The 70,660-nt window shown below is 46.6% G+C and overlaps 4 protein-coding genes, 1 long non-coding RNA gene and 1 pseudogene across 6 annotated transcripts; 2 read left to right on the top strand and 4 right to left on the bottom strand.

Moving 5' to 3' along the window:
- Positions 1 to 3,206: 3,206 nt before the first annotated feature.
- Positions 3,207 to 9,604, top strand: LOC120682279 (beta-D-xylosidase 4-like). The gene is made up of 7 exons (XM_039964101.1): positions 3,207 to 3,680; positions 5,708 to 5,995; positions 7,234 to 7,403; positions 7,574 to 7,671; positions 7,754 to 8,101; positions 8,207 to 8,623; positions 8,721 to 9,604. The coding sequence occupies exons 1-7, from the start codon at positions 3,258 to 3,260 to the stop codon at positions 9,287 to 9,289; spliced, it is 2,313 nt and encodes a 770-aa protein (XP_039820035.1). The 5' UTR covers positions 3,207 to 3,257; the 3' UTR covers positions 9,290 to 9,604.
- A 17,426-nt stretch (positions 9,605 to 27,030) lies between these two features.
- LOC120682280 lies at positions 27,031 to 34,715 on the bottom strand (annotated as a pseudogene).
- Positions 34,716 to 34,772: 57 nt separating this feature from the next.
- On the top strand, positions 34,773 to 37,351 carry LOC120682281. The gene is made up of 10 exons (XM_039964102.1): positions 34,773 to 35,022; positions 35,106 to 35,201; positions 35,406 to 35,480; positions 35,648 to 35,716; positions 35,880 to 35,956; positions 36,316 to 36,404; positions 36,484 to 36,613; positions 36,752 to 36,842; positions 36,963 to 37,028; positions 37,121 to 37,351. Exons 1-10 carry the CDS (start codon positions 34,885 to 34,887, stop codon positions 37,238 to 37,240), a joined length of 951 nt encoding a protein of 316 aa, XP_039820036.1. The 5' UTR covers positions 34,773 to 34,884; the 3' UTR covers positions 37,241 to 37,351.
- Positions 37,352 to 38,631: 1,280 nt separating this feature from the next.
- LOC120682282 (stress enhanced protein 2, chloroplastic-like) lies at positions 38,632 to 40,092 on the bottom strand. The gene is made up of 2 exons (XM_039964104.1): positions 39,624 to 40,092; positions 38,632 to 39,518 (listed from the first exon to the last, which is right to left on the bottom strand). Exons 1-2 carry the CDS (start codon positions 39,930 to 39,932, stop codon positions 39,249 to 39,251), a joined length of 579 nt encoding a protein of 192 aa, XP_039820038.1. The 5' UTR covers positions 39,933 to 40,092; the 3' UTR covers positions 38,632 to 39,248.
- An 11,846-nt stretch (positions 40,093 to 51,938) lies between these two features.
- LOC120682843 lies at positions 51,939 to 52,750 on the bottom strand. 2 transcript variants are annotated; one of them, XM_039964874.1, is made up of 2 exons: positions 52,536 to 52,750; positions 51,939 to 52,409 (listed from the first exon to the last, which is right to left on the bottom strand). In XM_039964874.1, the coding sequence occupies exons 1-2, from the start codon at positions 52,633 to 52,635 to the stop codon at positions 52,267 to 52,269; spliced, it is 243 nt and encodes an 80-aa protein (XP_039820808.1). In that variant the 5' UTR covers positions 52,636 to 52,750; the 3' UTR covers positions 51,939 to 52,266. The 2 variants fall into 2 exon arrangements, with proteins under 2 accessions (XP_039820808.1, XP_039820809.1); XM_039964875.1 differs by having other exon boundaries at positions 52,545 to 52,744.
- Positions 52,751 to 62,089: 9,339 nt separating this feature from the next.
- On the bottom strand, positions 62,090 to 62,871 carry LOC120682854. Its single transcript, XR_005678619.1, has 2 exons — positions 62,528 to 62,871; positions 62,090 to 62,418 (listed from the first exon to the last, which is right to left on the bottom strand). It is a non-coding gene; the product is annotated as an uncharacterized LOC120682854 (long non-coding RNA).
- Between the last annotated feature and the right edge of the window lie 7,789 nt (positions 62,872 to 70,660).

The raw sequence follows: 70,660 nt of genomic DNA, 5'->3' as shown, positions 1-70,660 counted from the left end.
CGCCGACGCAGTAGATCTCCATCACATGCGGTGGCCGGTGCATCGACCAGTAAGACACCGATGACGGAGAACGATTGGCACGCTCGCAACTCTGACTTGCAAAAGCAAGGCGCATTGCCCTGTCTTTTTTCAGATGCAACGTTCCCATCTGGCTTTTGACGCTGCCGTTTTATCCTGCGAAACGTTTACGAGCAAAATCTGCTTGATGTGCGATCCCGGTAGGTCGCCGGACAACCTCGCCGTCGCCGTCGAGCTAAATGCACATCCAATTTGCAAGGGCGGTTGGGAAAGGGAGGTCCTCCCATGCGATCAGGACCTGTATCTCTGAACCGTGGCAACGGCATGGACAGACACAATGATCATCTGAAACCGATTTCTCAGCCTGCTCGGAGACACGGTACCTGCGTGTCGACCGATGCACTGACCGCTTCATGTGAGCGACATGATACCTGTGGTCTGTGGACTGTGGATCGATGCAGAGGAGATACGCATACCGTATACGCCCAAAATCTACACTCGTACCTCTTTCTCGCATACGGCCGGCTGAAAGCAGTGCGCGTAACCACCGGTGGTCCTGTGATCGAGCGTCCATCACGCAGAGTTTTTGGAGGCTTGCTGGAGCGTTGCTGAGCGGCGAGCAACGCCGAACTCGAGCTGCTCACGACAGTGTGTGTGATGGTCTGGTGTTGTATTGGGATCAGGAGCAGAGCAGATGAGATCCATGAATCCATCCATCGATCCCCAACCACCGAATGTGTCGGTAATCTCATACGCACGGTCCGTTTCGGAACCGGAAACCAGCCATGGCCATGGCCCTTGCTGGTGTCCGATCGCCTTTGCCTTTCCATGGCAACCACCGTGCTTACTGCTTTCCATGGAAGAATCTCGGGTCCCCAAGCCACTGGATCGGTCATGCACTCTGTATTTCCAGTATTCTTTACCTTGCTTTCACTCGGGTAACAACTGACAGCCCCAGTTACCGGATCACATCCACGTACAAGGCAAGTAAATTATCACTTTTTTACTAATTATACAAGTCTTCGCTTTCATGGATAATGACGAAGCAGTATTGCTGCTCGTCCTTTCAGGGCACGGTAGCACTTCAAAAATCTCAAGAATGTTTTGTAAACAGAAAAAAAAAACAAGAATACGCCAGTAAAAAAAAAGATTCAACTGAACTTTCAGTGCACGGTAGCACTGTAGCTGCATCGCGCTGCCGTTCTGCTCGCCGGCGGTGCCTTTCTTCCGTGGTGGCCCCTCCACATCGAAGTCATTATCTCTAGCTCCAGTTTTAATAGCACATCTGAATATGAAGTGCGTCTCCTAAACTCAGACGTTTTTAAGCTGCGGATAAAATACTCCCATCCAAATAACAAAATCTCCAATCTGAAACAAGTGCGCCACAATAGTTTTTCTTAAAAAAACATCCAATTAAAGAACTCCAACCAGCAATACTGTTAATGCAAATAAAGTGCATTTTAATGAATCTTCTAACTTGTCACTAACTAATCACTAGATTCTACAGAGCACTGTAAAACGCGGTGACTTTTCTAAGATAGAGAAAAGCCTTTCTTGGAACAGCTAGAACAGTATATATTACTAGACTATAGCAAAGATTACACTAACTAAGGGCCTGTTTGGGACCGCTTATAATCAGATTCTCGACGGAGAGAAGCGAGCCGACGAAAAAATCCCGCCAAACGCCCGGCGTTTTTCTCACTTCTGTCAAACGCAGCGGCAGCAAAACGCGAAATTTGTATTGCGGCCAGTGAAAAGCGGAAAGCGACTTCTGGCTCGCTTCTCCGTGCCGCGCGTCCCCAGCAAGCGCGTCTCCTGGACGCGGAAACAAACAGGCCTAAGCACCAGGTTCTTTGGCAGCTTCTTAACTCAGGTAACCTTTTTCTGGCTACATCCTACAACAACATAGTATATAATTTTGTCAGCTCATCTTCGATAAGATATCAGCTAGAGCTAATTCAGATCAGAACTTATCATAAGATTCATATATGACGTGATGATCAATGTCTAAAGCTTCCAACAGACTATATCGTTGTTCCGGAAAAAAAGGGACTATGTTGTTGAAGATGGACTTATAAACTAATACCTCCGTTCCAAAATATAGTTGTTTAGATTTGATCAAAGTTAAATATTTTAATCTTTAGCCAATAACATCTCAAAAAATAATCATTTTTAAATAGAAAAGGTTGCATGTTACGATAGTTGATTTCATTATGAATAAACTAATATTATTTTTAAGGTGTCAATCTTTATATATTTTTTTACCATCTACGATCAAAGTTTAAAAGTCTGATTTGGAGAAAAATCTAAAAATAGCTATATTCTAGGACGAAGGTAGTACTGTAGTAATAAAGATTATCTAATTACATCAACAGTAGGTTCCTTAGCACCAGAGCAGAGCAACAGCTAATGGACCCATTAAGCATACATAGACTCCATGCAGAGACTGTCAGGAGAAAAGAAAGGATGGCTCCAAGAATTGGCGTCACGGACTCGGAAGAATACAAGGCTCGAGCACAGTACAGGACTACAAGCAGAGAAGAGGACGAGAAAAATAAGGGCGCCCCCCACGTCCGTGTTCTCCTCCCCTCCTCCGCCGTCCCCGTCACGGGCCGCCCTCCTCCTCACCGGCTCGGAACCGGTTCCTCTGCAGTACTGCAAAGGAACTCGGTGCCACTGACCTGTAGGCCTCATGGTTCAGGGGCCACAGGTCAGTGGGAGAATCTCCCTGCAGTACTGCAGAGGAGACTTGGCTCACACCCATGACCCACCACCCTGCCGCGCGCGCCACTCCTTCCTACCACTCTATGGGTGCGTTTAGTTCATTTTGTAAAATTTTGTAAAGATGTAAACATGGCATTTGAAGTATTAAATGAAGTCTATTTGTAAAACTTTTTGCATAGATGGGTTGTAAATCACGAGACGAATCTAATGATGTTAATTAATCCATGTTTAATCAATAATTAGCAGATGGTTACTGTAGCATCACTGTTGCAAATCATGGATTAAGTAGGCTCATTAGAATCGTCTCGCGATTTATAGCCCATCTATCCAAAAAGTTTTATAAATAGACTTCATTTAGTACTTCAAATTAACAAGATACCGTTTCACTTTAATGCGTTTACGGCTTTTTTGTGTTTACATGTAAAAAACTAAACAGGGTCTATATATGCCGCCGCCAGCGCCTGTGCTACGGGAGGGGTGGTGGTGACCAGGAATCTAGAGCTAGCTTAGCTGTCATGGCCGCGGCGGCGCCTCCGTTCCCGGCCTCAGCGGCGGCGGCGCTGCTCCTGCTGCCGCTGCTGCTCTGCCTGAGCGGCGGATGCAATGCGCAGACGCCGGTGTTCGCGTGCGACGCGTCGAACGCGACGCTGGCGGCGTACGGGTTCTGCAACCGGTCGGCGACGGCCGCGGCGCGCGCGGCGGACCTGGTGTCGCGGCTGACGCTGGCGGAGAAGGTGGGGTTCCTGGTGGACAAGCAGGCGGCGCTGCCCCGGCTGGGCATCCCGGCGTACGAGTGGTGGTCAGAGGCGCTGCACGGCGTGTCCTACGTGGGCCCCGGCACGCGGTTCTCGCCGCTGGTGCCCGGCGCCACCAGCTTCCCGCAGCCCATCCTCACGGCGGCGTCCTTCAACGCCACGCTCTTCCGCGCCATCGGCGAGGTCAGCCACCCACCCCGACCCACCTCACCTGCCATCTCCCCCCTCTTCCCCGCACGCTCTGCTCTCCTCCGTACACCTGCATTGCATTCTTCGATTCTTTCTCCGCCGCGTCACCATACCGTACCTGCATTGCCGCCGTCCCTGCTCCTGCTCTCGCTTGGTGGGGGCGGTTGATTCGACGGCGAGCCTTCGCGTTGGCCGGCGGCGGTTGGTGCGCTGGATCGGGGTGATCCGGCGCCGCGAATGCCGTGCCTTGCTTTTCCCTCCGACTTTCCCCTGATGCGATGCGGCACGGCAAGAAAAGCCGCAAAAGCGTGTCGCCGGATCATATATTCTACTGGTATTTGTTTTGGACCCTTGCCGCCGGCGTCTTCAGATGTCAACCGACCGGCGACGCAGTCTCATACTACTAGCAATGTATCTATCAGGCAGGTTAAAACAAGGAGTGGCTGTAGTAGCAATTTGTAATCTTGCCTAGAGCCTAGCATATGGATCGGAGAGTTCATAGCACTGCACTATACTTGCACTGCCCGGCCTTGTTTCTTGCTCGTGGAGAGTCATGGCGGATGGAGATGCGGCGCCATGCTCCGTACTAGTACGGTTCTCGCAGTGAGCTGCACGAAAAGCTTAGCGCGTTCAACCCGGTTCAAACGGCAAAACAATGGCGACAGGTCGAGTACAAAAAGACGATATATCTAGTTAACGAGAAAAAGGAGTACACTAAAAAATGGATGATTATTGCTAATCCTGAGTGCTAGATTTATTTAGTTTCACAAGTCACGCGTCAGGAATCATTGGGATTCCTCACCGTTAAGGAAAAAGGGGAGAAGGGTCTCTGGGCAAGGACTGATAATTAGAGGGTGCGCCCCAGCATAATTATGGCGGTACGTGGCTGATCCAACAACAGCCGAGTTGATAAGATGCAATGCAACTGTCCTCTGGTCGTCCTAGACATCGTACGGCCGGATTTCGATCTGCCTTATTATCACGGGTATTAACTGACTAACTGGCTAAGGTATGCAGCAGCACCGTAGCCGCGTGTGGGGCCCGCTCTCCAAACAGAGCAGGTGGTGCTAACTGTTCCTTTTTTTAAACAAAAAAAAGTTCACTGGAATTTTGCAGTAGTACTGGTAGTATGTAACTGCATGATAGTAATGCTAAAAGGGCCCTAGTTAGCATGCAGTATTTGTTGACCGGATTAGGATTCAGGAGTACCATGTGCAAACCCCAAACACAATGACCACATTGGAAGGAAATATCGGTCCAGGGGTCGGTGACCTTCCTGCGTTCATTCATACTAGGATAAAAGCAAGCACAGTGCATACCGACATGCGATGCTGTCCCGTGGATTCCATTTAGTGGACGCTAGCAGCGTCGCCTTTTCGTCGCCCGATCCCGGCGCGGCGGTGCCCCCACTTCACCTCCACCTGACCTCCCTCCCAATCTCCCAAATCTGCTGCGGCGTTCGGCTTGTTGCTCCAGCTCCAACCGAACATTATTTTTCTCTCATACCGCTCCAGCTCCAACCAACCCAACAGTATTTTTCTCTCACACCACTCTAACTCCAACCTCCAGCTCCAATCTGCCGAACGCAGTACCCCGTAGGGTCGTGTGATCTGAATCTTGTTAGTGGCGAGCTTTGCCAAAGCCAACCGCAACCCATCATCATCGTCTAGCTAGCTCGTGGTCCCGTCGTCGAGTTTGGTTGGGGAAAACGCGGCGGCGATGCCGTGTCTCGGCTCCGACGATCTTGCTCGTTTCGTGCCTGGATTTCAGATTTCAGAGAATACTCTGGCTGCTGCTGCTAGTAGAATGGTTGTTGAATCCAGCAGGGACTGAGGAGTGACCTCTGCGACCAATGCCGACTCCTGTCGGCTGTCGGTCTGGCTGGCATCTTTATCTTTTCTTCGGTTGCACCTACCGGAGTACAGTATCTGCATTCTCGCAAGCATCTTTGACACATCGGCATCTGCACGGCTACATTCTGAATTTTCTGATGGATTCGCTCACTGTGAACTCGGTTGCAGGTGGTGTCGAACGAGGCGCGGGCGATGCACAACGTGGGGCTGGCGGGGCTCACGTTCTGGAGCCCCAACATCAACATCTTCCGGGACCCGCGGTGGGGCCGCGGGCAGGAGACCCCCGGCGAGGACCCGCTGCTCACCAGCAAGTACGCCGTCGGCTACGTCACCGGGCTGCAGGACGCCGGCTCCGGCGCCGGCGACAGCCTCAAGGTCGCCGCCTGCTGCAAGCACTACACCGCCTACGACGTCGACAACTGGAAGGGCGTCGAGCGCTACACCTTCAACGCCGTCGTAAGCTGCTCTCTCTCTCTCTCTCTCTCTCTCTCTCTCTCTCTCTCTCTCTCTCTTCGCCTGCTGGATGCTGGATGGGATTGGATTGGAACCTGACCTGCGGCGGCGCCGTGCCGGATTGGCCCATCTTCTCCTGCACTGATGATGGCATCGCGCCGTGCCGGATTGCTTGCCGCCGTTGGCAAGTGCACGAATTGAAAGCCCAGACGCCGTTGGAGTAGCTGATACGTGGGAGTAAATGAGTGTGCCCGCAGCTGCTGCGCACTGCACGGCTGCAACCTGCAGCACAGAAAGCGCGTCCGGCCAGGGTCAGCTGGTGACTGACCCATGTGGCAGCCACCAGTCTTTCCTTTTCCTTGCTTGGGTGATCCATGTCCGTTTTGTGCGGCCCCTGAATCATGATCAACGTCCAAGTGACGCCATAAATTCGGATCCACTTCGTGCCCGTGCACGATGATGTCTCGCACCGACAACAGCAGCGTGTACATGTACATGTACATGTACTGAGCCTTTACGCCAAGCCCGCCGTACACGGTCATTGGTTGTTTTTCCCAGTTCCGTGGCTGCAAAGCTGTGCTTCTTTAGTAGTAATCCGTAATGTCTAGTGCTTCTTGCATTGCAGGGCACCTTGATTAGTACTTATCTTAAAGAAAACATCTTGATTTAGATAAGGCTAACCACTGACAGATACATGGAGGATCCCCCGTATTAACAAAGAACAATGATTGATTAGGGAATGTCCCAAGGCGTATAGTATAGATTCTATACACAGACAAAACAAGCTGCAGCATGTGTCACTCACCACTGATCAATACGGATGTCTGTGTTCTGAATCGTTAATCCCATCAGATTCCGGTGGTTGCAGATACCCGAAATGGGCGATCTCTCTCTCAGCCATCTCCACCCCACCGAGACGCATAAACAAAACCTGTCTCTGCGCCTCGGTGGCAGAGCACCTTGGTATTCTAGTGTTTGCAAGGACAAGATCAGGAGAAGAACATCTTGGCTAGGCAGATGACACAATGGCACGCCTAACCTAATCATGTGTGTCGTATTAGATAACCTCTCTCAGCCCTAGGTCCCAACAACATTATTATTCATCACTCTCCCCGGCATTGCTGCTGTGGAGTGTTGAATGGTTACAGCTCTGAAGATACCTACCAAGATGGACCAGAAAAGTTGAACTCAGTTCGCCCAATTTTCAGCATCCTGAACACGGATTTGTGATGTGAATTCAGGTGTCGCAGCAGGATCTGGACGATACGTTCCAGCCGCCGTTCAAGAGCTGCGTGGTCGACGGGAACGTGGCCAGCGTCATGTGCTCCTACAATCAGGTCAACGGGACGCCCACCTGCGCAGACAAGGATCTCCTGTCAGGAGTCATCAGAGGGGACTGGAAGCTGAACGGGTATCTCCTTGCTTCCTCTTCAGTGTTCCGTAATTTCTGCAGTCATCTTTGTGTTTAAAAGAACATCTTTACCATTGTTACCAAGTCTAGGTCTGCTCTGAAAGTTCAGGGAAACTGAAATGTGGCTTCACAAGTATTGATCCAATCATCCTTTTATGTGGTTCCTGCAGATACATTTCATCAGACTGTGACTCGGTTGATGTGCTGTACAATAACCAGCACTACACCAAAACCCCCGAGGACGCGGCCGCCATCTCGATCAAAGCAGGTTCGGTAGTGTTGGTGCTCCATTTCTGTATTCGCTTGAAATGTGTTCTCCTGACTGACGTTGCTTGGCCAAACTGCGGCAGGGCTGGACCTCAACTGCGGCAATTTCCTGGCGCAGCACACCGTGGCGGCCGTTCAGGCCGGCAAGCTCTCGGAGTCCGACGTCGACCGGGCCATCACCAACAACTTCATCACGCTCATGCGGCTGGGCTTCTTCGACGGCGACCCGCGGGAGCTCCCGTTCGGCAGCCTCGGCCCCAGCGACGTGTGCACGTCCTCCAACCAGGAGCTGGCGCGCGAGGCCGCGCGCCAGGGCATCGTGCTCCTCAAGAACAATGGCGCGCTCCCGCTCTCCACCAAGTCCATCAAGTCCATGGCCGTCATTGGCCCCAACGCCAATGCCAGCTTCACCATGATCGGCAACTACGAAGGTAATTTACTGCCGAATTTCTTACCGTTCAGGGCTTCCCAATGTGTCCACTTACGAAACAGAAATTGATCCCTCATCGACTGTGTCCGTTGCCGATGGCACACAGGCACGCCGTGCAAGTACACGACGCCGCTGCAGGGCCTGGGCGCGAACGTGGCCACCGTGTACCAGCCGGGCTGCACAAACGTCGGGTGCAGCGGGAACAGCCTCCAGCTCGACGCCGCCACGAAGGCCGCGGCCAGCGCTGACGTGACCGTGCTGATCGTCGGCGCCGACCAGTCCATCGAGCGCGAGAGCCTGGACCGGACGAGCCTCCTCCTGCCGGGCCAGCAGCCGCAGCTCGTGTCCGCGGTCGCCAACGCATCCAGCGGCCCGTGCATCCTCGTCATCATGTCCGGCGGGCCGTTCGACATCTCGTTCGCCAAGTCCAGCGACAAGATCGCCGCGATTCTTTGGGTCGGCTACCCCGGCGAAGCCGGCGGCGCCGCCATCGCCGACGTTCTCTTCGGATACCACAATCCAAGTAATCGTCGCACCGCCTTGGCAACTGAATCGCCGTTCCTGAACTTTTTTTCTTAGTATCAGCTCTGAACTGTTGTGTCGACGATGCATGATCGCAGGTGGAAGGTTGCCGGTGTCGTGGTACCCCGAGTCGTTCACCAAGATCCCGATGACTGACATGCGCATGCGGCCGGACCCGTCGACCGGGTACCCCGGGCGGACGTACCGGTTCTACACCGGCGACACGGTGTACGCCTTCGGGGACGGCCTGAGCTACACCAACTACGCGCACCGCCTCGTGTCCGCGCCGACGCAGGTGGCCGTGCAGCTCGCGGAGGGCCACGCGTGCCTGACCGAGCAGTGCCTGTCCGTGGAGGCGGAGGGCGGGCACTGCGAGAACCTGGCGTTCGACGTGCACCTCCGGGTGCGGAACGCGGGCAAGGTGGGCGGCGCGCACACGGTGTTCCTGTTCTCGTCGCCGCCGGCGGTGCACAACGCGCCGGCGAAGCACCTGCTGGGGTTCGAGAAGGTGTCCCTGGAGCCCGGGCAGGCCGGCGTGGTGGCGTTCAAGGTGGACGTGTGCAGGGACCTCAGCGTCGTGGACGAGCTCGGCAACCGGAAGGTGGCGCTGGGCAGCCACACGCTGCACGTCGGGGACCTCAAGCACACGCTCAACTTGAGGGTGTAAAGGAAACTGCAATGGGGGCGGCCTTTGAACGAGGCAGATGGAATTGGGGAATTGGATGGGGGGAGAAGAGAAGGGCTCGTCAGAATTGGTTCAGGAGGTTAAGCAATAAGGGCTTCCCGTTGGGAAAGAAATTGGATCATCCACGGGCAGCGTAGTCTCTTTGTTTGGTGGTATTGGATTCATTTGGAGGGTCCATTTGCAATTGTAATCTCGGAGAAGTGTAATTGACTGACAGGGAGAAGAGTTGGTTCATTTCTTCAGATTCAACTCAAGGTGCTCAAATGGTTCTTGTGTTGTGAAAGAAACATACCTCTATACTGTGACAGAACCGCCAAGTTAAATAGTTTAATTAAGCATAATGGTCATCATTTGAACACATCAGGCGTATTAGCTTAATTAAGTGTAATCTGACAGTCTGTTTCCAACCCACAGGCTGATCGAAACATCATCAGTAGTCTCGCATAACGGCGAGCGCAGATAGTACTAGTCTGATACAATTTTATAAAATAGATAACAACATAATATTTACAAAAATAATCTTTTCAATTTAGAATTTACATAAGAAATGGTAGCAGCGGAAGGGAATATAACATGAGGAAAAACCTTTAAGAGATCAGTTTAAAATAAAAACAAGCGATGTTTACGAGACGTGAGAACGTCACACCGTGTCCATCGATGTGAATCCTGGTTAGCTTCTACACTTGAAACATGGTAAACAAAAAACTCTTAGCAACTAATACTCAGCAAGACTTACTCGATTATGGGTATACTTCGCCCACTATCTAAGACACACAAAGCTTTTTGGCTGGTGGTTTGTTTTGCGGAAAAGCAACTAAATGTGGATCCTTATTTTCAAGATTTTAGCACAGGATTCTATATAGCTTAACCATCAACTAGTATTTGCCTATCTAGAACAAATATGGTAGAGTACCAATTAACAATTCAGAGTAAGCATCATCATATGTAATACTTGTTCCATATATCACTACTACGATGTGACAAAGAGATCAAGACTCTCATATCCGCGAGACACGGCGAATCAATTCGATTTAACCTTGCAAGGTAGACCTAACCAACACGGCACGTATTGGCCCCGTTGGACTATACGAGCCAACCATTCCCCTCCCTGCCTCGAACTACAGGACCGCCCCACCATCATATGGTCAGCCGAGCCCTACGAGAGACCACCAAAAGTAACTTATGCATCCCCAATTCTCCGCGGCGACTTCACTACCCCAGAAGGTGAGTTGAAGTCCTGTACTTTCGAAGCAAGCCAGTACTAGGCTTACCGGTTACCGGCATGCGGTTAGTACAGTTCAATCCCCGATCAGCACTGCCGACAACGGTACGGTCCTTAATCGACACAGGCGGGGCTAAGACAACCAGAAACCCTATCCTGCTGCCATATCTACAACTTATCATCATTCCCCGTCCGGTCTCCAAATTCCATTCATTTCATTTTGAATATAATAGCTCATATGATGAAATATAAAAACATCATATATCTCGCGAGTAACAGGAAATTACTCGACTTCTGAAACCTCTTATATCTCGCGAGTGATAGAAAGTCACTCGACTTCTACTGAGATCTATTAAGCCCATGTGGTGCAAACTTTTAATCCCACATTACTAGTAGAAGTTGAGGAGACCATATGATTCTCCTATATATCTAACCCATAGGCTTCACCGGAGAACATCAATTCGATTATTCCTCTTGTAAGCCGCCGTTAGACGTTGTAAACACACACCCGATATAGTGAAGTTCTTGTTGGCTGGCGCCCGTGGTTTTTACCCTTCGCATTGGAGGGGTTTTCCACGTTAAATCCTTGTGTCTCTTGAAGTTTGATCTTTGCTGTTTTCATCGTTTTGTTCGCCGTCGCTTCTAACAGAACAGGGATCGGTGGCTGTAACTGAGCTGCAGGAATCGGCGTAAAAATTGATCCGAGGAAACTGTCCTTGTTGTTGCTGTCCGCAGCTGAAACCCGTGGGCCGTCGATCTCCATATGTTGCACTTGATCAGTGTTGATGCAAAAAATCAACACACTGGAATCCGAGGGCAAGTGTTCGCCGAGTCACGGAAAGTCAACCAAGCGTGCCAGTCAATTTGACCTGAAATTGACAAGGGAGAAAATAAAATAAAATTCGAGAGCGTATCGGCTGGGATTCCTGTAACGTCCCGAAACTCACCAAATTAAATCGTGCGCTAATTTTTGTTTCTCGTCGTTGAGCTTGATCCCTCCTTAAAACCCTAACCCCAGGTTTTCGGGAACCTCCCTGTTCCGATCTCCCGATTCCCGAAAAACTTGTCCCGACACCCGTATCCAACACCCGCGCGTCGCGCTCACGCACGCCCAGGCGCCGCGCGTGGCCGACCGGGCGCCACCATCACGGCGCGAATCTCTCCTTTTTCCCCCTCTCCTCCCTGGCGCGCTCCCGACCCGCACACGCCGCCCGCTGGCCGCGCGCCCCGCGATTGCCGCCGGCGCGTGCCCGCTTTTCTCCCTTCCCTCTTTTCCCTTTTCTTTTTCTCTTTCCTATTTCTTTTCCTTTTCTTTCTTTTCCTTCTCTCTCTCCCTCTGCCGCGCGCACCCGGGGCCGAACCCCCTCTCTCCTTCCCCGCGCGCTCGACCCCCCTTCTCTCTCTGCTCCCGGGCGCCACCACAGCCGCTCCCGGGCGCCGACCGCACCACGCCACCACTCCCCGCTCGGCCTGCTCGCGCGCCGCTCGGCCCGGCACCCTGAGCACTTGCTCCCCCACGCGTACGCGCGCGCGCGCGCAAGCACGCGCCGCGCCGCGGCCGCCCGCGTGCGTGCGGCCAAGCCACGCCGCCCCCCCGCGCGCCGCAGAGCAGCACCGCCCCGCTCGGGCGCGCGCGACACGCGCCGTGGTCACCTCCTGCCCCGTGCACGCACACACCGCCACGCCCGAGCCGCTCCAGCGCCGCCGCGACGTCGCGCGCACACACGCACACGCACGCGGACTCGCCACCGGTCCGTGCGCCACCCCGCCGCGCGCGCTCCTCGCACCGCCCACGCGCCCACGCCGTCGGCCCGCTCGCCCTGCACCACCGAGGCCCGCCTCGGCGCACACGCTCACGCAAAGCCACTGCCGCCGTTGACGAAGCGCAGCACCGCAGTCGCCTCCCGCCCTGTGCACGGCGACTTGGGCACACCGCCGCCGTCCGCCACACGCAGCCGCCCCAGTACGACGCCGTGCCCACCCCTGCTCACCCAAGCACGCCAGCCTAGCTGCCGCAGAGCGCGTCGTCAACTCCGCCGTCTTTTCAGCGCCACCGCCCGCGCGTCGCGACGCCGGAGCGCCATTAATGGCCGCCAAGCCCGGCCACCGGCGCCCTCCCCTCGCCACCGCCATTCCACGCCTATAAGTAGGTGCTCCCCGCACCCCAGCTCTCCACGAACCCGCACAGCCTCCACGCGCCCCCTCCTCGGCCTTGCAGCATCGCCGCCGCAGCCGCCTCTGCTCGCCGCCGCTTGCCCCCGTCGACCCGCATCTCTGCCCCGCCTCAGCTCGAGTTAGGTAGCGCAATCGGGCCTTCTCCACCCCCTCCCTCTTTTCCCCCTCCTCCCGGCCACCGCCTTCGCCCTGGGCGCCCAAATCGGGCCGCCGCTGGCGCGCCCCCACTCCTCCCCTGTTCTGCGACGAGGGGAGGAGGAAGAAAGGGCGTTTTTGCCCATAACCCCCTCCATTCCTTTCTATTTATTTAAGAGCCCTCCCACCCTTTGTTTTCTTTCAAATAAAACCCTGTCCTTTATGGTAATCACAAACAAAGCCTCCACTATATAAATTTGATTGGAAATAAGACCCTATTCTTTTCCCAAATAACCCAAACTTTTCCAGAAATTCTAAATAAGCCCTTTTATTAATTACAACTAAGTCCCTGGACCCTTGTTTAACCCCTAACCCTTTGTTTAACCTATCATTTCATGCGCCAAACGACCTCGGATTAACCAAAAATTTTACCACACCTCTCTTAACTCCGTTTTGGCCATGCCATACAGAAACCACTCAAAAATAATACTCTGTACTCCATATTTCATGTGTTTCCGATTCGAGCTCAACGATAGACCTTTATTTTCTGAAGTATTGATTGTGTGCTTGTTTGTGTACGCTGTAGACCACGGAGTGAACGAAGGAGAGCCCGTTGTCGAGCAGTGCTGTGAGCAGGAGAACGAGGACCAATTCCACGACCCCGAGCCCGAAGGACGAGACTTCCCCGAAGGCTTTGAAGACGGCAAGTTCAATCCCATCCTTTGATGCATGTTTCTATCCTAGTTTTTATAAATACAACCCAATGGCCTGCTTTATAAAACTGCATATATTTTTGCTTGCATGAAAACACGGTTGGATAGCCACCCCTTGATTTGTGATGACCATTCCTTGACCACCTAGATTAATGTCTGCTTTTGCTTGGACGTTAATCGATATTAGAATGCTTAGGACTTTACTCATAATGTGATTTATTTGATAAAGAAAATGTGTGCGTGTGGGAAGGGATAAAATGTGGATTTCCAAAAGATGAGTATGGGCGGGATGGACGGCATTTCTGTGTGAATTGCCGATTGGTGTGCTTATGCCTGTGTGGCAGGGCAAAGAAGGGAGATATCCATCTTGGCGTGTCTAAGGACCGAGTTGGTGTGTCATCTCACCTAACTCCACTTTTGTGCAAACCACTCGACCGTTGTATGGGCAACAGCGTAGCATAAACCCCACTAGTTGGTGTGATAGCCGTCAGGAGAGCTGAGAGCAGCGGGTGACTAAGGAGAAGGGATAAGCCCAGAGTGACTTATGCCCGGTTATACCTAAGTGAATGGTCGATGACCCCTTGGTGCATCCCGTGATGGCTAGTCAGGCTTAGCTATGGTGGGTAATGGCTATGTTGGGATCTACACCGACACGACGGTGTTCGAGTTGTGGTATCCTACTTGTGGGTAAAGTTGCACACCTCTGCAGAGTTAAGAATCTATTCGAATAGTCCGTGCCCACGGTATTGGGCGAGTTACGGTGTGGTCACATAACTAGTGTTTCTTTGGGATGGGCTGGTGTGAGTTGTTTTGGAATTGGTTCCGGCAGTTGTGCCGTGTGCTACGACGGACGGGGAGTCCGGTAGCAGTTTTAAAACCTGAACTTTGTGTTACTGCAAAAACTGATTTCTAAAAAGGTTTTTGGTAAAATAAACCCCTGCATAAAATGTTGTTTTTCTGCAAATTAAACCGTAACCTTATCCTTGATTTACCTATGCATATTATTCTGTTATAACCCCCTCCGTGGGTGTGGTTGGACTTGCTGAGTACGTTTGTACTCACCCCATTTTCCTTTTTACAGAAGAAGATCCAGACTTTGTGCCAGACGACGCCGAGTAGGGTTATCGTCCTGCACCCAGCCTTGCCTGTGGACTTGAGTCACCCGCCAGAGTTTCCGCATGGCGCAAGACCTTGATGATTTTCTCTTTGTTTTTAATATCGTCGCGTGTGTGTGGATTGTAATCCTCGCGATAGTGGCATTCCTCTGCTCACTACCGCGTAGGGTTGTACGGTAATGAACCATCTGATGTAATAAATGTGTCATCAGCCTCCTGGGACTGGTGCTTTGTAACACATTTAAGTCTTCTCTTATGAGGGGACGCTTCAGGTGGTATCAGAGCCGTAGGTTGGCCGTAGGACGTGACCCTAGGAGCGAAACCCGTTTTCAGGACCTTTCACCTTAGGACTTTTCTATCCTTAATCCTTTCCTCACACAAACACTTACCTTTGGTTCTTGCCCTGTTCCAGATGGCTGACAATGGATGGATCGGCGGAATCTGTTTCGCAGAGCCCGGCCTTCCAAAGTTGTTGATACTCAGCCTGGAACGCATTGGAGTTGTGGATCCGCCAGAATTTCTTTACCGGGAGTATGACTCCAAGGGCACTCTTCGGTGCGACCTGATGATCTTCATAGCAAGGAGCACCCGCTATCCTGATGTGGACCCTTGGTTCATCTCCACCACTGGATTCCGTTTCCCGGATACCTATCGGAAAGCCGCCCGCAGAGCCCTACGACGTCTGCGTGTGATCTACAGGCATCACCTCCAGCGGACTCCTATGGGATTTTTCCCGCCGACTGAAGGAAGAGGACGCACATGGATTGCCAGGATGAGAGGACTTGGAAGAGAAGAAGAAGACCTAGAAGACACGGTCTCTCACCTATCCATCTATCTCACCGGCCTGGATGAGCTCTATCGCGAGCAAGCAGCACAACTGAAACAGCAGGTCCACAGAGCAGAAAAAGCAACCCAGGAGATGGAGGAACAACGGTCGAGGACTTTCCATGCCGAGTATTCCCTAGCCGCCCTCCAAGTCCAAATGGATGAAAAAGAGGAAGAACTGGAAGGACAGCGGGCAAGAGCCACACGCGCCGAGGACTCGCTAGCCGCTCTCCAAGCTCGTATGCGGAGGTACGAGGCTCGCTGGGGAATAGGCGGATGGATAGAAGAAGACGCAGAAGAAGAACCCGAAGAGGCTCAATGGGATGTAGGCATTCAGGCCGAAGAGGAAGAGCCCATGGAAACCCATTGGGATGTTGGAACTCAAACTGAAGAAGAAGAACCTGAAGAGACCCACTGGGATAAAGGAACCCAGACCGAGGATGACATGATGGATCAGTATCTCCCACTGAAGAAACGCCCTCTTAGGATCGAGGAAGAGTCTCCATGATAGGAGTTGTCTCCAAGCTAGAACCTTTGCTCTAATAATAATCATGTACCCATGGAGTTGTACCCCCCATGACGCCATAAATAAAAATCATCTACCCCTTTGTGTACCTCAAATAATTGTGCAAGTTTTTCACCATATCTTTGTTTTCAGATGGCTGAGGAAGAATGGACCCAGGGCGACTGCCAAGCTGCACCTGGCTTCCCCAGCCTCTTGATCAACGCCCTGGAGAGCCTTGGCGTCACAGAACGCCCAAGGTACTACAGCAGAGAGTACGAGCATCATGGCACTCTCCGCTGCAGGGTGATCCTAGTCGTCGCCAGAAGTGACCGCTACCCCGACATCCTGTCATGGCGAGTGACTGCTACAGGGTTTAGGCACCAGGACACCTATCCCCTAGTCGTCAGGAAAGCACTTCGTTATCTGTGCCGGATTTTCGAAGGACACCTCACCCCCACACCAATGAGGTTCTTTCCACCAGCCATCAGGACACCAGTTTGGGAAGCTCGAATGAGAAGCCTGGAACGGCGCCGCCACGAAGAAGTCCTCCTGTACCAAGTAGCTACCTACCTAGCCTCCTTGGATCAGCTCTTTGACGAGCAAGCCAACTTGCTGAGGGAACAGACCCATCGAGCCGAGCAAGCAGAGCTCGCACTAAGACTGCAGCAGATCCGAGTAGTCCAAGCCGAGGCAAGAGCCGCAGCAGCGGTCAGCAGTGAAGCAGTTGCTCAGGAGAGCCTCAGGCAAGCCCGAGACCGGCGTATGCAAGAATGGGCTAGTAGTGGAACCCCAGTCCCGGCAATAGGAGAAGACCATGTTCTGCTCGGGACGCCCGTCTTTGGATGGGGACCACTCGTTGGAAACCCACTAGCCCCACCCGAGAATCCTGGAAGGTCTACGGCCGCCGCCGCAAGAGAAGCCATAACGCAACCCCGGGAAAACGGAGATCTAGAGGATGGCGAACCGGGACCACTCATTTCCCCGGAGGTCGTGAGTTCCTTTCCGAGGGAGGAACCCACTCAAGCCGATGAGTCAGCCTAAAGTGCTAGCGACCGTCAAGGGATGAAGCCGTGTGGTCCGAAGAAGATCAGTGCCCCTTTTCTTTTGTAGTTGTGTACCCGGTCGTGTAGTACGCGTTTGACCTTGCCCCTTGTTGTACCACCCTTGCTGTAATAAAGTTGCTTGTGCTTGTTGTTTGTGATGATTGCTTGTTGATTGTGTGCTTGCCGGCAGTAAATAGACACTGCCTTTCAAAAATACGACTTAACCAACTTAAACATCACCTAATCTTAGTCCCAATCCACTCGTTCTGCAGATGGTTTCCCGGAGCATCACAAGGGCCTCCCGAGTCAGGGACCCTGCAGCCGCTGATGCAGGAGTACACCCTGACGGGCAAAACCATCCTCAGGAAGACCAAGAAGTGAGTCAGGGCAGAGGAGAAAATCATGGTGCACAGCTGCCACCACCACCACCCTTCGTGGACCTGGCACAAGTAATCCATAACCAGACTCTCATACTGGAGACACTGGCCAATGCTCTAGTGAACAGGCAGCCACGATAACAGACCTTTAATGACAAGCTGACAGCTTTTCTGAGGGCCAAGCCACCCACTTTTGCCGGATCCAGCAACCCCTTGGATGCAGATGACTGGCTCCGCGTGATCCAGAGGAAGCTCGAGCCATTTGGGTGCCAGGATCGAGATAAAGTTCTTCTGGCTGCACATCAACTCACCGGGACTGCCTTAGCCTGGTGGGAGAATTACTGCGCTGCTGCCAGAGATGCCTCCACCATCACCTGGAATGAATTCGTGAGGGAGTTCCGCCGTTATCACATCCCCTCGGCCACCATGAAGCGCAAGGCAGATGAGTTCCGCGCACTTCAGCAGGGGAGCATGTCGGTGGAAGAATATACTCACCAGTTTATGGAGCTGTCTCGATATGCGCCAGATGAAGTGAACGACGACGAGAAGAAGCAGGACATGTTCAAGAAGGGACTAAACCCAGAACTCAGGACCCTGCTCACCCCTCAGATCTATCCTGATTTCAACACCTTGATGAACAAGGCAATCCTCACCGAGAAGGCTAAGATTGATGAAAGGAAAGAGAACAAACGCAAGTTTCTGGAGAGTAAGTCTCGCCAGCAGGATCGTTTTCAGAAGACCAGAAGTCTCAGCTACAACGCACCAAGGTCCCAAGCCCCAGTGCAGTACAAAACTCAGTCTCAAGTGACAGGACCACGGGCCCCTAACACACAGCCCAGAAGCCAGAACACCATGAGGGCCTCACAGAATAATGCGAGCCAGGTCACCAACAACTACAGCAACGTGAGAGCCTGCTTCAACTGTCGAGAGACGGGACACTTCATCGCCGACTGCCCCTATGCAAAAAACAAGCCAGCTACATCAGCTTTCTCCAACACCGTGAACGGACCCAAGCCAGTGCTGACCGGAGCCAACCGAGTACCCCTCCGTGGCAACACCAACAACAACAGCAACCAGCAGAGGCAACCCCAGCAGTCTTTTGGACGAGCCCGCGTCAACCACATCGACGCACAGGAAGCTCAAGGAGCTCAGGGCGTAGTACTCGGTGAGTACCTTGTCAGCTCAACTCTTGCAACAGTACTGTTCGATTCTGGAGCATCACACTCATTTATATCCTCGAGTTTTGTGGAGAAACATAAAATACCTACAGTAGTACTAAAAACACCCCTATTAACCCGGACGCCCGGGGGAGACATCAAGTGTCAACTGGGTTGTCTACGGGTAAGGATCAATTTAAGTGGGGTAGAGTTTTTAGCAGATCTAGTAGTACTTAAGTCAGAAGGGATAGATGTGATCCTTGGAATGGATTGGCTGAGCAAACACAATGGCCTCATAGGTTGTACGGACAAGGTAGTACATCTGACAAATCCAGAGGGAGTCCGAGTGACCTGTCATACCCGGGAAAGTGGAGCAAACCCGATGGTGTTTAGCATGGAAGCCAAGTCCTTGGAAGAAGTCCCAGTAGTGAATGAGTACCCCGATGTCTTTCCCGAAGAACTTCCCGGTATGCCACCAGATAGGGACATAGAATTTGTCATTGATCTTGTTCCTGGAACCGCCCCCATAGCCAAAAGACCCTATAGGATGGCAGCCTCTGAGTTGGCAGAGTTAAAGAAACAACTAGAGGAGTTACAACGGATTGGCTTCATCAGGCCAAGTTCGTCTCCTTGGGGAGCCCCGGTTCTATTTGTCAAAAAGGACGGAAGTATGAGGTTGTGTGTAGATTACCGGGCACTAAACGAAGTCACCATCAAGAACAAGTACCCCCTTCCTAGGATCGATGACCTTTTCGATCAATTAAAAGGAGCCAAGTACTTCTCAAAGATTGATCTCAGGTCCGGGTATTTTCAGCTCAAAATCAGGGAGAGCGACATCCCGAAGACAGCTTTTGTCACCCGATACGGACAGTTTGAGTTCACAGTGATGTCTTTTGGACTGACAAATGCACCTGCTTATTTCATGAACCTCATGAATAAGGTTTTTATGGACGAGCTAGATAAGTTTGTCGTAGTCTTCATTGACGACATCCTTATTTACTCAAAGAGTATTCAGGAGCACGAGCAACACCTGAGGGTAGTTCTAGAGAAGCTGAGAATGCATAGGTTATACGCCAAATTCAGCAAGTGCGAGTTCTGGCTGGAGAAAGTAGCCTTCCTTGGTCATATTTTGACCGCAGAAGGAGTGGCGGTAGACCCCGAGAAGGTCGAAGCAGTATCCAACTGGCAGCAACCAACCAATGTCAGTGAGATCAGGAGTTTCCTCGGATTAGCTGGGTACTATCGAAGATTTATTGAGGGATTTTCTAAGATAGCCCGGCCCATGACAGAGCTGCTCAAAAAAGAGAAGAAATTCACCTGGACGGAGTCGTGTGAAAGAAGTTTTCAGGAGTTGAAGCGAAGATTGACGACAGCCCCAGTGCTAACTCTGCCGGATATTCATCGGGATTTTGTCATCTATTGTGATGCGTCCCGACAAGGATTGGGTTGTGTGCTGATGCAAGATGGGAAAGTCGTTGCATATGCTTCCCGTCAGCTCAGGACTCATGAGCAAAATTACCCGACTCATGATTTGGAGCTTGCAGCCGTAGTGCACGCACTTAAGATCTGGAGGCACTATTTGATTGGAAATAAGTGCGAAATCTTTACCAATCATAAAAGTCTGAAGTATATCTTCACCCAACCAGACCTAAACCTGAGGCAGAGAAGATGGCTGGAATTAGTCAAAGATTATAATTTGGAAATTCATTATCACCCAGGTAAAGCCAATGTAGTAGCCGATGCCCTAAGTCGGAAATCCTACGGGCCCAAGAATGACCATTTACGAGAGGAAATGGCACGATTAAATGTGCACATTGTCCCTCGAGGTTCCAGCCAAGTGCTGAACGTTCAATCCACTCTAGAAGAAAGAATCAGGAGAGCCCAAAAATCGGACAAGGGACTGATGGAAATCCGGAGGCAAACCGGAGAGAATAAGGCCCCAGACTTTCGAGTTGATAATAAGGGAACGTTGTGGTATAAAGACAGAATTTGTGTGCCCCAGAAAGGAGATTTCAGGCAGATAATCATGGATGAAGCCCACAACTCAGCCTACTCCATTCACCCAGGATCCACCAAAATGTACATGGACTTAAGACAGAAATATTGGTGGAATGGGATGAAGGCAGATATTGCACGATTCGTCGCCCATTGCGATACTTGCCAGAGAATCAAAGCTGAACACCAGAAGCCGGCAGGATTGTTGCAACCCCTACCCATTCCGGTTTGGAAATGGGATGAAGTGGGAATGGATTTTGTAGTGGGTTTGCCCAGAACCCAGAAAGGACACGATTCCATATGGGTAATAGTGGATCGCCTTACTAAATCAGCTCACTTCATACCCGTACGGACCAACTATGGCGGGGAGAAGCTAGCTAAGCTCTATATAGAGAACATAGTGAAATTGCATGGTGTGCCCAGCCGAATCGTTTCAGATAGAGGGACCCAGTTCACCTCAAGATTTTGGAAGAGTTTGCATAAAGCCATGGGCACCAAGCTAGACTTTAGTTCCGCTTATCATCCGCAGACGGATGGTCAGACGGAAAGGGTGAATCAGATTATGGGAGATATGCTGAGAGCGTGTGTTCTCACTTATGGCAAAGATTGGGAACAAAGCTTACCGTATGCCGAGTTCTCATACAACAACGGGTACCAAGCAAGCTTGGGCATGTCACCGTTTGAAGCTCTCTACGGAAGGAAATGCAGGACCCCTCTGATGTGGTCAGAAGTAGGAGAACGTGCCCTAGTCGGCCCCGCACTCATAAAGGAAGCAGAGGAAAGAGTCGCCGAGATTCGAGAAAAGCTAAAAGCAGCCCAGTCCCGACAAAAGAGCTATGCGGACAAGAAAAGACGGGAAATAAGTTTCAACCCAGGAGATTTCGCGTATCTCAAGGTATCACCCATTCGAGGGACCCGAAGATTTCAGGTACAAGGAAAATTGGCCCCTCGGTATATTGGACCATACCGAGTTCTGAAGAAAATTGGAGCAGTAGCATACCGTTTGGAACTACCAGAAGAAATGTCGGATATACACCCAGTATTCCATGTCTCGCAGTTGAGAAGGTGTTTGAGGGTACCCGAGGCAGAGCACGTGCCAGTAGAAACAATAGATTTACAGCCAGATCTGCGGTACCAGGAAATACCGGTCAAGATTCTAGACACCGTCGCCAGGAGAACCAGAAACTCCGAAGTACGAATTTGCAGAGTTCAGTGGAGCAGACACGGAGTAAAAGAAGCTACATGGGAGCGCGAAGATGCTCTGAAGAAAGAATTTCCCCACCTGTTTAGGAACCAGCCGAATCTCGAGGACGAGATTCATTTTAAGTGGGGTAGGTTTGTAACGTCCCGAAACTCACCAAATTAAATCGTGCGCTAATTTTTGTTTCTCGTCGTTGAGCTTGATCCCTCCTTAAAACCCTAACCCCAGGTTTTCGGGAACCTCCCTGTTCCGATCTCCCGATTCCCGAAAAACTTGTCCCGACACCCGTATCCAACACCCGCGCGTCGCGCTCACGCACGCCCAGGCGCCGCGCGTGGCCGACCGGGCGCCACCATCACGGCGCGAATCTCTCCTTTTTCCCCCTCTCCTCCCTGGCGCGCTCCCGACCCGCACACGCCGCCCGCTGGCCGCGCGCCCCGCGATTGCCGCCGGCGCGTGCCCGCTTTTCTCCCTTCCCTCTTTTCCCTTTTCTTTTCTCTTTCCTATTTCTTTTCCTTTTCTTTCTTTTCCTTCTCTCTCTCCCTCTGCCACGCGCACCCGGGGCCGACCCCCCTCTCTCCTTCCCCGCGCGCTCGACCCCCCCTTCTCTCTCTGCTCCCGGGCGCCACCACAGCCGCTCCCGGGCGCCGACCGCACCACGCCACCACTCCCCGCTCGGCCTGCTCGCGCGCCGCTCGGCCCGGCACCCTGAGCACCTGCTCCCCCACGCGTACGCACGCGCGCGCAAGCACGCGCCGCGCCGCGGCCGCCCGCGTGCGTGCGGCCAAGCCACGCCGCCCCCCCGCGCGCCGCAGAGCAGCACCGCCCCGCTCGGGCGCGCGCGACACGCGCCGTGGTCGCCTCCTGCCCCGTGCACGCACACACCGCCACGCCCGAGCCGCTCCAGCGCCGCCGCGACGTCACGCGCACACACGCACACGCACGCGGACTCGCCACCGGTCCGTGCGCCACCCCGCCGCGCGCGCTCCTCGCACCGCCCACGCGCCCACGCCGTCGGCCCGCTCGCCCTGCACCACCGAGGCCCGCCTCGGCGCACACGCTCACGCAAAGCCACTGCCGCCGTTGACGAAGCGCAGCACCGCAGTCGCCTCCCGCCCTATGCACGGCGACCTGGGCACACCGCCGCCGTCCGCCACACGCAGCCGCCCCCAGTACGACGCCGTGCCCACCCCTGCTCACCCAAGCACGCCAGCCTAGCTGCCGCAGAGCGCGTCGTCAACTCCGCCGTCTTTTCAGCGCCACCGCCCGCGCGTCGCGACGCCGGAGCGCCATTAATGGCCGCCAAGCCCGGCCACCGGCGCCCTCCCCTCGCCACCGCCATTCCACGCCTATAAGTAGGTGCTCCACGCACCCCAGCTCTCCACGAACCCGCACAGCCTCCACGCGCCCCCTCCTCGGCCTTGCAGCATCGCCGCCGCAGCCGCCTCTGCTCGCCGCCGCTTGCCCCCGTCGACCCGCATCTCTGCCCCGCCTCAGCTCGAGTTAGGTAGCGCAATCGGGCCTTCTCCACCCCCTCCCTCTTTTCCCCCTCCTCCCGGCCACCGCCTTCGCCCTGGGCGCCCAAATCGGGCCGCCGCTGGCGCGCCCCCACTCCTCCCCTGTTCTGCGACGAGGGGAGGAGGAAGAAAGGGCGTTTTTGCCCATAACCCCCTCCATTCCTTTCTATTTATTTAAGAGCCCTCCCACCCTTTGTTTTCTTTCAAATAAAACCCTGTCCTTTATGGTAATCACAAACAAAGCCTCCACTATATAAATTTGATTGGAAATAAGACCCTATTCTTTTCCCAAATAACCCAAACTTTTCCAGAAATTCTAAATAAGCCCTTTTATTAATTACAACTAAGTCCCTGGACCCTTGTTTAACCCCTAACCCTTTGTTTAACCTATCATTTCATGCGCCAAACGACCTCGGATTAACCAAAAATTTTACCACACCTCTCTTAACTCCGTTTTGGCCATGCCATACAGAAACCACTCAAAAATAATACTCTGTACTCCATATTTCATGTGTTTCCGATTCGAGCTCAACGATAGACCTTTATTTTCTGAAGTATTGATTGTGTGCTTGTTTGTGTACGCTGTAGACCACGGAGTGAACGAAGGAGAGCCCGTTGTCGAGCAGTGCTGTGAGCAGGAGAACGAGGACCAATTCCACGACCCCGAGCCCGAAGGACGAGACTTCCCCGAAGGCTTTGAAGACGGCAAGTTCAATCCCATCCTTTGATGCATGTTTCTATCCTAGTTTTTATAAATACAACCCAATGGCCTGCTTTATAAAACTGCATATGTTTTTGCTTGCATGAAAACACGGTTGGATAGCCACCCCTTGATTTGTGATGACCATTCCTTGACCACCTAGATTAATGTCTGCTTTTGCTTGGACGTTAATCGATATTAGAATGCTTAGGACTTTACTCATAATGTGATTTATTTGATAAAGAAAATGTGTGCGTGTGGGAAGGGATAAAATGTGGATTTCCAAAAGATGAGTATGGGCGGGATGGACGGCATTTCTGTGTGAATTGCCGATTGGTGTGCTTATGCCTGTGTGGCAGGGCAAAGAAGGGAGATATCCATCTTGGCGTGTCTAAGGACCGAGTTGGTGTGTCATCTCACCTAACTCCACTTTTGTGCAAACCACTCGACCGTTGTATGGGCAACAGCGTAGCATAAACCCCACTAGTTGGTGTGATAGCCGTCAGGAGAGCTGAGAGCAGCGGGTGACTAAGGAGAAGGGATAAGCCCAGAGTGACTTATGCCCGGTTATACCTAAGTGAATGGTCGATGACCCCTTGGTGCATCCCGTGATGGCTAGTCAGGCTTAGCTATGGTGGGTAATGGCTATGTTGGGATCTACACCGACACGACGGTGTTCGAGTTGTGGTATCCTACTTGTGGGTAAAGTTGCACACCTCTGCAGAGTTAAGAATCTATTCGAATAGTCCGTGCCCACGGTATTGGGCGAGTTACGGTGTGGTCACATAACTAGTGTTTCTTTGGGATGGGCTGGTGTGAGTTGTTTTGGAATTGGTTCCGGCAGTTGTGCCGTGTGCTACGACGGACGGGGAGTCCGGTAGCAGTTTTAAAACCTGAACTTTGTGTTACTGCAAAAACTGATTTCTAAAAAGGTTTTTGGTAAAATAAACCCCTGCATAAAATGTTGTTTTTCTGCAAATTAAACCGTAACCTTATCCTTGATTTACCTATGCATATTATTCTGTTATAACCCCCTCCGTGGGTGTGGTTGGACTTGCTGAGTACGTTTGTACTCACCCCATTTTCCTTTTTACAGAAGAAGATCCAGACTTTGTGCCAGACGACGCCGAGTAGGGTTATCGTCCTGCACCCAGCCTTGCCTGTGGACTTGAGTCACCCGCCAGAGTTTCCGCATGGCGCAAGACCTTGATGATTTTCTCTTTGTTTTTAATATCGTCGCGTGTGTGTGGATTGTAATCCTCGCGATAGTGGCATTCCTCTGCTCACTACCGCGTAGGGTTGTACGGTAATGAACCATCTGATGTAATAAATGTGTCATCAGCCTCCTGGGACTGGTGCTTTGTAACACATTTAAGTCTTCTCTTATGAGGGGACGCTTCAATTCCGAATATCTTTCAGACGAGCGTATCGGCAAGCTTTACCGATACTATAGACGACAAAAAGTTATTAAATGCAAGTGCGTAGTAAACGAGCGTATCGGCAGGATCAGCCGATACACTAAACGACAGAACCGGCTTTGAACAGCCGATCGTGTGTGTATGCCAAGATCTAAGCTACGAATGTGTAACTTAGATGATGTGAAGCTAAAAACAGATCTAAACCAGCTCTTGTGATAACAAAAGTGTTACTCCAAAAACTAAAGCCGATCTAGTATGTTTTTAGATATGATAATGGCCAAAAAGCATAGAAAAACCTACGAATCTAGCCGATATCAATAATTGCTGAATAAATCTAGACGAGACAACAGCGATGCGCCCGGAAGTCAAAGCCTAGATAAACTCGATAACTTTTGAATAGATTTGAACGAAGCCACAGCGATGCGCCCGGTAGCTAAAGCTCAAATATACTCGGTAAAACAAAAACTCACTAGCAAATCAAGTCGCTCGAATGTGAGGCGTCCTTGATCAACTTAAAAAAACTCGTCGAAAAAAGAAAAGAAAAGGCGAAGTCGCCGAAAAAGTGCAAAGGAATTGTAAAGTTTGTTGTATTGGATGTGTATTAAGTTTTTCCGGTCCCTTACAACTGATATATATAGCCTAACGCTATAAAGTCCTAGCCGATTACGGCAAACATTACTTGACTAAAAAGAAAAGATTTAAAAAAAAATAAACTACTTAAAATATTACAACCGAATCATCAAGATTTTCGTAGAGTCCGGATCCTTCTCTCCTTTGACTTCATCGGCAACTCTCCATCGGCCGGATACCAGAACGGACAAATAAACATCTTCACGGCATATTCCTCTGGCCCATCGGACAAACTCCATCGGCCGATTCCAACCCTGTGCATCTTTTGGTTTCTTCCAAATTGGCCACCTTCCCTTCACAAAAATCACCTTTCTTAACACGTATCAAAAAACGGTGTCAACACATGCCCCCCAATTTCGGAATAATTTATTTTATTCCGAAATTACTCCAACCAGCATTCAAAGCCATTCCTCGTACCCCCGTGCACATGGCTTGCCCTGTATAACTGGGTAAAACTCTTCTTTGCCCCTGGCCTTTCGCCTTCCATCTGCGTAGGCCCAACGCGCCGATTCACTTTCCGTTTTTTTACCTGCTTAGATAGATCCATAAAAATCACCCTCCAGCTCTACATCGGCAACAAGCCTCCATTAGCTACAGAGCCTCCTCTCTTCTTTCTTCAGCAAAACCCCTAGGTCTTCCTGTAGCAATGGCAGGCTCCAAGCGCCCCGATGAGGGTCCCTCCAATGCCCCGCCAGCGATCCGTCGCTGCGTGGAGTAAGCCCCTCTTTCTCCCGTCTTCGGATTGCCATGCTTTTGTTCATGCGTCGGTTCTTCCGGTGCTACCGACCGAAGAGCTTTCAGGGCGCTGCCCTGAGCCCCGCGAGGGGCGGCTCCCCCTCGACCCCCATCCGCTAACCGGGCGTAGGGGCGGCCCTTCGGGCCTAACTTTGCATATCTTCTCTTTGTCATCACTTGAACCTAAAAGCCTGAGAATGATCATCTTAACAATCATATTAGTCCAAGTGTTGTGTGTGTCATCAATCGTCAAAACAATATATTGAAATATGGCATGAGAGACCATTTTCGTTACAACTCAAAACTTCATTAGTATACCATATGGACATAACAGAAAGGGCCTTTTACAGGGCCTCCTTTTGTTTGAAAAATATGTACATAATAAAGAAGTATCCCAAAATCATTCATAACAAAGAAAAAAATCAGTTTGATCTTCGATTCTAGATTAGATGCTACTGCAAGGAAAAAAAATTCCTTGTCTTCCAGTAGTGATTCCAAAATAACAGTTAAAGAAACATTTAAGGAAGCAGGGATGGAAAACTTGTACCTTCAGCTTTATATGAACATTCTTCTAATGGTTCTAGCGACAGCCCGAGATAAAATACGACTTGCTAAATCTGTTGGCAGAAGAAGCAACTGCTGTTGGGACTCCGGCGGAAGCTTCGATAGAGAAGGACATAAACACATGAGCCATGTGCCATGCGGATTTTGACATATATTAGTCTCACTGAACTTATATCTCCCACTTACCTCAGGAATGATGTAAATAACAGGCAAAAATTCTGGCAGAGATGTTATTTCATACAGCAGAAGAGAAAGTTCATCTGTGCTACCACCTTCTCTATGGCACTGTTATTTCCAGGAATCTACAAAACTTATACACAATGAACAAAACAAACAAAGGCTCAAAGCAAAAGTTATAAATCTTGCAATATGATGTACAAAGTCATTTAACTCATGTCAGTGGGACATGTATTGATAATCCACAACATAATATATGTATGCTTTTGATACATCACATGCATATCTAACCTAAGTTTTTTCCCCTTCCACACAAATGGATAAAGAAAGCAGAAAGCTGAGATCTATTGAAAATTGTACATACCGGAGATGAATTTTCCTTCTGAGAAACCTTAGATAAAAGAAGGAGCAGGCGATATAGATTTCTCAAGTTAGTGACATCCTCGTCATCTAGTGAGGTTAATGGAGATGGACCACCAGCAAATGGCAATCTGGAGGCTGCTGCAGATGTTGCTGAGCTTAATGTAGCTACACCAAGTGCATCTATTCCCTGCAAACACTAAATTCTTGAGAACGCAAGCCAGAAAATAATCTTACTAAAACAGGTATGCAAGCTCACTTTAAGCAAACATGAATAATGCTAGAAGATATCTTCCAAGCCAATCGAAATTTATTGAAAACCAATAAAGATGAACGACAAGGAACGCCCGTCACCATTTAAGAAATTTCCCTAACAAATTTACTGATTTCAAAACATACTATATATATTATCTGATACCTTCCTTGTCAGCATGTGTAGAATGTAGAATGGAACCTAAGCTGTTGGAATGACTTATTACTTTTGCGATAAAAATGAATTCAAATATAAAAAAGAAACTCAAAAATGAATTAACCTTTTGCGACCTGTTTGTTCAAATGCTTAGGTGTAAAATATTTAGAATACAGAATCTTAAGATGCCTTGGATTTTCCAAATATTAGGATGATCATGCTAACTCAATATTTAATTGTGCCTTTTACAGGGTACTACCTTAGCAATCTCCTGAAGAAGTAAATCCTTCACAAAGGCACCCTGCAAAGGAAGCACAGAACATCAAATATTTATTTATCAGGTTCAATCTTATTTGTTGTGGTGAAGAGTTAGTTCGGTGTCGAAGAGTTATTTTCCTGGTTTGGTCCTACCTGGTCCGTGAGCGTGAATGACAAGACTTGCTTAATTGCATATCTCGCACTATCAACATCTTCTTGTTGATTTCTGACCAATGATTGCTATGTTCTGGCACGAAGTGACTGTAAAAAGAACCATGCAATGGGAATATGCTCAGAAGTAGATACCACATACAAAGGCAGATAGTTTCATAGTGTAATTCAGCTTTAGGCATTTTGTTTAATGACAAGACCCAAATGAATATGTGAATCATTATTACAAATTAGTTGTAATAGGCTACCTTCTTCCTCATGTTAGAAAGGAAAATTCTCACCATGTTTCAACAGTTAAATTTTTTATTCACATCACAAGTATCGTATTAGACATAACAAAACTTCATTGGTTGGGATGGGAAGCATCTAAGACATAGAACGGAAGAAACCAACCTCGGATAACAAAGACTCGAGACGATCAATTTGGAAAGTGCCATCCTGTAACATATTTTAGTTGGCGAAAGATAAGGTAGTCAAAACTTACAAAATTTACAGAGAAAATCATGGGCATAACATAGGCAGAAAACTTGAAAAATACTGTAATTCAGAGTAAAGTCTCATTATTGGTCTTGTAAACTTGTAAGTGTGATCGAAACCTCAATAGTTAATATGATATAAAAATATCTGAAGATACAAATGCAAATTCAACCTTATAAAGAAGAGCCTGCAAAGTTGATCGGAGCTTGGGTGAATTGTCAGTGAGAACTTTTCTTGCAATCCATGGGTCTGAACTGCCCAGCACTTTATAGTTTGGATTAAAGCTGATAGCAATACCTTCCAAGACAGCAAGGCTGAAAAATCACACGGCAAACCTCTTTTACGACAAACACAAAGATCAGACACATCAGAAATATTCAAGAGCATCTGCCTGTAGGCAAGCTCTGTTAGTGAAGCACTTGGCTCAAATATTGTGGACGAACTCATTACCTTCGAATTACAAGGGAAAAGTAAGAAGGTATCTGGAACTTGAATTTATACCTGAAACAACGCAGCTCTAGTTAATAGCACAAACTTATAGTGTATCCATTGAAGAAATGGTTCTCTGTAAACTAGATTAGTACATTGTTCTTCCAAGATTTCCTGACAAATCTCCAAAGCTTATATTCTGAACTCCTCTGTTAACAGCATTCTCAAATACACCTGAGACGGATGCAAAAGATTAGACCACTGAGTGGTCGCCAATTGGACAAGTATTATGACATCATGATTTCTTCTGATCTAAAGATTTGAGATCAGTACAAAGCTATCTAGATCAACTAATTCTGAGTTATATTTAAACATATACAATATTCATCTGGAACTGGGTTACCTGTCAATGCCTTCGTAACTTCACCCTTCTGGGCAGTTGGAGGAAGCAAACTGCAAGACATGTAAAGGTAAGTTGTATTTAATGGCCTACAGTGATACCCGAGAGGGAAAAGTTATTAGTATAAATGACTAGCTATCAATGTGCCTGAACCTTGAACTTATTTCTTTCGGGTTTCATCTCTAGCCTACCCCAACTTGCTTGGGAAAAAAGGCTATGTTGTTGTTGTTGTATAAATGAATTCCATTTCACAAGCATAACATATCACATACTGATACTGATAACTGACAATCAACCTGATGTCTGAAACCTATGGAAGTTAACACAAACTGACTTGTTTCATTTCAGAGTAATTTTCTTACCCAAGAGTGACAAAATCTTTTGCTAAAGCATCAAAATCACGGTTAACAAGGTGAAGACAGGCTTCAATAAATCCATCACGAAGTTCTTGCCGGAATTCTCCCATCATCCCAAAATCTATTAACAATTAACAAATAATGTGTCATATTTAGTTGAAACAGTGTGAGCTTCGTTCAATGGGTGGTAAAGAGTCAAACTTGGAGCCAAAGTCACCCACAGGGCTATACACATCAATCTATAGTGCAGAGATAGTTTTTTTTCTAGAACACGGAGGAGAGATGTGTATCTTTGTATTAAGAGAGATAGTAAAATACAAGTATTACCTAAGTAGGCTAATTTCCCATCAACCGTACGCAAAAGATTTCCGGGGTGTGGATTTGCATGATAAAATCCATATTCTAATAGCTGGGAAAGTGAACAATATACTCCAACCTGTAAAGTAAAATATGCCAGCATAATATCTGATCAATTTTACTTAGTGAAGCCCAACTTTTACGTGGTTTAATTGATCTTTGGCAGGTCCTTTACCTCAACCAAATATTGATCTCTGACTTCTGACAACTTTTCACCCTGCAAGACCACAGAGAGCAAGTAGAATTACATACTGCAATTTTTGCATGCATGTTTGGTTGCCAACAGTCGAATAAGATCAGAGGCTGTTTACCTCTATCCATTCCATGACAAGGACTCGCCTTCGAGTCTGTTCCATATACATTTCAGGGACTGAGACATCTCTAAATTTCCCAAACAACTCTCTGTCACAGAATCAAAAAGATGTTTCAGGAAACCGTTCCATGATGAGATAATCTCAAATAATCAATTTCCGTAGTAAATGTTACAAAAAAGGTAACGGAGAGATAATTTACTGAAAAAGCACAAATATTATATAAGAAAAGTAGTTCTCAATCAAATCTAATGGTATCAATCTAAATAGTTTTGCATATGTTTGTAGCGAAAAAAATGACGGATGTTTGACCATTCAGGTTCTAAATTATCATATATTTCTCAATGAAGATGTGTTTTCATAGACAATAAGTTGAACTGGACTTTGTCTAGTGGATGAAGAATTCAACCTGAACTTAAGTCCATTTCTTGGTTCTTCTCTATAATCCATCTCCTGCATCAAATGTGATTTACCTGTATTCAATGTGAATCTCTAAGAATATGCAGCTAAAATTTTAATCAGATGTCTGACAGAGCCTAACAGCTCTAACTAGAAAACTGCTAGTCACTGGAGCACAGTCTTGCCAGAATAATAACATACATCTATTCTTCATCAGGCTCTAGAGCTTATCAGAGAAGCTGTGGACTCCCATGATAAAGAGAATGCATGTAATTATTTTAAACCACTGTCACATTGGAAATGATTGATATTTACATTCTTCCTTGGATATATATCTATAATACATGTGTCAATAATTTCATACACAAACTTCAAATTACTTGAGCTGAGTGAACTTTGAATAAAATGGTAGCACAAAAAATAGTAAAATACTGCAGATAAAATTTAAATGTTCATAGCCAAGATTTTGGATGTTGACTGCCCATAATTTGTTTTCGTAGCAGACTGATATTGTCCACATACCCCCCGAATGAAACCATTCTTGAGAAATAGGCATACTATTTTGTGCCTCTAGTTAATGCCTTAATGGTTACTTTTCATCTATGTTACACGGATACTGGTATGGGTATCGGATACGATACGTATCGGATACGCGGATACGCACTTTCCCAAAAAACACTGATACGGGGATACGGCTAGGATAATTAATAATTATATATAAATATCACATAGATATTCAGCAAGTGAGATTTTACTCTTGAGTAACTTCTCCTATACTCAGATGTGCAATACTTGCCTGTCCATATAATATTACCTCTATAACTAGCATTCTCTAAAAGCAAAACTGATTCCACAAGGGGTTCTTCAGTTGCTGCTCATCTAGTTCTACAGTTCTATTGCAGCAAGTTCATCATTTTGTATCATCTCTTACTACCAAAACAACATTTGGGTGGGCTGATTACTGCTTTGGGCTGTATCCCATCTGGCCCAAAAGTATCGGATACGCGTATCCAAGCAAATACGTATTTGTTTTTTCAGGATACGGCTAGAAACGTATCCGAGGCATATCCGGGGCGTATCCGTATCCGATACATATCGGATACGGATATGCCACCTCCTAGGAGTATCCGCGTAACAGAGCTTTTCATACTTCTGTGAGATGCTATATCATGCCAGTATGCCACTGGCAAATTGTGAATTTTACTGACTAGCATTTGACATAAGCCAAAGTAAAACAAAACGGCGTATGTAGATTCACATGGGAATGACATGTCGGATCATAATATATGGAAAAGTTACCCGAAATAGGCTTGATGCCCACTCGTCAAGCACAGCCTACACATTAGAGAAGCAAATACATCTGATTAAAAATCAATAAATAGAACGGATACAACATAAATGATACATAATAATATAGTTGAAATTTTTAAAAGGGAATTTCCCTTATTGTTGGGTTATTTTTCTATCTTTCGATCTTTGAAAGAATAAAAAATTCTTCAGTTGATTACATGGAGAAATAACAGTACACAGACATACCGGGAGGTCTGTGTTCAACTTGGCAGCCTTCTTTGCAAGACTAGCAAGGAACCTCAAGATATATATGTCCAATGAAATTGCTGCTTGAACACCAGGTCTTTGTACTTTGACAGCAACAACCTTCCCATTGGAGCGAAGTTTCGCCTGGTAAACCTACAGATGTAAGAAAAATGGAATGCCAACATTAAGAAGTGTGAAGTCAATATTTGAGTTTATGATGCAAGTACATGGTTCCATCTTATTGAGTTTATGAGTTGCTGTTATGGACTGGGCCCTTTTATTTTAATTTCAAGTCCATAAGTTACCTATTTGTAGTTCCTTTAAGGAAACACGTGATTGAAACTTCATACATGTTTAGGTTTCCATCCTACAGTACTTCAGTTGCTCCTAAATTTGAAGTGAATGTAGTTATTTCTTTTTTGTTCCTTCAGGGAAACATCCAGTAACGAATATTAACACACAAAATTGCAAACTGCAGTTGAGTTGCATATCAGTTTTGGGCGTTTAAAGTTCAAACAGCAGCAATGAAGATTTGGTCAGATAACTCAACTATCATAATGAACCTGACCAGATGCAATTGTGCTCTGCTTTAGTTAGAAACACAAAATTCTGCTAAGAGCCGTCAATTGGTCCATAAAGACATTTAAAAAAAAATGGTAAACTGATCGGACCTGCCCAAGAGATGCAGCAGCAACAGGCTCAGGTGATATCTCAGAGAAAATCATATCCAGTGGCAGCCCAAGCTCTTTTTCTATAATGTTAAAAGCAGCCTCGGTTGAAAATGGTGCTATCCGGTCCTGAAGTAGCAAGAGCTCATCAAGGTATGCAGGTGGAATAATATCCTGCAGGAAATGAAACAAGCAATTATCACATATAAAGTTAAAGTTAAGGCACTCCAAGCATGCGATTGAATAGGTCAAGTGAAAATGAAGCAACTAGTGAAATTCACCGGCCGTGAAGAAACTGCTTGTGCGATCTTCACAAATGCCTGCGATTAAAAGAGCAGCATCATATACAAGTTAATGATCATCACATAAGGGACGCACACATGAATAAGCAGGCATTGGGAAATGAAACAGACAGGGCCAAGTTCCAGTAATATCCTCCTGAGCTGAGCCGCCCGAAGCTGCAAGACAAAACAACACCAAATCATCGGTGAACCAAAGCACGGCCTGGAATTTGATCAAACAGTAGGCATGCGCAGTTCCAATCAAAAGCAAGCGTAGCGTGAGGGCGGACCTCGAACATGTCGTCGGCGCGCTAGTTGAAGCGGTCGAGGTAGCGCAGCGCGAACCACCAGCCGAAGGAGGTGCCGATCTGCAGCGAGCGACGGAGTACGAGGAGCGGGCGGCGGCGGTACACGGCAGCGATGCCAGGGAGGTCGTATGCGCTGGGGAGCTCCGACTCGGTGGCCGCGCCCTCCTCGAACAGGTACCCGGAGCACCTGGTGAAGGCATCCTCATCGGCGTTGACGGCGATGGAACCGGACGCCGCGGCGAGAGGAGGCGGCACCAGTCGCCGGCGAGGCCGAGGCCGAGGTGGCGGTGGCCTCTCTCGCAGAGCGGGCGCAGGGACTGCGCGGGGCTGGAGTAGAAGCATCTGGACTCCTCGAGACGCGGAGGATTTGAATTGTGAATGGAGATTTCAGAAGAGGAGATGGACAGAGGAAGACGAAACTGGAGTGGGGTTGGGGATTAGGCGCCAAAGGGAGTGGTGTTTACAAAGCCTGGAGGCTGGATTTATTGTGGCGCAGCATTTCCGGTGAAATTAAAAAGACCATCCCCGAACGCGCGGCTTCGATCTTCTAGACTGCGGCACAATTTTACGCCTCAGAAGATCACGCGACTCTGAACTGTGTTATCCCCTACCGTTGGCGGTCGGCCGCAGCAGAGCCGCGCGGGGAGGGAGCCATGGCGATCGTGGCCGTGCTCGTCGCTCCCACCACCGCGAGCTCCTCCGCTCCACGCCGCTGCTGGCGCGCCGCGGCAGCCTCGTCTTCGGCGGCCTCCGGGGTGGACCTCAAGGCGCTGCAGGCCGCCATCGACAAGGTGAGCGGCGGTTGCATCGACTCCGGACTCCTGGAGCAATTTCAATTTGATGAGGTGACGCATTGAGTCGGATAGTGTTGCAGAAGAGCAGCGATGACGTCAAGCATGCGCTGGACCAGCTGAGAGAGCTCGGTTGGGCCAAGCGGTGGAGCTCGCAGCCGTACGTGTCGCGTCGCACGGTCAGTGCAGTGCCCTCCTCTGAAGCATCAATGATAAAACACTTCATTGCAGGAGGCATGACTCTGCCATGCATTTCCCGGTGCAATTCTTCAAGCATCATGTAGCCTTGATCGTTACCTTTTTTCCCCCATAATTGATCGTTGTGTCTGCATGGGGGCGTCTGATTGTTTGCAACTGATGAGCCTGCGTTCTGAACTGAACAGACATCTCTGCGGGAACTGACTACCCTTGGAATCAAGAATGCCGAGAATTTGGCAATTCCAAGTGTTAGAAATGATGTAAGTGCCGTTCCAACCATTCAAAATTGACATGTTGTTCTCTTGTTAGCTGAGGCAAAGCGTGATGGTTTACTGAATTTTTTGGAACAACTGCAGCATCATCCAGAGATAAGTATCCTGTGCTTTTCAGAATGTGATCTTGCATTCTCTTTGGTTTAATCATGCAGGCAGCATTTTTGTTTACGGTTGTCGGTACCACTGGATTCTTAGCAGTCCTTGCAGGCCAGCTCCCTGGGGTATTACTATTTTCCATCCATGACACCTGCTATATGTACTTTCAAATAATATGAGCAATTGAGCATAGAGGACTTCAAGTCATGGAGTACCTGCAAAATTGATTGTGATTGTCCAAATGAAAAGGAAGCAAATATTTAAATCTTCTAAAATTATCAGTGACAGGATTGGGGCTTCTTTGTTCCCTATTTGATCGGAAGCATTTCATTGATCGTATTGGCTGTCGGTAGCGTTGCTCCGGGGTATGTGTTTATTTACCTCTGCAAGTTTGGAAGAGTAATTCAAATGCACGATCTTTTGTACTCCCTATGATCTTACATGGATATACCTGTCTATAAAAAGACATCAGCTCTTGGAGTAAAGTTTGCTTAGACTGAAAAGAGCCAAAAGTATCATCCTCAAATAACTTTAACATCTCAAGAAAAAACCAAATTTCGTTTAATTCAATGCATTGACCATTCAAGGTACTGCTAACATGAAAAAACTGGAATCCTATGTAAAATGGTGCACATTTGTTGGGACAGAGTAATTTCTATATTCCATGTAAAAATGTTGCAGATTAATTATGGACTCATGATAATAATGCATACTATCATTGTAGTCTTCTGCAAGCAGCAATTGGAGCGTTTTCTGCAGTCTTTCCTGACTACCAGGAGAGAATTGCTAGGCATGAGGCTGCTCACTTCTTGGGTATGTGATTCTCTCATCCCAGCAAGATTATATCTGCAGTAGGAATTCACTGAATGGCAAGCTTGTCCTGAAACTTCAGTCGCCTATTTGATTGGCCTCCCTATCCGGGGATATTCTTTGGATATTGGAAAGGAGCATGTTAATTTGATAGATGAACAGTTACAGAAGCTAATATACAGTGGGCAGCTCGATGGAAAGGAACTAGACAGGTAGGACTTCTCTAGATCTGTTTATTAATGACGCTAACAATGTAAATTTGATCACTGCACTGCACTGCACACCTACACAAATATCACTAGGATCAAATAAAAATGAACAAGCAGCTGACACCTATAAAATTTCCTCAGGTTGGCTGTAGTTTCCATGGCAGGACTGGCTGCTGAAGGTCTAGAATATGAAAAAGTTCTAGGTCAATCAGCAGACCTTTTAACCCTCCAGGTGCTTTACGAACTTATCCTGTCCTCTTCCTCTCCAGTTGTATGTTCTATATTGTCATATTTTCTTGGCGATATCTTCAAAAAACTGCATCTGAAGAAGTTCCTGTTTCTTTGCTTCTAGAGGTTCATAAACAGAACTAAGCTGCAACTAAGCAAAGATCAGCAGCAAAACCTTACCAGATGGGCAGTGAGTTATCCTTTCATATCTCTTGAACTATCAGAAGCACAGAACCATGCCATAACTTACATGTCGATTGATGCCCTTCTTTTGCATTGCAGGTCCTGTTTGCCGCATCACTTCTGAAGAACAACAAAGCAGCCCATGAAGCGCTCATGTCGGCGATGTCCCAGAAGGCTAGCGTGTTGGGGTGCATTGAAGCAATAGAGAATGCCTCCTGATTCCTATGTAACCTGAGTGTCCTAACATGATTGGGTTCAGAGATGTTGAAGAAAACATGAAAGATGTTAAATTCAAGCTCTAACAGGAAAATGTCTTGTCTTCCCATTGCACCATCGTCTAAATTTCTGAAACACCACATATGTTTACCGACAAGTACATAAGGGTATTGCTGAACATTGTCTTCTGAACAGGAGCTAAATCTTATATGCCCTTTTTATTATTAAAGGAAAACACAGTGTTTTACATCACCAGCATGACAGCAAACGCATGAGCTCAGTTATCTCATCATGCGACAAACAAGCAAGGAACATGAACGAAACTAAAGCAGCACGTAGAGTAATACTCCAAGCAGAGCCTCTGAACATTTTGGCGTTTATTATCAGTATCAACATTCTCCACCAAGAGTAGGCTCTGAAGATATGATTCCAAGATGAGATGAAGGAAACTGTTGTCACTGGTTTCACTCCAAGAGTCCAAGTAACAGCCTCAGAACGTGGGCGTTCGAATTTCACCTTGTTTGTATTTTCGGGGCAGCACGGCAGGTCATTTGTCAACACAGCGCATGGTCATGTTTGGTGGCTTGAATGATTGGTTGGCAACTGTAACTGTGATGCAGACGGAGCAAATTATCAGCTTCTTGTTGCAACAAGACCCCGCCGCTACCAGCCATTGGTTCTGGAAGAGCTAAAAAGGGATTTTTCAGTAGCTGGATGAATGGTCGTGCATGATTCTAGCCATATATGTGCACTCAATCTAGTTGCCTTTCAAGTTCATGTACTAGTGCAACTGTGCAACAGTTTTATGATTCGTTATGATTTTTGCTCTGCTATGTAACTGTACGCAGTACGCTGTATGAACTCTATTATCTGAAACTACAATTTCGTTCGCTGTTTTCATTTTTATTTAGATTAAGGAAAGAGTCCCGGCCTTGATCATTCGCTCACAAGCGAACGACTACAGCCAAAAGAGTTACAAGAGTTCTTAGAGTCTAGACCTCAAATGAGAAATTTTACAAATACAAGAATAAAAAGCAACAAAACAAAGAAAGAAATTTAGAAGACTAAGCTTTAACCTTTTTCTCCATTCTTGCTTCAATCTTGCAATATTTTCACGCTGTATCAATCCATCACATCACTCGTCTGCTTAGAAGCTTGATGTCCGAATTATCCGTTGCTTAATCACACAGAATTAAAGGTACATTCTGCAAGATAAAACTTAATATTTGCAATGGGTTAATTTTGCATGTGTTATGTATAAGTAGATATGCTGCAATGTCTTCCTGAAATATTATCTTCTCCCCGTTTCAGTCATAAAGAAGAATAGTTGAGCAGAGTTGGGTTGAGATTTGAGAGTGCATTGTTTGATCATTGATAATTCCGTGTAGATAATCTCAACCCAACTCTGTCGACAGTGTTTGTATTTCTTCAGAGCCAGTATACAGGAATGAAGCAAGGGAGACATAAGAAACACAATGTATAGATTTGTCTCCACTCCATATATTATAATCTCAAGAGCCAAACTCCAGATTTGACCCCTAGAGGAAAGACAGTGCTTTGCTCCCATGCTAGCTTCAGTCACTAATTACAATCTAGTACTATACTAGTAGGTACAGTTGAATTAAGGGGCTGACCCTCCCAGCCCCCGGTACACTATTTCTCTGATGAAGAGATCTACATATTTCACAACCTTGACGCTTGACGGACTGCCTGACTCACAAAGATACTGATCTGCTTTGTCTTCCTACACAGGCTGCAGATTTGTGATCACAGTTCATCCTTGCAGGACCATGTACAGCAGCTGTCAGTTGTTTGGAACCCTGTATGATCCATGTCTGATCATCTTGGATTCAGGATCAATGTCTGAACAAAAATTCAGAACAACTTCCTTGCCGTTGCAACGAACGAAGCTTGCGAAATGCGCAGATCTCAACAGCTTGATCTGTCTGTAAATACTTGCTCTATGTATACTGTACTGTCTATCTAGTCTCTATGCGTATATATTTGCATACTATATGTCGTCGGACCAGTCCTGGAGCTCGCTCTCGGAGAAGAGCGCCTCGACGATGTTGTCGATGAGGGAGTCGACGAAGGCGTTGCACCCCAGCGTGAACATCTGGCCGATCCTGGTGCGCGCGCTGGATGCCCACGCGAACGCCGCGGCGCAGGCGACCACGGCCACGCACAACCCCGCCGCCTCCTCGATCTCCATCGTGTCCAGCTTCTTGAACAGCGAGCTGCCCGTCGTCAGCTCCACCGCCACGGCCGCCGCGAAAGCCACCTGCAGCAGCACCAGCACCGCCAAGTCAGACCATGAGTCCAACGTGCACAGGTGAACAAGGACAAGGGAGGAAGAAGCGAGGAGTCTTCAGCAGTCTTCACTCACCATGGCGAGGCGGCCGGAGATGGTCTCGAAGTCCTGGCTCTTGCGGGAGCTCTCGATGTAGTCGGCCAGCGACGCGAAGAACGGGGAGGCAGCAGAGCCGCCCGAGTCCGCGGCCCCGCTCCCCTCCTCCGCCCCGGTCAGAATCCTCCGCGTCACCACGCCGCTGCCGGCGCCGTACGACCGCAGCGTGCAGAGCCGAGGCTGCAGCACCGCCTTCCCGGCGTCGCGCTTCTTCGGCGGCGCGGGCACCGACGACGCCACCTTCTCCGGCGCCAGCTCGCAGATGATCGCGCGCGCCGCGGCCGCCATGGCGGGGCTCTGTCCGTGCGCTCCCTCCGGACTCGACGAGCTGCGATTCACTCGGCTTCCAGGAATCCGATCGCGAATCTCTGACTGTGAGTAACCAACCGGTGACTCGCCGCCCTTTTTGAAAGTCTGGCAGGGACAGCGAGTGGCGGGCGACGCGGCCGTTCACCGCCCGGTGAAGGCGAGCCCCGCCTCGTGAGGCCGCCGGGGACTCGCGGCGAGACGCCCGCACGCCGACACGTCGCGCGGGTGCGCTTGGCTGGTGGTGAAGGGACCCCGCCACCCCGGATTCACCCGTCAACCTCGCCGGCGGCCGTAAGATTGTCGCGTTCCCGTGTGTTCCAGCGGCCCACGCCACCGTTGCTTCGCCCGAGACGCCGGCGTGGGGCCCGGACGAACGTGGCGGCGTTCTCGGACACAGCCGTTGCTATCGGCGCTCCAGGATCATGGAGGACTCTTGCGCCGTCCGATCCCCATCCGATGGTTCTCCCTTGCCGTAGACCTTTTTACCTTTGGTCCCGAGTACTGGGAGATCGGGCACACGGGTTTGGTGATCAGGTGCGGATTAGGACTAGAGTAAAAGAGTAAAGGGCATCACCGGTCTCTAAACTTGTGTCGTTGTGTCATCTCGGTCTCTAAACTCACAAATCGACCGTTCAGGTTCTTAAACTTGTCCATCTGTGTCATCTCGGTTCATAAATTTGTTCAACTGTGTCATTTCGGTCTCTAAACTTGAAAATCAAACATTTACGTCCTCAAATTTGTTCAATCATGTCATTTCGATCCCTAAACTTGATTTTGAGTCTCATATGGGTCAAAACAAGGCGATCTAAAATCTATATATCAAAAAAATAATTCATAACTTTTTCATATGAACTTGAATAAAGATAAAATTTATATCAAAATAGTAGCCCTCGACGTAATCTACAATTTTGTAGTTGAAATATTTTTGAATTAAAACTGTTTAGGGTCTCAAAATATTGTTGTAAGTTTATAGATTTTGAAATTTAAAAGTTAAAATTAATTTTTGGGACTCAAAACAATTTTAATTCAAAAACTTTTCAACTGGAAAGTCGTAGATCGCGTCGAGAGATACAATTTTGATATAAAATTTATCTTCATTCGAGTTCATTGAAAAAGTCATAAATTATTTTTTGATATATATGTTTTAGATCGTCCGGTTTGGATTTAGATGAGACTCAAAATCAAATTTAGGGACTGGGATGACACGACTGGACAAGTTTGAGGATCTAAACAGATGGTTTATAAGTTTAGAAACCGGAATGACACAATCAAATAAGTTTGAGGATCTAAACGATCGATTTATGAGTTTAGGGACCGGGATGACACAGTCGAATAAGTTTAGGGACCGGTGACACACTTTACTCTTAGGACTATAACTCTTCGTTCCACATCTTTGATCACTATGATTGTTTGCAGAATTATGAATGGAGATGAACGATTTTTTTTTGAACGAACGGCAGATGAATGATTTTTTAGATTAACTGTTCATAGCTACAAGGGGAGTGAGGCTTGAGGTTGCGACCAGACGAAAGTTTGAGGCCGTAAAAGCTCTAGATTACAAGGCGTGGTTCTTATCCAGAAATCATCAACTGGTTGTCAAGTTGTCCAAGTCGCCTCTCCTGCTAGCTCTTCACGCATTCACCGTGAGCCAGCCTGCTGCAAAAAGCAGCACACGTTTTCTGATGTTTGTGAGCTTTCAGAGATCCAGGTCCAGAAAAACGGGAATTGATGCAGTCATGCTCCTAGCTCGTCGTGTAACTTTTAATAGCCAGCGCTTCTTTTCTTTCACAAATAAAAATGAATAAAGCTAGCTCAGTTTCCATGAGACATAAAATTTGATAGCAACAAAATACAAACGCCTGGTTTGGAACGAATGAAGAGAAAGAGTTCGAGAGAGGACATATCCGTCTCCGTCTCCGTCTCAAAGAGAATAATAGAAGAACTTGCTACCTTGTGTTGTGTGTGTGTGTGTTGTGGGTGGGTGGGGGGGGGGGGGTCAAAGCTTCACAAACGATCCTACGCACACGTCTCGGATAACATGGAACGACCTCCTTGAAATAACATGCATATGCTGCTATGCATGTAAGAAAACACATAAAATTAAATGGTGGGTATGCTTGAATCTATAAAAAAAATGTTAGATATGTGGACAAACATGATCAAAATCTTACCAATCATGGAGTAGTCCATGTAGCAGAATACTTGAACTTGCACGCTAAGGGTAGCGATTACAAATGAAAAGAGAAAACAAGCATGACAAGTTCCATCACTCTATTATTGTAATTCGAAAGTAAAGAGATTAATGGGGCAATACATGCATCACTATGTGATGCTAGTATATATATTTGTGTTTATTATATCTGTGATGCATTACTGTGAGATGTCTGATGTGTTTGGCTTGGCTAACAATAGTACTATAACGATAATTAGTTATGCAAAAGTTTGTCCCTCTGCTTGTATCTTCCTACCCGGTAATAGTTTTTTTTCTTTGAATCCTACCCGGCAATAGTTTTGTAACGCGAGTAAGCCCAGCACACGACGTTCTTGGACATACGTGCGTGCCAGATATAACTCTTTGATATAGAGGCCGAGATATTGTTCAATATTCTTTTATCTAAAAAACGTGCGTGCCAGATTGGGCCGTGCTGGATAGAGTCGGCCGAACAAGTGGGTCTGGCCTTAAAAGTTTGTAACGCCAGTAGCCCAACACGTTCTGGCCCATGTTGTAATAGTTGTTGGGTCTGGCTTTTGCATGCTAGTCTACGAGATGCCCATTCAATTCTAGTACCGAAGGTCTACGGTGTCGACTCAATCTTAGCATTAGTCAATCTCAAGAAAAAAAAAGCTTAGCATTAGTTGCTAAAAAAAAAGCTCAATCTGGCATTATAAAGTTAACTCCGCCTATGCTGACTGGAAGACTCTCCTGAGTCGTCTCAGCATAGCCGGTCCCAAGCCCGGGTAAATGAGTAGGGTTGCGTTAGATTTTGGCAAACCAGTATAAAAAATAGCCACTCTAATGGATTTGAAACCCACAAGAAACTCGTTGAGGCATAACCCTCTTACCGACGCGCTACATCGGAATCCGGGTGTGGCGATAAATGGGCAAGGGCCGGGTCGCCATCCCCCAAAGGGCGCGTCGTATCGTGACCTGGGTACGATAATAAGTGAGCAAGGGTCGGGTCGTCACCTGAATGGCGCGCTACATCTACGTCCGGGTGTAGTGAAAAATAAGTAAGGGTCTTCGCACTTCCCTCGACGGGTGCGAAGGGCAAGGAAGCTAGTCGAGCCAACTAGGATTCGTATAGGTAGCTGGAACGTAGGGTCCCTAACAGGTAAGTTGCGAGAGCTAGTTGATGTAGTAATTAGGAAGCGTGTAAATATTCTATGCGTTCAGGAGACTAAATGGAAGGGCCAGAAGGCGAAGGAGGTTGAGGATACTGGCTTCAAGCTTTGGTACACAGGAGCAACTCCGGGTAGGAATGGTGTAGGCATCTTGATTGATAGGAGCCTTAAGGATAGAGTCATAGAGGTTAGAAGGCAAGACGACCGGATTATCCTAATCCGGTTGGTAGTTGGAGATTCGGTTTTGTATGTGATCAGTGCCTATGCCCCTCAGGTAGGCCTTATTGAGAGCACCAAGATGCAGTTCTGGGAAGATCTAGATAGCATGATTAGTTCCGTGCCTACCAGCGAGAAACTCTTCATAGGAGATCTCAACGACCATATTGGTGCGACTAATGTAGGGTTCAAGCGAGTGCACGGGGGTTTTGGGTATGGTAGCAGGAGTCAAGAGTGGGAGGATATGTTGAACTTCGCGTTAGCCTACGACTTGCTGATAACAATTACCGTGTTTAAGAAGAGGGAATCCCATCTTGTGATGTTTCGTAGTGGACAACACTCGAGCCAGATCGACTTTATCCTTGCTAGGAGGGAGGATAAGCGTGATTGCTTAGATTGTAAGGTGATACTTGGGGAGGGTGTTGTCCCTCAACACAAGCTTGTGGTGGCGGACTTTCGTCTTCGGGTACGTGTCCACCGGGACAAACGTGCCAAGATTGCGAGAACAAAGTGGTGGAAGCTTAGAGGGGAAGCGGCACAAGCGTTTGAGGAAAGGATGCTAGGTGAGGGGCCTTGGGAAGAAGGAGAAGACGCAGATGACATGTGGCTAAAGATGACAACATGTGTTCGGAAGGTGGCCTCAGAGGAGTTTGGCGTGAGTAGGGGAGGCAAACAGGAGGGGCAAGACACCTGGTGGTGGAACGACGAGGTGCAAAGGGCTATTAAGGAGAAGAAGGAGTGTTTCAAACGCCTCCACCTTGACAAGAGCGCAGCCAACATCGAGGGCTATAAATTAGCGAAGAGGGTTGCAAAGCGAGCTGTGAGTGTAGCAAAGGGTAAGGCGTATGTAGACTTGTATCAGTGGCTAGGCACGAAAGAAGGGGAGAAGGACATTTATAGGATGGCTAGGATCCGCGAGCGGAAGACAAGGGACATCAACCAAATCAAATGCATTAAGGATGTGACAGATCGACTGCTAGTGAAAGATGAGGAGATCATGGATAGATGGAGAGAGTAATTCGACAAGTTGTTTAATGGGGAGAGTGAGAGCCCTACCCTTGAGTTAAATGACTCTTTTAACGATACCAACAGACGTTTTGTGAGGAGAATTCAGGAGGTAGAGATCGGGGAGGCTTTGAAGAGGATGAAGGGAGGTAAAGCAATGGGTCCTGATGGTATTCCCATTGAGGTGTGGAGATGTCTAGGAGATAGAGCAATAGTATGGTTAACTAAGCTTTTTAATCTCATTTTTCGGTCAAACAAGATGCCGGAAGAATGGAGGAGAAGTATATTAGTACCTATCTTCAAAAACAAGGGTGATGTTCAAAGTTGTACTAACTACCGTGGGATTAAGCTGATGAGCCATACGATGAAGCTTTGGGAGAGGGTTATCGAGCATCGCCTAAGAAGAGTGACAAGTGTGACCCAAAACCAATTTGGGTTCATGCCTGGAAGGTCAAACATGGAGGCGATTTTCTTAATACGACAATTGATGGAGAGATATAGGGAGCAGAAGAAGGACTTGCACATGGTCTTCATTGACCTTGAGAAGGCATATGACAAAGTACCGAGAAATGTCATGTGGTGGGCTTTGGAGAAGCACAAAGTCCCAACTAAGTACATTACCCTCATTAAGGATATGTACAAGGATGCGACGACGTTTGTCTGGACATGTGATGGTAACGCCACTGACTTTCCTATTAACAGAGGCATACACCAGGGGTCAGCATTGAGCCCTTATTTATTTGCTTTAGTGATGGATGAGGTCACAAGGGATATACAAGGTGAGATCCCTTGGTGTATGCTCTTTGCTGATGATATGGTGCTAGTCGACGAGAGTAGGGCAGGAGTTAATAGGAAGTTAGAGCTGTGGAGACGCACGTTAGAGTCGAAAGGGTTCAGACTTAGTAGGACCAAGACCGAGTACATGATGTGCGACTTCAGCGCGACTAGGCATGAGGGGGGAGACATTAGTCTAGATGGGCAAGTGGTGGTCCAGAAGGATACTTTTCGGTTTTTAGGATCGGTGCTAAAAAAAAATGGCGACATTGATGAAGATGTTAGGCATAGAATTTCAGCTGGCTGGTTGAAATGGCGGCAAGCTTCTGGCATCCTTTGTGATAAGAGGGTGCCACAAAAGCTAAAAGGCAAATTCTATAGGACAACAATTCGTCCGGCGATGTTATACGGTACTGAATGTTGGCCTACAAAAAGGCAACATGTCCAGCAACTGAGTGTAGCAGAGATGCGGATGTTGCGGTGGTTTTGCGGGCACACAAGGAGGGATAGAGTCCGGAACGAAGTTATCCGGGATAGGGTCGGGGTGGCACCTTGAGGAGAAACTTATCCAGCATTGGCTGAGATGGTTTGGACATGTCCAACGAAGGCCTCCTGAGGCGCCGGTGCGTAATGGGGTTCTTGAGCGGGTCGATAATGTAAAGAGGGGTAGAGATAGACCTAAACTGATGTGGGATGAGTCGGTTAAGAGAGACCTTACGGATTGGAATATCTCTAAAGAGATAGTTTTGGATAGGAGCGCTTGGAGACTAGCTATAAATGTGCCTGAACTTTGAACTTATTTCTTTTGAGTTTCATCTCTAACCTATCCCAACTTACTTGGGAAAAAAAGCTATGTTATTGTTGTTGGCATTATAAAGTTGTCTTCAAACTTCGAAGTTGGTTGGAACTATTCTATTCTGACTATTCTCTGCAATTTCTTCATTTCGAAGAGGGGGGTTAATCTTGCGGGCAGTTTTACCACGCAGTTACCATGCAGGATTTTGGTCAAAGTTTTACCAGTTAGTGGTGGGTGGTGCCGAGGTGGCATATATAGATAAGGGTCACGGGGCACTATGAGCAACTCCAAGAGACTCTCTATATTCATTCTAATTGTTAGAAATAGAGATTTTGATGGAAAAATGGCCTCCAAGAATCTCTTTATGTGGTTATCCAAATATAACCATCATCTATTTCGGATTTCTCGCTAGCCAAAAATAGATAGCGAAAATGGCTCTCTAGAGTGTAAATAAGATATAGAAAAATTATTGGAGAGTGAAGATGTATAGAGAGCGATTTTTATGTACACGACTTTTCGAATGATGATTTATAGAGTAAAATTTAGAAAGACTCTTAGAGATGCTCTAAGGATGCTGATGCAAGTGAGTGTACTTGATAATAATCAATATTTTTAAATCAGCTAATTAATTACGATGATATATCACTTTTTAGGTTGATCTGATGATTTAAAATATATATAACTTGCATTCTATGGGTCATCCACTCATCATAATTCATCACGCGCATGCGAGGATCTCCGCGACCGACCGGAATAAGCATAATAATCTCTGTATCCATGGTCCGGCATGTTTATCATATGCATGGTTGTTGAGCACCTCTCGATAACATTAATTCCTAATCAATTTTTTTTGCCTTTTCATTCCTGTAAAGCGATCTGCGTCCACTGAGACCACTCTGTCTGTCCTACGGCTACGACGTGACGGGTGCTGTTGATCATAGAGATCTCTATGAGGCGCCAAATTGCATTATTATATTTTTTCTTTGTTAAATATGGCCTGATCTTGTTGTTTTACTGTCCCAAATCTCTGGCGCCACATCAGAAATCGTCTCGTTTGCCGTCCTACTGCTAGTCTTCTTGGCCCAATGCTTGGGATGGCCCCAAACCACGCTCTGGGTGGCCAGCACGCATGATTATATATTCAAAATGGACCTTCAGAGTTCAGACACAGATCGATCGCATTGTGTGCTGGTGTTGTCGTTACGGTTGGAACGTACTAGCTATCATGATGTGAGTGATATATTGTACTACTGTGACATTAGCCATTAGGTGTATATGTCTCAAGATTTCTTTTGAGACATTTGGATAATGGCACAAAAGGAATCAATGAGCCAATGTTCTGGGTACAAAAGGAGAAAAGGTTTCGAGTAAAAACTCAAATTTGAAAGGCGGCTCTTTAGAGTGCCTAAAAATCCAAATCACCCCCTCCCCCAAACCCAAGTTCTTTTTTTTTCATGTGCTACATGTTAATATAGAAATAAAATACACCACCTGCCTTTAACTTGATTCAGGGTGTTATCCAGGTCCCCAAACTTTTAAAATGCATATTCAGATCCTTAAACTTGCTAATCATATCATGTGATGTCAAAAATCACAGTTGCTTAAGCTAAATAAAAAAATATATAATTTTTTCAATACAAAATTATACAAGCAAAAAACATCATAAAAAATGTGCTTGTACAAATATATTCAAATACAAAAGATCTGTATAAAAACTTTGTATGGACATAAAGATCATATGACAAAATTTGTAAAAAAGTATATACAAACAGATAATAAAATTTGGAGGAACCATTGGGAAAAAAAATATTTGGCCATAACTGGAGAAAATTTCAAAAATGTAAGAGTTGAGTGCAAAAAATCAAATATAAAAGCTGCACCCACATGTAAGCTCCACATTAGCAGAAATACTTTCATTTTATAACTTAAAAATGGTGGTTTGGACTTTGCGTAATATAATTAGTAAGTTTGAGGATATGAATGCTCAATTTATAAGTTTTGGGACCTAGATGACAGTATGAGCTAAGTTCGAAGATTGGCAGTACATTTTACTCTATTAGTTCCCTAGGAGCAATACAGATCGTCATGAAAACATGTGGGAAATTACACAGTCAGTTATCTACTTAAAATGTAGCATATATGGTCTATGGAGACCGGATAGACACTAATAAAATGTGTACATCTCAATGAATGGCACTGTATTTTATCATGTATTATTTTAGGAACAATTTTCAGTAGTATCATCTTTTCTATTCTCGGTGCATATATCATGACTAAAATTGGAATTTTACAGCATTGATAGACGGGAGTTTGAATCAATTATTTTGCTGGAAACTCTGTGGCTATTTGCATTTCTAGGGGAGTGGTTAGGGGTGTAAATTGGTGACCCTTAGGTGCACCTCCCATCCTCCTTAGTTCAAATATTTGTACTACTTCTAATAAAATGAGATCATATTTTAGAGAAGTAGTAAAAATAGTTAGAGACCTTTCACAATGCTTGGAAACGCTTTCTAACGCCTCCCAATACCTCCCAACGCCTACGCAAAATAGATTTTTTAGTTGATTTAATTCATCAAAGGGCAGTACAGTATGGTCATTGCGCAACTTGACCCAGCAGTCACCCACGCGAACAGCAGCCACCGCCGCCGCGCCCTCGCCCTCTGCCTCGCACGCCGCCGCGCCCTCGCCCTCTGCCTTGCAGGCCGCCGCCGATCTGCCCTCGCTCTGCCTCACACGCCGCCGCTGCCTTTCCGGCAGGAGTGCGGGGGCGGCGGTGGCGGAGCCGAAGGAGGGGGAGCCGGAGGAGGAGGGAAGGCGGTGAACCTGTTCACGGCCATCAACCAGGCGCTCCACATCACCCTCGAAACTGACCCGCAGTGAGTGAGACCGCCGCCGGCGGCGTCTCGATCCACTCCTCTATTCGTCCAGTTTCAGTTAGATATCATCTCGATTAACACATCTGAACATCGAATATTCTGATTCACTTTTCGAGTGAAATCCCCTCCCTTCCAAAGTTGCAATTCACCGTACCCAAGGGTGCTATGTGCACAGTTCAGCCAGCTGAAGATGATTTTCATTTCTGACAATGCTTATGTCTTCGGAGAGGATGTGGGTTTCGGTGGTGTGTTTTGCTGCACAACGGGGCTCGCCGATCGCTTTGGCAGGAACAGAGTGTTCAATACGCCGCTATGTGAACAGGTGAACCTTTTGCTTGGAGTATTTGCTGACGCTTATGCCAATTTCTCTGTAGTATCAGAAAATTCAGTAGCGAAATCAGGCTGAGAAGCTACCTGTTTCTCAAATAAAAAAATGGGCCCCAAAAGAATACATTTTACCATGTTCCATCCTACTAAGAACGTGAAGTTTTCAAGTTGTCCACGCGAGGCTAAGGGATTACTGTTGGCTAGCATTAGAGATCCAAATCCAATTGTATTTTTTGAGCCAAAGGTGGAGAAACTTTAAATGCTCAAGTTCTATAACAGTTGCATCTGAATATCTGCTGTGCTTTGCAGAGACTAAAACTACCTCTCCTGTCTTCCTCAAGTGGCTGTATCGTTTGGCTGTTGATGAAGTACCTGAGGAGGATTATATGCTGCCCTTATCTCAGGCAGAAGTGAGTATATTTCTATCTCATTATTACACTGGACTATTGGGCATCATTAAGTCAAAGTACTTATGCAAGTTATATACTTAAGGTGATTAGGAAAGGCAGCGATATAACACTTATTGGCTGGGGAGCTCAACTTGCGGTGCTTAAAGAAGCTTGTGAAGCTGCAGCAAAGGTCAGTTATTTCCACCTGTTATAATTTGGGTAAAGTCCAACAAAACCAAATATTCTGCTTTGCTTTGTTTTGACTCAACAGACAGGCTAATGAGCAGCATTGGATGAAACATTTAGTTGAAATGCACATTGCTCATCTAGAAAGACATATTTTACTTATAGGCGCTAATTCAGATCAAAATGGAATCTGAAATTGTGACTTTGCACTTCTGATGTACTGATGTTGCCTGCATTAGTTCTGGCAGTGACATGGTTTGTTTTTTTAAAAGAGCATTTAGTGACGCCATAAAAGCAACTGTAAATTACTGAATTGCAGGACCAAGCTAATTCCCTTCATTTTCCATGATAGCAATTAGCAGACATATAGCTTCCGTTCTTCTTCATGTGTTTGGGAAAGTTTCTAGGGGTGGTGTCTTTTTTTCCTTGGGTAACATAATACTGCAATTATCTTTGATGTTGTACTAACAGACATCTTGAAGTATAGATGTTGAAGATGGGTCGAACTGGAGCAGTCAAAGGCAGCTCTTCTGTTTGGGACGTGCACTTTTGAGAAGATACCGCATCTTAGTTCTCGATTAGGCCACAACTTCTATAGACAATGCAATTGATGCTATACTTCAGAAAACAATCAGGACAGAATTCAAAGATTGCATTGTTATCACTTCAAACTCTTTAAAGTGCATCTTCAATTTCAAAAAAATTGTTGTATATAATTTTTTTTTGCAACAAAGGCTTCTCAGCTTCCCTGTGTTCAGATTTTATGCCTTGAGTGACTGGAGCCATATAATGGCGATTATTTTCTTCATAAATATTCATCCTTGTTGAGAAGAGCTTTATGACGACGAGAACTATCCTTGTCTAAACATAGGATGGAATGACCGAAGTATTGTATTGAACTGAAGAATCTCTTACTGCAAAATCATCATTTCAATTGGAATTTGGACAGATGAATTCAATGACCACAAAAATTCAAATGCAATGCTCAAATGTTCAAGCTCCAAATGAATTCACTTCGAGTACAGATGCACCAGCTCCTAATTTAACAATCTCTCTCTCTCTCTCTAATAACAAATTAGCGCTGCAATGGGAAGAAAATCGCGTTCACAACCCGATGAGGTTTCTTGAGGTGGTGACGCCGCCGTCCACGACAAGGTTGTGGCCGGAGATGTATCTGGACTCGTCGCAAAAAAAATCTGGACTCGTCGCTGGCTAGGAAGAGCACTGCTTCGGCGATGTCCCTGGGTCTAAGCGTGTTGCCTTGAGAGTGGCGAGTCCCCTGACCACCTCCTCATCGCTGGGAACGGTGATGTCGAGGTCGGCGTCACCGACGTTGTGGCCCTGGCGCCAGGCGTTGATGAGCATGGGCGTGGCGACGCCGAAGGGGGAGATGCAGTTGACGCGGATGCCGTGCGCGCCGAGCTCGCAGGCGGCGTTCTTGGTGAGGCCGACAATGGCATTCTTGGAGGCGGTGTAGGTGTGGGGCCCCAGGCCACCGAGGGTGTCCTCGGAGGCGAGGCGGGATTGCTGAAGGAACTCAAACCCTAATAAAGAATGAACATCTTTTCTCTTTAAAAGAAATATTCATCTCACTATAGTTCTGAATTTACCTTTTTACCCTTGATTACAAAAAATAACTACAAAAAAGAATTATTACCACTAATTTCTAATTCTCTTAATTCCGAAGGTATTGGGAGGTGTTGAGAGGCATTACAACATACATGGGCCCACCAATCATAGACACATCTAATGCCTCCCGACGTCTCCTCATTGATACCTCCCAACGCCTTTCCCCATATGGGCCCACAAATCATAGACACATGAAATGCCCCCTAACGCCTCTCCAAGCATTGTAAAAAAGTTCAATTAGTTAAACTAAAGAGTGTTGGCGGTGCAACTAAGAGTCACTAATTTGCACTACTGCCAAGTGGTAAGGGGCAGAGCCCATATTGTTTATTTTTTCTTCAAAAAAATGTAATGGATCGATGCGTCTCGTAATATACAACGAAGTTTGCTTGTTTAATCACGTAGATAGAACACATACGGCAATAAGACAGGGCTTTGAGTACACAGCTTAAGCTGAAGAAAAAGATCGAACATATTAATATAATGCATGGTTTATGAAGGAACACTACAAGTTTGATCAACAAACATGACTCAGACAACCTAATACGTACCAAGCTCGACCATGAGCCGACCCAAACATACATGACAGGGATTATTACAAACGAAGTGATAGGACTCGACTGAACACCCTCTGATCAGAATGCATGACGCAACAGGACTGGGATACGCATATACGCATCCTTGCTTGAAAAATTTAAAACACCAGCAGGCATCTTCTCGAGTCCATGGAACAATGTAGAGACTGCAGCCAAGCTCTATATAGTCCCTTCATAATGCTAGTTAACCTGAGGTTTTGTGCCACTTGACACAACGGGATCCGCGCTGCTTCTTGCTCTGATCTGAATGTTCTGTACCACGGTCACCTCTTCTTCAGCTGGAGAGACCTCTTCAGATGTCAACTTGGTGGGCTCTTGTGCACCTGCATGAAGTAATAGAGCAGAAAACGTTGACCACTGCACCCACTTCATTTAATTTACACACTTGAAAGTACTAGCATTATATTTTCCAGAGCGGCAATATATAATGCTTGAGAACGAATATTAACCTGACGAACCATCCTGAGCTTCGGTCCAGCCATAGCCCGTGACGCGCTCGACGAGCACGAAAAACATGTCCTTGAGCTGCGCGGCGAAGTAGCTGGCCATGGGAGCTAACTAGGCAGTGGTCGAGGACCTTTCTGCTAACCTCCTCCTCAGAGCTCAGAAGTTGCAGCCGCTGCTAGCTACAATCTGCTCTGCTGTCTAACTGATGAGTTGCGACTGGTGAGTCCTCTCGCTATCACCGGGCGCCCATTTATATACACGCGCCGCGTCGCCGGACATGGAGGCCCACGCGCACGTGAGGATTTGATTCAGTAACCGTGTCATGCATTTGTCAGACCCCACGATGGAGTTTAATTAATTCTGATCGCGCGCTACGCATGCAAGTGTATAAAGTGTATGATATTGTGGGCGAGAGCAGCACCTCGATTATTAAATATTCAGAGAATGGTATGATGCAGCGTGATCAGTGAGGAAGCAACGAATATAATTGCACTAGTATATTATCTGTTAAGTATGGCGCGTGGTTGGGTTGTTTTGCTTCACCAAATCACGGGCGCCACATGAGAAATCGTGTCATTTGTCCTTGTACCTGTCCTCGACCTCGGAACAGGCAGCAATGCTCTGCTCATTTGTATCGGCAAATACTACAACAACAGGTAGAGAGTGATCAGCGATGACAGCGAATTGTGTTACTATATTTTGTTAATCATGTTGTGATCGGTCGGCCGGGTCGTTTTGTTTTACCAAATAAATATCGGGCATCTGTTCCCAAAAAAAAAAATCGGGCGTCACATGAGAAATCGCGCAATTTGTGCTTGTACCTGTCTTGACTACCTTGTGTAAGGAAAATGGCCCTATTAGACCATTATTTGTGATTTGGTGATTGTGTGACAACATAATCATGGGACTAACAAGTTTGCAAGATCTTATTTGTAGGATTCTTTAGGTCCATTGGATAAAGTCCAAGCAATATCCGAGACGTCCAATGCACCGTCGAGACGAGATGTCCAACTCACCGTAGAGATATCAAGTCGCAGTGAAAAAACAGAGATAGAATTTATTTGGAGTATCCAAATGACCGCAGCGACAAGTTGGACAAAAGAATACAGAAAACAGTAGCACCAGTTGAACCGGTGACTAAGCACCGGTCTAACCGATAGTCTTCGGATACACCGGTGCCCTATTACCGGTGCAAAGGGCCGAGCAATGCCCAGCCAAGTGGAGAAGTCCAAGTAGCACCAGTTACACCGGTGGTGCTAATTTGAGACATCGGTGCAATAACCATGCCATCACTCAGAGAGCATATTTGGCGTGCAAGTGAAGATTGTTCAGCACCGGTTACACCGGTGAACCACCGGAGCAAGGCACCGGTGCAATTTCACGTCAGTTGCAGAAGATCTCTTCAGGACCGGTTGAAACAAGTGAGCCACCGGTGCAACACACCGGTCCAACCGGTGACAGCCACGTCAGCTGTCAGAAGGCCAACGGATAGAGCAGAGCTGTGAGTGACCAGATACACCGGTCTAACCGGTGCCCTGCGCAGAAAAGGCCCAACGGATACAAATGGCTCTATGGACTTGGTGGACTATATATGTCATCCCCCGGGCATTTGAAGGTTGCTGGAGTTCAGGAACATCACACCCACACCCAAGAACATCTCCAAGTCATCCAAGAGTTTAGTGATCATATCTTTAGTCCTTAGCACACATTTGAGAGTTAGTGCTAGGTTAACTCCTTAGAGAGTGAGAGAGCAAGGCTTTGAACCTTTGTGCTGTGGTTCTTTGTTGAACCAACAAGATATCTTGGTGCGCCGGCACCTTCGAGCTTTGAGGCTCGCCGGCAACGTCAACGACCCCCCGACTTGGTGTGGAGCGGCGCGGACGACCTTGTGCGGGGGACGTGGAGACCCCCATCTTTTGTGGAGAAACTCTTTAGTGGAAATCGGGATCAAGGTGACCGTAGTGTTGATCACGGGAGAGACTTGATTGCTGAGAAGCGATACTCTTAGTGAGTGCTTCAACAACGTGGATGTAGAGGTGCCTTTGTGGCTAACCGAACCACGGAATAAACACCCGCGTCGAGAGTTTGCTTCCTACTATCCTGCTCTTTACGTTTTCGCATTTCATACTAGAAATTCTTGTATGCCTTTACTTTCATAGAGTAGGTTCTTGATAGAAAAGGCTATAGGTTGCTAAATTTTTTTGGGATAGGAGTTTCACAATAGAACAACTTTAGTTGCACATATAGATAATATGTTTTGGTTTAATATTGTGCAATTTAGTTGAAGCCATAGGTTAAGATTTTAAGTTGTCTAATTCACCTCCTCCCCCTCTTAGACTAAAGCATGATCCAATAACTTTCACCTTGGGATATGATGACGCCGAGAAATGGGTGAGAATGCCCGTCATGCATAGCGACTGTTGGGCCATCGTGATTAATCATCATGCATGATAGTTATTATCGGGCGGGATTTTAATTGAATGCCACCTAGTACTACGGTTGCAACGCCTTTTACTATTAGTATGTACTCCCTCCATTCCGGAATGACGGTTCGTTTAGAAATTTTCAGAAATATTACTAGTACTAGAAAATGACCATACTATATCTAATTAATTATAGCAGTTGTGATTGAAGAACACACTATTTATTTGGTTCCCTAGATTCTCAATAAATGCAAATGCATTAGAACCAGAAAAATAACATCTACTTAAACATTTGATTGGCTCCATGCCCTTTTCAATGCAATTTTTTCTTGATACTCCCTCCGATTTTTTTAAATGACGTTAGGACATCAAACTTTAGCATATTTGTAGTGTAAAGTTTTATTTGAAACGTCAAATATTATAAGGTACGGATGTAGTATTTGATATTGCTTTAATTAGATCGATTTTACTACCATCTAGATGAACAATCTTTGTGGGACAAAATTTAAAGGCTAAACGAACAATCTTTCCGGGACGGAGGGAGTATACTCTAAATGTGTATGGCTGGTGAGGCTCTGATCAGATATAGACGTAGTAAGTATTCTTTTTTATTCTAAAATAACAAAATATTCGTGTACAGTACTGGATAGGGGGAGTTAACGGCAAACTATGAGTTTACATATACGGGACGTGAATTTTAATGGTCTCTAGTGGCAGCCTTTGGGGCAACCCTGCCCAGGAGCAAATAAGTACGGGCTAACTGATCGAAAAACTGTCGTAGACGGTAGACGCTAAGCTGACCAACAACGTACCTGTGCTCGTGACTGAACAAAATCTGACAATAAGAAGAAGCCCGCCCTCTGCTTAGAGCTCAGCCTCATCGATCACAACTAGAAAGTTGGGTTCATGTTATATATATGGACTTATATTTTGGACTATATTATTTAAGTAGGATATTATTTTGGGTAAGTAAAAGAAATGCTATTTTTTGTTATATTTACTGTTTCTGGTTGTAGTATTTTTTGGTATTATTTATTTTAAAATTTTGTTTTGTAGTAAAGCTTTAGGTTATGAAATTTTGAGCAATGTTTGTATTCAAATATTTTTTTATGTAAAGACGTTTCAGTGTGACCATAAGGTAGAATGGATCTTAAGTAAATATTTATGCGGATGTACAAATGTGTAATTGTAGTATATAATAAAGCTGTAAGTTTTGAAATCGAAGCAACTTCTGTTTTGATTTTTTTTATTTGTAGCCGTTTTGGTGTCCAAATCGTAGGTACAACGGATCGCATGCAAGCATTTGTGCAAATGAAGTGCAAAAGCATTTTGAATTTTAAAATTTGTTGTATAATAAAGTTGTAGTTTTTGAATTTTTGAGCAAAATCTATATTGAACAACTTTTAATTTCGACACATTTTGGTGTTCAAATTGTACATATAATGCTGCTCATATAGAAGTAACGAATGAAATGGGTTGTGGCTTAATTTAATTGAACGCCGAGGGTTTCCCTAAAATAAATCCTGAGAGAGGACTAGGATGGTGGGTTAATTTCATAAAAACTTAAGATTTTTTTGGAAATTTCCTAGGACCGGGTAGGTTGGACTGACGAGGGGTTTTTCACAAAATTTACTAAGAGAGGCGACTGGACTGTTGGTTGATTTTTTTAAAGTTTAAGGATTTTTTTTTTGCAAAGTCACAGGAAACGCACAACCTCGGCCACCCACGCGCCTGATCAATCGGCCGAGAAACGCGGGCGATGTGGCTCAATGACAGCTCGGGCAATAATCCAGCTTTCGATTCTTAAAATCTGCTGCACCAATTCTGAACACGCGCGCGACCATTTTCCGGGGCTTGGTCATTTCTCGTATACACTCTCTATTGTGCAAGCACCTCGTTCGTTCTTCTGAGAACAAAATTCATCACCTTGATCGTTTGTTTAGTAACATAGAGCACAAGAGAAATTTTAAATAAGAAACTTGGAGAAATACACTGTGTTGAAGCTAAATTAGTCCATAGTCCATAAACATTATTATTATTATAACAAAAGTCTGATCGAGAAACATGCATGGCGCAGACACAACCTAGCTGCGTCGTACACTCACAGGGTATACAGTAACACAAGTGCAAGAAAAACAATTAAGCCACGTTGGTCATAATGCAGCATGGAGGCAAATTACAAGAATCGCATACGGCTGGGACGCTCACACATCCTTGCATGGTGTCATCCCAGTGCCAGGGCGGGAATGAAGCGTGTGGCAGAGACGATGTTTTGGGAAGGGCAGGTACCCTCGACATCAGTTGACCTGAAACTCTGAGCCTCCTGGCACAGAGGGATCCCCGGAGCCTCTTGGTCTGATCTCGTGGGTGTGTGCCACAGGCGCTCCATCTTCAGTCCGGCGGTGGGTCTGATCCCCGGCGTCCGTGCCGGCGCCGTAGCCCGTGACGCGCTCGAGGAGGGCGAAGAACATGTCCTTGAGCTGCGACGCGAAGCTGGCCATGGGAGCTGCTGCTAGCTTTGTGGGGTTGTGCTAAGTGCTTGTGCTATACTATATGTGTTCCGTACGTCGTCGTCACGCCGGTCTGGGGCTCTGAGCTCTCTAAACCTCTTAGCTGCTTGATGGTTTTAGTGGCGAAAGGTGACTAGGTGAGTGCTCATTCATTACTGCTATGAAATGGGTGCCTGATTTATACATGGCCCGAAGCACGTCAGATCATCTGCCGAACGAACATGCTGTTGCCTGTCCACGCGACGCGCGTGGGAGGATATTCAAAATCAGGTAGCTTTATTTGTTGATGATCGCGCGTTGCATTTGTGGGATCGGATCAGATCACATTTGTGTGGTAGTCCGCATGTGTATCATATGGTTGATGAATTAATTAGGCTCTCAATCGAATTATATCTCATTTTTTATTCAGTTAAAGCTCATCAGCTACAGTACTGCTATATGATTGCAGGATGGTACCAGTAACTGCTGGCTGCTGCATTCCTTTAGACTGACTCCAACAAGGCATTGCAATTTTTAGAGGCAAAACGAGTTTTGCATCGCGTGCACAGTCGAGCGGAGCGAAGGGAAAAATTGCTGTCTCCAACAGACGATGCTTTTCCCCTTTTCCCCCACCTCCCGCTCGCCGCACCGCCGCTCGCCGTCCTCGTCCCAAGGCCGCCAGCTCGTCCTGCTCGCCGCACTCCCTCTCCTCCGGTCCTCCCTCAGTGGCAGTGGCCGACGGCGGCGCGGGGCAGCTCCGCGGCGGGAGAAGGCGTCGAGGGCGGCGGCGGCGGTCGGCGCGGCCACGGCGAAGGGGCAGCCACTGCGACGGCCAGCTCCCTGCTCGGCCCGCGGCTTGCCTCTGCTCCCCAGCCGGTGGGACCTGGGCGAGCAGGGCGCAGATTGACCCCCGCCGACCTCGCCGCCGCCATCCGCGCCACGGCGGACGCCGACATCAACGCGGCGGTGTCGCTGGCCCTCGGCCCCCCCCCCCCCGCCGTCCTACTCCCGACCCACTCCCTCGCGCTCCTCCTACGCCGCCTCGCCGCCCGTCACCAGCCGCAACGGCCTCGGCCTCCTCGTCGTGCCTCCTCCTCTGTCCTCCACCGCCAGCCACCGAGCTCCGCAGCGCCCTCCGTCCGCGGCTACCTCCGTCCGTGGCTTCCTCCCTCCGCGGATCTGCTGCCTCGAGCTCGAGCTCGAGCTCGAGCTCAGCTGGCGTGGTGCCATGGCGGGCGAGCGAGCTCCCTCCCTCCCTCCGTGGCTTCCTCACATGCTTGAGCTCCGGTGCGACCCGTCTCCTCCTCCTTTGCTCCGGTCCGGTGAGCGTCCCTCCTCCTCCCTCCTCTCTGCGCCGGCCCTCCGCGACGAGCAGATCCGGCGTCGAGCTGCCTCCTCCCTCAGCGGTGAGCGGGTATAGCCTCGAGCTCCCTCATCCCTTCTCCCTCCACTGCGAGAGGGTCCGGCCTCGAGCTCTGCCGGCGTCGAGCTCCCTCTGTCCTCCATGGCGCCGGCGCCGGCTGAATCCCGGCGGCCCTCCTCCCTCCCCTTCCCCCACCGTGCTGACCCCCTCCTCCTTCCAGCTCCGGCGCTCGCTGCCGCCTCTGTGCTCCGCCGCCAGAGCACGGCGCCGCCGCCGGATCTCCGCTCCCCTCCCGCGGCTCCGGGGCCCAGGCCGGTGGAGCTCCCCGGCTCGAATGTCTTTGAGGAGAGAGGCGATGCAATTTTGCATCCCCTCTCTCCTCCAAAGGCAATTTGCCTCTCGCGTTGCGTGGTCTGTTGGAGCACCCTCCGAGCGCGCACAGTGGCGAGCGCGAGGCAAAAATGCTTTTGCCTCGCGCTGTTGGACTCAGTCTTACACTTAAATAGTAGAAAGAATAAACTATTTGGAAAAGAAGACCCGTGGTTAATTACCTTCTCATAATCACAACGACAATACCACTTTGGAGTTTTGGACCATCAATAGCTAGCACTGTTGAGATCTTTTGGGGGGGGGGGGAATCTAGCACTGTGTAAGGAACAGGGTCCCATTACACGCCATTGTTTGTGATTTTGGTGATTGTGTGACAACATAATTAATGGGACTAACAAGTTTGTGAGATCATATTTATACGATTTTTAATCTCATAGATAAAATCCAATGTGTCCAATTCACCATCGAGACATTCAAACCATAGCATGTCCAAATGACCGCCGCGACGAGTTGGATAAGTGGATGCAGAATCAGCTGTACCGGTTAAATCGACGACCACACCATCAGTTCATTCGATGGTTGCTGGATACACCGACACCCTTGCATCGGTGCAATTTGTGGCGCCAGATGGGATCAAGTCAAGATAGCACTTAGGCACTGGTTTAACCGACGGGTCAATGACAGGCATCGGTGCCATGACTATACTATTGACCAGAGATGATGTGGAGTGTGCAAAAGCCAAGTCTTCAGCACCGGTTGAACCGATGGTCACCAGAGCAACACGTCGGTGCAATGACGTAAGCAAGAAATGAAGACCGCAACGACTATGTGACATTCCAAGTGTCACCGGTTTAACCGACACTGCAGTATCGGTTTAACCGATGGCCACAAGTGGTGCTGCAACTGTGTCAGAGAAGCCAACGGCTACTAGTCGGTCTAGTGTAATCGGTTTAACTGATGCCCCCCCCCCGCCCCCACGGTTTAACCCATGCCCTCGCAGAAAAAGGGTAACGGCTACTCTGAGTTGGAGGGCTATATATATGGTTCCCCCTGCTATTTGAAGCTTGCTGGAGTTCCCCCCGGAAGAGACTTGATTGTCGAGAAGCAGTACTCTTTGTGAGTACTTCAATAGCGTGGATGTAGGTGTGCCTTTGTGGCTAACCGAATCACATGATAAATCCTCGTGTCAAAGAGTTTGCTTCCTCTCATCCCTCCTTTAAGCTTCTGCATTTTATTCTTGCAACTTGTGTGACTTTACATTCTTAGTATAGATCAAACTAAGATTGACTATAGGTTGCAAAACTTGTTTTGGGATGGGAGTTTCACATTAGAAGAACCGTAGTTGCACATTTAGATAGTATGTTCTAGTTTAGATTTTGCGCAAATTAGTTAGAGCCATAGGTTAAGATTTTAAAGTAGCCTAATTCACCCCCTCCCCCTTTAGGCTAGAGCACCCGATCACTTTCACACTGTTGCTCATAAGCCAGTCAGGAGCAAGCTAGGCGATAGCCCAGTGATATGGGGGATGGGCCGGGGTTGGTCCTGCCAACCGACTAGGGTTCGGTTCCTGGGATTTGCACCAAAAAATCTCCTCACCCACCCCATATTCAAAGCATAGTTGGACTCATTTCTAGTCACTGGTCCCTCCATGTGTGTGGATCGCCTATTCTTACGGGATACGGACACTGTGTACGGATGGGGTGGGGGTTTGGAGGATTTTCTCGACCTGTGTGAGAAAGTTATTCTTTCTTTCGTGAAAATGTCGTGGGGCGGTCTTTCCCTCACGGATCAAGTTTTTGTTTTTGAAGCCCGTCAGGGAAAAAAAGAACAAAATAAACAGCATAACCGACACCAGAGGGGTTCTCCCAAAAACGAAAAGGGTATAGTGCTATCAGCCCCAACTCACAAAAGATATAGTGCTATCAGCACTAATTGGTTTTTAAATATATGTATAGTTTACTTCTTGAACTAAACTAATTAGAGCAAAAGAATGGATGCTTAAGCGAGATCAAGGCGGAAGTTCTGCTGCGCGTGATTGCACTCAAGCTGGGCCCTTTGAGCCTGCTAGAAGTGATTTGTTCCATCAGGTGTAGAAAAAGCTAAATATCAGTGACGAGGTTAATGTGTCCAAACAAATCAGTCCCAAGATGACACAAATGCTGCAGTGAGAGAAGTTTTATCTCCAGTGATGGTTAGTAGTGGAGGCAAAAAAGAAAAAAGGGTTCGGGAGACACTACTTCTATGGATGTGGATACATGTTCAAAGGATAAAAATGTGGATGTCAATGGAGATGATCAAGGTCTGTACTTTTATGATATTATTTTATCAGGTGGTGAACATCTCGATTTTGGGACATTTCAAAATATGAAAATTCAGAGGCTGTGGACAGTGCATCATCTTAATAACAAGGAGCTCTTTTACAATGAGAGAAATTTTACAATGATTGAAAAAAATAGGAGCCGTTCATCTGATAAAATTCTACGGTGGTGAAGGTAGGAAATATCTAGAAGTACCTAGTATAAAGTACCTAGTACTTCCAAAATGTGGGACCAAGTACCAAAAAGTGGGACCGAATACTAATTTAATTTAATTTTGTAAATACTTTCTATAAATCAACAGCTAGAAAAAACTTTAGGGTAAAAGTACCTGAAAAAGTACCCCTTGGTACTTTACAATCATCGTAAAAGAGCTCTTGCAATAATTGTAAAGTACTAAAGGGTACATTCAGGTATTTTTACCTTAAATTTTTTTCTAGCCGTTGATCTATAGCAATTATTTAAAAAGAAAATAAGTGGGGGCATAGGAACACGGCCACAGGCCCACATCAGATTTTATTGGGCCCATTTCAATCTCAAACTTCACCTAAAATGTTGTTTATATGGAGAATGCACGCAAGGATAGGAATGGTAAAGAATACATGGAAGGCGATCAGCCACTTGAGTGGATATACATTTAATCAAATTACTATTTTTATTGAGGTTGCATGTATCAAAAGAAAAATACACGCCCAAATCCTCATGGATCAAAGGGAAACTTCGAAAGGAAAAATAAAAATAAATAAATGTCAAGGTTCCATTACAACCAATGGATCGGAAGAGGAGAATCGATACTGCACATACAAGTATACAACGTATTCTTATTTGGAACACTGGCAAGTTATCAACCATGCACGCATCAACAATGAACACGTCGAGTCGTTTATTTAAAGCAGCTGGTCTCCGTTGACGCCGGCCTTTGATCCTTGGCTCACGTTGGGACCTCTCGGCTTGATCGCAATGGGCTGCAAAAGTAAAGGAGACACGGGCAACGTATTCTTATACTCGACCTGATGGATGCATGATGTGTTGGACCACTAACAGACAGATCGATGAGGATCTATATTTACATACCTGCACGTTGTGGAGCTTGGTGGGCTCCTGCACATCCTTGCCGGCGCCGGCGCGGCCGCAACCAGCGACGCGGTCGACGAGGCCGAGGAACTTGTCCTTGATTTGAGCAGTCAAGTTAGCCATGGGATCGGACTAGCTAGGGGAGCTTAATTTGTCGTGGCTAGCTAGTAGATGTGTGGGCAGCGGTGCTACTTGCTACTGCTACTGCCTCCCGATCGACCTAAATTATTAGCTGATGGAATTAGTAGGTTGCAAGCTAGAACTGAATTATTAGCTAGGGAGCTCTCTGAAGTCTCAAGTAGTGCTCAAGCCGAATGAATAACTTCTGTTTATTTCTTGTGTTTTCTTTGGGTGGATGCTGGAGGTGATCACGGAGCACCCCATTATTTATAGACGATCGACGAGGCCGCGTGAGCTTGACCGGGACAGCATGCATGCCCCACGCGCGTGCATGTTCAGACATCAGACAGGCCCACGACGAGGCATCAGAGAATTTCTCGCGGTCGCTGCGCATGTGTATCATATGGTTGGTGAGCGTGAGAGCTGTTGGATTTGCAACATACTTAATCTTAGGATCAGTTAGTCTAAATACATGAACACCTATAAACTGTAAAATTTAGAATCTAATTACTTACATGAAAAACAGTAGATCCCCTTTAGGGGCGCTGATGACCCGCGCCTACTCCATGCAGGCATGACGGAGAGATGGCAGAGGTCTTCAGACCACTCGCGAGCTGATCGGATCAGAGAGGTTAGGGTAGAGGTTTTTTTTCTTACTCTTTCACAGTGAAGGGGTGACTACCCATACTTATAGCTCATGGTGGCTTGGGACCTGGCCCACTTAGCTATTAGATGGGCCCACTGATCGTGGGCTAGACTTGGTCCAACGTGGCCCAATTCTCATGGGCCTTTAAATGATTTTAGGACTAGATCCTCTTTGATTAAGCCAAGATCAAATTCCAACATTGTCCCCCTTGATCGTAAGGTTTATCATCATCTTTTACTCATAGTAGAAAAACATACGAGGTAACGCATCACAATAGTTAATAAACACCATTGCTACTTCATTACCCACAATACATCATTCTACTCCAATTTCTTATATATAATGGGAGATGACCTACTCACTTATGGTCCTCATGTGCAAATTGTTTTCAACTTTATCATGCGCATTTAGTAATAGGAAAACAAAGCTTGTGTTCAGAATCAAGGATTCGAGATCTCAATTGTCCTAAGACTATAGGTTGTCTCAATTCATAAAGCCAGCATAATTTGAGACAAGCCATCAATTAGGAAAAACTTAATCTGAGTGATGATCAACCTTTAACACTTATATGTTGAGCATCGTCTTATATCATTAGAGCATGAGTTTAAATACTATGTATGATTCTGAATCTTTCTTTCACAATGTCGAGTGTTTGGCAGTGTCACTAGACATGTTACTCAAAACTAAATTGCACTTCTTATGGCTCTAAGTTTCAAGTTTTATACAATATCCCTCTAAATTTACTTAATATGAGTACTTATAGCTCTTGTCTTGAAAACAAGAGCAACATATGTTAAGTAAAAATCAAAATTATTACATTACTTTAGTCAACGCTATCAATTTCCTTATTGCAGTCTCTATTGCTTATGTGAATCTTTATGACCCACTGTTTTGACTACTTTAGAAAATCCTTCTTAAAAGCATCATGCTGACTAACACAAGTAATGAGAAATTGAAAATGATCTCTCTCTTATTTGGGTGATTGTCTCAAGTGGGATACATTATTTGCCTCATAATCCCACCAATCTCCTTAGACCTTCTTGCTTAACAAAGTAATGCTTATTTAGTATATACATAACAGTACCATCTCAAGTTGGAATCTAGTAAAGTTCAATAAAATACATGCGCAATTACTCATAACTTGGTAACTTAACAGAACACACTTATTTTCTGCGGTACCAACTAAAGCACGTGTGCTTATTCTCTAAATTTCCAACCATAATTCTTATCTTTAAAAGTGAATTTTTGTCACAATTTCACTTAGCAGGGTAGGCATCTCCATCTTAATGAGACATTCCGATTTCCCCCTCAAATTGTGAATTTTCCAATAAGGTAATTCACATTTGATGAACTCTCATTAATTCACTTCTAAAGGAAGTATGAAGAGTTAACATGCTTACAACTCCTAATAATATAGAGAGACATTAATGATGTTTTTCCACATAACATGACCATATTTTATTAACGAAATTGAGGATAAAAGTGTAACTCAATGTTGTTGGAACTCTTATAACAGCCTAAGTGCTGCTGAACTCTTATAATAGCTTTAATTTCACCCTCTTGTCCACATGTAACTCCAAGACTTATCTTAGACTGTTTTCATTATTCTTAAGGAAATATCGACAACATATTCATAAGATTGCCAACTTTACTTAAAATGCACATTCAATATAATTGACTAAGGTTCACTTTCTCAATCTGAGCTTAATGATTGAAACGGACACAAGAGCCCTTATAGATCTTCTATGTCCCAACTAATTGTTGTCAGAGAACTTTATTCAACATGAGAATGGCTCCCCCGGATCCTGACATATTCTTAAGGGACATACATTTTAGCAGCTCCTGCTAAGCATATGGCAAATGATTCATTGAATTCTTATCAATGTACCAACTACCAAGGCTTTTGTAATGAGAACTCATACTTATGTGCATAATTAATTATGTCCTTAAGAAATAATGCACAGGTACTATTACTCAATACTTTCTCATAATGTTTATGTACCACTGCGTTAGTGTCATCAACTTTCTCTTATTCAATCCCTTAATCTTATTGATACTGTTTTGCCTCATGAGCATAGGCTCAGGCCCCTTTGTTAATTTTTCTTTTAGAGTCACGTTCTGCATATGAACCCATGATAGTTCACTGTATTGACTCTATCAGAAATAGCTAATGGATGAGGGAATAAATATTACTTTTGAAGTTTCCTTAGTGGTACTCCTTATGCAATACCCTTTTAGCAATACGTGGAACAAGAACTTATCAATAGTGGAGAGAAAAATTCCACTATCCCTTCTCAAAATGTGGTATATCTCGAAATGCGGTATGCCACAATTCGATGATCTCATAGGATACTTATATTCCACTTTATCTTATAATTATGTTGGCAATAATAACTCATTTTAGACTCAGCCAACTCATTTATTTAAACACACATTTCTTTTCTATGGACTAGATCATTGTCCGCTTTTACTCCAGGAATAACAACTTAGGGAGTGAACTCAATGTCCCAATCAATACTAAATGTGTTTGAACAATATGTCCAAGGGATGGCTCCCCCACATCCTTACTAGCATGACCATAAAAGGTAAAGTTCCTTAATTAGATTGCTCTCACAAGTCAACCGACGAGAAAATCGTTGGATTCTCTTCATCATTATGAATTGACTTTTCTAACTAGAGTCAAATTTGTGTGCATGAATCATAATCTTATTCATATTGCTTAAGGGTACGTAAAATAGATGACAACTTATAGCTAAATAGGGATATAACTAATATTGTTATTCACAATAAATGAACAACAATATATCATGATAGAAATGCTCGTCACTTAAATTTCATCATGTTGGCATTAAAACTTAATAATTTCCACTTCGCATCACCGTTGGGCAAAAAACAAGAAGGAAATAAATAAATAAGGTCTGACTCATGAACTACCAATAAAAAGGCCTAGTTCACTTATAGAGTTGGCAAATAATTACAAATAACTCTACTTAGTATGTAATTATGAGCCATCATTAATTCTTGGGAATAATATTAGATCTCTAATTAGAACTTCTCGTTGGTTCCATTCCAATTAGAGAAACTAAAACACACCTTAGTATTGCTTATAAAGGTGCTACTGAGAAATCCCAAGAATGACATTATTATGTTTCTAACCAAGATTTCTATAACCAAATTTCTTATTGGTCCCATTTTGGTTAGGACTGACTTAATCATAACATAGTCTTAAGAGGAAGCGTAAAAATAGAATACTCAGTTCCTAATAATACATAAGATTAAAAGGATTCACTTAATGTAGACTCTTTCTTGACTTTAACTTATATTAAAGAAGAGCCATCTTAATATCAAAAGGATTTTTCACCACCGTTGGGCAGGAGCAAAATAAAACACTTAAGTGAATATCTCATGAATAAATTTTGCATCACCATTGGGCAGAAGCAAAATAACTTAGCATAATTTACGCAGTGGAAAACTTAATTTTGCATCACCGTGGGGCACAAGCAAAATAACTCAAATTTAAACTAAGTATCTCATCAATAAATTTTGCATCACCGTTGGCAGAAGCAAAATAACTTACCAAGCATCTCATAGCAAATAATTAATAACAACGTTGGTCAAAAATTAATTAAATGCCCAAAATGAACTTAAACAATTCTGAACAAAATTCACGTTGGCTTCATTTACTCAGAATTGTAACTCATAATTTTCTCATAATTTCCAATGTAAATATGCTCGAAACTAAATTTACTTAGTGCTCATACAAATATTTTAAGCAAATACACTGAAAATTAACTCAGATATGAGTAAAACTTATTGAATGGAGAAATTAACAGGGTCCTAAATCTTAACGAGCTCAAGGCCCGAAAACAGACAGCTGGGCCGGCCATTAGGCCCAAACTGCGGGCGCCTCCCAGCCTAGCCGCCTAGGCCGCAGGCCCAGCAGCCGACGGGCAGGCCGCCAAGGCGGCTCAACGCGGCGCCCCACCCCACTCTCTTTGATCTGAGTGGTCCGATCTCACAGACCTAAATCTGACAGCCCGGAGCATTTTTCGGGAGTATAAAGGGCCGGTTGCAGCAGCAAACCCTAACCCTAGCTCATTCTTCCTCCTCTTCTCAGCAGCCAACGGCCGCCGCAGCCCTTGGGCTTCTTATGGTGCCGCGCGCCGCCGGCTTGAGCCGCTCCGGCCGGAGCGCCGCCGCCGCAGCCTCTGTGCTGCATGCACGCGTGGCGTGACCTGCCAGAGCAGCGCCGCCGGCGGCCCTTGCGCGCGACGTTCTTTGCTGTGGTGGCCATGGGTCGTCGGCGAAGATCTCATGGTGGTACGCGTCGTCGGCCGGCGCTCTGGTTCCACGGGCGCGGTTCTCATGGCCTGCCACTGTGGGAGGTGTAGCCGCGGTCGGTGCGCCGCCGCTGGCCGGTGGTGCGGACTTGCGCCATCTCTGCACGCTGTCGTTGCTGCCTCATGCCGCCATGGCTCGCCGGTAAGTACGTGAGTCCGGCGCTTGTCACCGGTGTGGAAAACCGGTGAGCTCCAGCGTCCCCAGCGCCGCTCTGATGTCCCGCCGCCGCAGGTCTTTGGTATCCCCAACGTGTGGAGGCGGTGGCGTGGAGGCCCTCAGTGCCACCGTCACTGGTTGCTGACCGGCGAGTGCTCCTCATGGCGGGAAGATGTGCCGGTGGCGGCTAGGGTTTCACTTTTTTTTTGCTTCTTATGCCAAGACTCGTGGGGTCTGGATCTGATGGTTTTTCGGGTGGGATCTTAGTTTTGCTAATGGGTGCTCTCAGATCTGGTTCTCACTACCTATTCCATTTCTTATTTCTCTGTAAATATTAGATCCGAGATGAAAACTTATATTCGGCTCTAATTTTTTCATGCGAGATCTGTACATGAAGAAACCGGACTGATTGCACAGATCTAATGCACACTGATGAGTGAGAAAATCTTAATTGATCTTAGGGTTCATGATTAGACTAACCTGGCTCTTGATGCCAAATGTTGGATTTGCAGCATGCTTAATCTTAGGATCAGTTAGTCTAAATACATGAACACCTATAAACTGCAAAATTTAGAATCTAATTACTTACATGAAGAATAGTAGATCCCCTTTAGGGGCGTTGATGACCCGCGCCTACTCCATGCAGGCGTGACGGAGAGATGGCAGAGGTCTTCAGACCACTCGCGAGCTCCTCAGATCAGAGAGGTAGGGTAGAGGTTTTTTTCTTACTCATTTCACAGTGAAGGGGTGACTACCCATACTTATAGCTCGTGGTGGCTTGGGACCTAGCCCACTTAGCTGTTGGATGGGCCCACTGATCATAGGCTAGGCTTGGTCCAACGTGGCCTAATTCTCATGGGCCTTTAAATGCTTTTAAGACTAGATCCTCTTTGATTAAGCCAAGATCAAATTCCAACAAGAGCTCCTGAAAACGGAGCTCTGCATCATCTCATTAGCATTAGCCTGTTAATTTATTCGTTCGCTTCTACGTGCAAAGCTGCTGGCTGAATAGTTAATTGTTGCCCGCTCTGCACCGTACGCGTATGCTAGCTCCATGTGATGCGATGCGCGAAATTATTGTTTGGGTAGCTAGTTGATACTATAACTAGTACTTGGTGATAATATTTATAGAATATAATCTGATCGTGATCGGTGATGGCGGCAACGGCAACTTATAGCATTGATATGGAACCGGTTCCTCTGCAGTACTGCAGAGGGACTCGGTGCCACTGACCTGCGGGCCCCATGGTTCAGGGGGCCACAGGTCAGTGGGAGAGTCTCCCTGCAGTACTGCAGAGGAGACTCATCCCATTGATATATATATTTGCAAAGTATATAGTGTGACGACGTTATCTTTTGCTGTCCCAAAATCACGGAGCAGACGAGAAATCCCATTGTTTAATATTTGGCCGCATGCCTACTATATATATATGGTGGCTGCGAAATATGTAGGAATGCTCGCGATATAGATGAGGAGGGGTCTGATTGTTTGGTTGGCCTAGAAACGAGCTGGGACCTGGTGAGTTGGCCCATTCTACGACAGAAGGAATTCGGTGGCTCGTACGACGACCAAATGTACTAAGCAAATTTCACATGTCTCTTGACTGCCAAATGATGCATCAGTGGTTCATTTCCAACCCAAAGGTCCTCCCAAAATCTGAATTGGCTGTCATTCCCAACTATAAATCATCCTCGAGGTAAAAAGAAACCTTTAATGTCCATTAGCCCTTTCCAGAATTAAGAATCTTCTGATTTCTTAGCCACTTGTGACAACACCTTATTACCTAGATATTTCCGCTTGAGTATGGTTTGCCACATTCCTTCTTCATTGAGGAGTTCGAAAAGCCATTTGCTTAGCAAACAGATATTTTGAAACTCAAGGTTTGTGATACCCAAACCCCCTACACACTTAGGTGTAGAAAGGATGCTCCATTTTGCAAGTCTGTACTTCTTTTGGTGATCATCACATTGCCAGAAAAATCTGAACAAATAGTAATCCAGTTTCTTAAGCACACTTTTATGAATCTTGAAGAAGAAAAGCATGAACATTGGTAGAAAGTACAAAACTAAATTAATGAGCACTAATCTTCCTCCCACTGATAAGTGTTTTCCTTTCCAGCTGCTAATAAGTTATTCTGAAAACATTCTTCTATTATGCTACAATCCTTATTTGCCAGCTTTTGATCACTCCTTGGAATCCCCAAATATTTGAATGGAAAGCTCCTTCTTGACAATTTTTACCAATTCTTTAGCTTCTCATCCCATGCAAAATAGTTCACTTTTATGGAAATTGATCTTGAGGCCGGATAACTTCTTGAAAGCACATAGTACTAACTTCAAGTTCTTGGTCTGTTCTAAATCATTTTCCAGGAAAAGAATCGTATCATCTGCATATTAGAGAATCGACAGGCCCCCATCTACCAAATGTGGCACCAAGCCTTTGAGTTGTTCTGCAATCGCAGCTCTAAGCATATCTGCCACCAGATCGAATAGAACCGGTGAGAGAGGATCCTCTTGTCTTAAGCCTTTTTTAGTTTGGAAAAAGTTTCCCATCTCGTCATTTATCTTTATTCCCACATTACCCCCACTAACAATACTCTCAATCCACTTGCACCACTGAGACATAAAACCATTCATTCTTAAGGCTTGCTGTAAAAAGGACCAATAAACGTTCTCGAAATGTAATTTGAGAATTAGACCACTTTGTTTTTTCCTCCGAATCTCATGGATGGTTTCATGTAGGATTGCCACCCCCTCCAAAATGTACCTTCTTGGTAAGAAAGTTGATTGTGAAGGTCTAATAATTCTATTTGCCACTGTCGTAAGCCTATTAGCAACAATCTTTGTAAAAAATTTAAAGCTAACGTTCA

This window comes from Panicum virgatum, chromosome 7N, assembly GCF_016808335.1.
Source record: "Panicum virgatum strain AP13 chromosome 7N, P.virgatum_v5, whole genome shotgun sequence".
In the NCBI taxonomy this organism is placed as follows: domain Eukaryota; kingdom Viridiplantae; phylum Streptophyta; class Magnoliopsida; order Poales; family Poaceae; genus Panicum; species Panicum virgatum.
This window is presented reverse-complemented; position numbering and strand designations above follow the sequence as displayed.

Bases quoted from the DNA above. Each gene is read 5' to 3' on its own strand.
- LOC120682279 (XM_039964101.1), top strand. From the start codon at position 3,258: ATGGCCGCGGCGGCGCCTCCGTTCCCGGCCTCAGCGGCGGCGGCGCTG. The intron at 3,681-5,707 runs GTCAGCCACCCA...ACTCGGTTGCAG, and splicing joins TCTTCCGCGCCATCGGCGAG to GTGGTGTCGAACGAGGCGCG. The intron at 7,404-7,573 runs GTATCTCCTTGC...TGGTTCCTGCAG, and splicing joins GGGGACTGGAAGCTGAACGG to ATACATTTCATCAGACTGTG.
- LOC120682281 (XM_039964102.1), top strand. From the start codon at position 34,885: ATGGCGATCGTGGCCGTGCTCGTCGCTCCCACCACCGCGAGCTCCTCC. The intron at 36,614-36,751 runs GTAGGACTTCTC...AAATTTCCTCAG, and splicing joins GATGGAAAGGAACTAGACAG to GTTGGCTGTAGTTTCCATGG. The intron at 37,029-37,120 runs GTGAGTTATCCT...TTTGCATTGCAG, and splicing joins AAAACCTTACCAGATGGGCA to GTCCTGTTTGCCGCATCACT.
- LOC120682282 (XM_039964104.1), bottom strand. From the start codon at position 39,932: ATGGCGGCCGCGGCGCGCGCGATCATCTGCGAGCTGGCGCCGGAGAAG. The intron at 39,519-39,623 runs GTGAGTGAAGAC...GTGCTGCTGCAG, and splicing joins TCTCCGGCCGCCTCGCCATG to GTGGCTTTCGCGGCGGCCGT.
- LOC120682843 (XM_039964874.1), bottom strand. From the start codon at position 52,635: ATGGCCAGCTACTTCGCCGCGCAGCTCAAGGACATGTTTTTCGTGCTC. The intron at 52,410-52,535 runs GTTAATATTCGT...TACTTCATGCAG, and splicing joins AGCTCAGGATGGTTCGTCAG to GTGCACAAGAGCCCACCAAG.